The 72,089-nt window shown below is 46.6% G+C and overlaps 1 long non-coding RNA gene across 2 annotated transcripts; it reads right to left on the reverse strand.

Annotated features, from left to right (window-relative positions):
- Positions 1-14,701: 14,701 nt before the first annotated feature.
- Positions 14,702-55,917, reverse strand: LOC125179709 (uncharacterized). Of its 2 annotated transcripts, none has more exons than XR_010831618.1 (3): positions 55,388-55,917; positions 14,951-15,009; positions 14,702-14,815 (listed from the first exon to the last, which is right to left on the reverse strand). It is a non-coding gene; the product is annotated as an uncharacterized lncRNA (long non-coding RNA). The 2 variants fall into 2 exon arrangements; XR_007157367.2 differs by lacking the exon at positions 55,388-55,917 and adding an exon at positions 47,710-47,834.
- Positions 55,918-72,089: the final 16,172 nt, after the last annotated feature.

Raw genomic sequence — 72,089 nt, forward strand, 5'->3', positions numbered from 1 at the left:
GTGAAGTAAGAGGTATCCCAAAGCCATGATAGGCCGAGAAGATAACAATAACGTGGAGAAAGGGGTGGAAAACAAGGCGAATTCAAGGCACCAGCTTGGGAAGGAAGACATGGAGGTGGAGGAGGTGTGGGATTGTGTTGAAAGGGGGTGTGGAGGCATAGGGTGCGGTAGGCAAAGTGATGCCAGAGGCCTCAAAGAGTTTGGCAATCTGTGGGTAAGAAAGGGCAGGACAAATTGTGGCAGGGTCATGGACAGCATCTGTCCCCTGCGGAGTGCTCCGAGGCAGTACAGTTGGGAGAGCGAAGGAGCAGCCAAGTGGAGAGCTGCAATATCACACCCATTGCCCATGCCGTGCTGCAAGGAATCAGCCAGGGGAATGCAAGAGAGAAAGCGGGGCTGAGAGTCTCAACCAAAAACCCAAAGATTATCAAGAAATCCTGAAGGATCCTTTTCCTAAAGCTGGGTTACTCTGTTTCTCTCAGGTAATAGTTTTTTTGCCAGAAAATTAAATTAAAAGATATATTAAATTCAGGTCCATTATTTCAGCAGCTTTTGGTAACCAATTAAAATAATAAAAAAGAAAAGAAAAAGTCAGAGAAATAAAACAAAGACAAAAGGGAACAGTTTAACTTGCCCATCTGAATTTTTTTTCTCCTTATGAAATTTAATTATGGCAATATGTTTACAGATAAAAACCACTGTAATTCATCTTGGTCAAAGGATACAACATTCATCCTGAAAGAGAATTCTAGCGGCTTGCATGGTTGAGAAACTTAATTTTTCTCTTGAGTTTGGTTAAGAACGATCCTTTGTTTGTTTAGCTCCCAAATCAACAACTCACCTATTTATGTGCACAGTCCCACTATGGTGGCTGGAGATGTGTCTGGATGAAATGTTAAGCCTCCGTTTTCGTTTGGGAGCTGAAGAAGTTTCATCTTTCATCTTGCCTAATTGATGGTTATTATGGCCTATCTAAAATGGCCACCCTGCTTAGGATTATCTTTAAAATAGGCTTAAGTGGGACTGTATCCATCAGTGGCTCAGCACCTACAAACAACGAGCTTCCTACACAGCATCAGGCATGTTTGATGCAACTGCAGGTTGCAAGCAGGTTTCCTAAGAAGCCTGACACCCCCAACAAACGCTCTCTGTGATTCCAACCCCAAACCTCTTGGATTTAAAAGATTTACCATTGTGTAGATTTACATGCTGGAGGAAAAGAAAGAGAGAACTTCATACCTTGTGTACACACCTCACTGACATCAGGCCCTCTCTCTGGGTTAAGGCTGGTGGCTACAGACTTTCCTAAAATCAGAGGAGTTCAGAGGCCTTTAGTCCAAAATACCTGACTCAGAAAGGCCTTGATTTGGGTCATCCTCAAAGCCAACCAGGTACTCTGAGATAATACCACGAAGCAAGTGAGGAGGCCAAGGGCAGACTGACTTGCTCGAGTGTCTGCAGAGAAGAGTAACAAACCTGGTGAAGGGACTAGAAAACAAGAGTTATGAGGACTGACAGGGAACTGGGGTTGTTTAGTCTGGAGTAAAGGAGGCTGAGGGGAGATCTCATTGCTCTCTACGACTACCTGAAAGGAGGAGGCAGAGAGGAGGATGTCAGTCTCTTTTCTTAGGTGACAAGTGATAGGATGAAAGAGTCCAAAGTTGCACCAAGGGAGGCTTAAATGGGTCATTAAGAAGAATTTCTTCATGGATAGGGTGGTCAAGCACTGGAACAGGTTGCCCATGTAAGTGCTGTGGAGGTATTTAAGAGATGTGTGGACAGGGCAGTAAGGGACATGTGTTAGTTATGGGACTTGGCAGGTTAGGTTCACAGTTGGACCTGATCTTGAACATCTTTTCCAGCCTTGATGATTCGATGATTCTGTGACCAGATAGAGGGTTTGGAGGGACCTCTGAGGGTTTGCAGCTTCCCCCTTGGTAGAAGGATTGTTTCTTATCATTTCTTCCAAGTCAGCTCTGTGAGCCTCTGAGAAGGTGGACATCAGTCTTCATGTTGGATGCTCCACATGGATTGTTATCAGGGACCTGCCTTGTTTGCTTTGAAATTTTACTTTGAAAAGTGCCCCATTTCAGCACATCCTGGGGTGGGCCATGAAACCAAGTGTCTGCAGCCTGGTGTTTTGTCTAGCTTCTGCAGAGGGGTGCAAGACTTCAGGTGAGGGGTGTATGGACAAGGAGGCTGCTGTAAGGGATTGATCTTTGTCTGCAGAGTAGGGAGAGCAGAAATCTTCCACCGAAGGTGACATTAGCCTTCTGCAGTTTACACCAAGTGGCATTAGCCAAAAAAAATCTCATGATGCTTGACAAAATACGTCTTCTGTTTGAAGCCAGTGCCTTGGAGGTCTGGACTGCTTCATCCTTCACAAATGCGCACAGATACAGAGACAAAGCTGCCTCTCCTCCCTTTCCCCTTTCTCTCCTAGGGTTTCTCCTTATGTGCCCATGACTCTGAGATGGTCTGAGGGCTTCCTCCAAGGGCAAGGGCATCAAATCTTGGATAAGAAAACAGAGACACGATAGAAGGATCCCTGAAATCTTGGGGGAGAGGGAGGGGCTGCACAGGCATCCAGACAGGCTGAGCCTGTGGGGGCAGGTGCTGTCCGCCCTGCCCTAGGAGGGCTGCCAGGTATGGGTGCAGACAGGCCTCGAGGGAGTGGTGGTCAAAAGAGGCAAATCAAGTGTTGGGACGTTTTAACGAGGCATGGTTTATAAGGAGGGTGTGAGCATGTGGCTGTGTGCACGCACATCTGCATTAGCCGACCTAATAAAAGGCGCATCGCCTCTCTCTGCAGACCTTGCTTCTCTGGGCTTCACCATGAAGACTGCGGCAACACTATTACAAAGGAATAGGAGGAAAAGAGTAAAATGAATGTAGTATATCTCTCACATACACACAAAGATAACACAATTCCACAGGGAACTTCTGGCTTGGATAAGCCACTTCCCTGGAAGTGTCCAAGGTCAGGTTGGATGGGGCTTTGGGCAGGCTGACCTAGTGAGAGACATCACTGCCCATGTCAGTGGGGATGGACTAGAGGATCTTCAAGGGTCCCTTCCAAGCCAAACCATTCTATGATACTATACAGTGTGCAATTCCAGTTTCCTAATTCAGAAAATACAGAACAGAAAGCCAAAATGTCACTATACCTAAGGTGACAGAGGTGACCAAAGGTGACCTTCAGGGTGAGGGCAGAGTGAGCAGTTAGGACTTAGAAAGCAAACCTTGGGTGGAAAGAAGGGAAATGAGACGGAGGTCTGCACAAAATCACAACTTTCCTGGCGAAGGTGAATGAAGAATGACTGTTCTCAAAATCTGAAGTCATGTCCCCAAATTCTTCTGTTATCAGCTTCAAAACAAAAGGAATTGCTTTTTATCACAGTGTGTGAGTATGGCTGGGAACTCATTGTCCCAAAAGAATAAACAGGTTCAGAAAGAGATCAGAGAAACTACCAGAGGGCAGGTCCACCATGGGCTGTGCAAACACTAGGATGAAAAAACAATCCTGTTGTGTGCTGGTTGCCATGCTTACAGCTTTGTCAGCCTAAATTCAGCCCCAAGTAACCATAAATGTCTATGGACTAATTCAATTGCCCACATATAGGGTCTTAGTGACTTTTCAGACATTTGGGGGTATCTGAGACATCCATGAGGGGTTGGCAAACAAAAGCCTAGCTGTCCTCCTGCAGTGACAACTGGAGGCAAGTGGGCCGCTCTGGTCTGGCTGTGTCTGTGTGGTTGAATGATTCACCCCCTCCACTGACACTGTGACTAGATCACCACTGAGTGCCCTGGGAGTCCATAGCACAGAAATAAACACAAATCCAGATTCCTGCACTGAGGATTCAGCTGAACCCCATCACACGTCTCACACCAGGCAAGACAAGTGTTGCTCTTAAAGGTGATGGAAGGTACAGTGATGGAAGGGTTGAGGGGAGAAGAAGCAGCACTTGGGCACACTCAGGTTGATGATCTACAGTGAGGTTTGGTGACTGGGAATGCCTCTGTGCACAGACACTTTCAGAAGCTGTTGGGTAAACTCAGACCAAATGGAGCCCAGTGCTCCTACAGTAGCTCCAATCTTGCAATGGGAAGACAGGAAAAATGACAAAGAAACTTCCAGCAGAGGCTAAGGAGATGAACCTTTTCTATTAGTAAGCTGCATGCGTGACTAGCCATGCCTGACCCCATTTAAGAGGAAATGAGGGTACACACATATATATATTTTCCAGGGAGAAGAATTACAATGGAGAAAAGCTAGATAAGGAACTCAAAGAGAAAAAATCCAACTAGACTCAAGACTTGAGTGAGTGCAAATAGACCCTCTGCCTCTGTATGTCCCCTTCATCTGTAATGCCTTCATTAAACCACTTGCTTTCTGCATAAAGGAGCTACACTACCAAATAACTTCAGTCAAAGACCAGCCTTGGCTGCCAGCTGCACCATAGGACCACCCTAAGCAGGAGAGTTACCTGCTGAGCTCACTGGGTCTGAGCAGGCTCAGAGCTTGATGTCAACCCAAGATAGCTCACCTGTAATGTGCTGAAAGCCCAGATGTGTCTCTTTCTGCCAGGCACAAGGCCCGGAAAGCCTGAGGGTTTTGTGAAAGGGCTTCATAGTTCGACTGTGAGATACCACTCAGGGAGAGAAGCACACGGCGCTGGGCGACCACTTGCAAGCCCTCTGCAAGACCCTGCGGCAGTTTGTGTTTCCTCCATTTTTTCCTGAGCTGGATTTCTTCCCCTTTCCAGAAGCAGAAGTCAGGCGTAATTCCTCCTGGAGAAAATGCAGGAGGGAATTTCAAGTAGGCAGAAGGTAATTACCCAGCCTGGAATTTCTCCAGGCCATCCGTATAACTTGCGAGACAAGGAGAAAATAAAAAATGCAAGGGGATCTTTGACCACAAGCAGTCCCAGGAAGTTGGCCTGAGCACACTCCCTTTATTTGTTTGAGCACCTAAATTGAGACTAATAGCTTTGAGCAGTTCACAGGTTTGAGTCAGAGAGAGACTGTGGTGTGCCTATGCTGCAGAAAACCTTTCTTCCCCAGCCTGCTATTCCTCTGGGAGGAGACACACCTCTGATAGGAAGGCAGGTGCCTGGGGTAATGGGGGTGGGGAGAAAAGTGCATGTCAGGGTTTAATAAAATATCTTGTCCACCCAACCTATGATTATCTTTGGAAACCCAAACAGGGAATTTTCCAACCACCTGGCATTCGGTTTTCAATTCGCATTAACCTTGGTGATGCGCCTTGTGCTGAGCTCGTCTCCCCAGCATGAGAAATGAGCGGGATGGGAGATGGAGCCACCTCTCAAGCCAAGCTCATTCCTTCTAACCTCTGCAGCTGCAGGTCCTCAAATTCCCCCTGCTCAGTCACCATGCTCTGGGCTCTGTGCTCAGGCTATAACTTTGCTGGTGAGTCGAGACCAGAGCTAATAACTGGGGCTCCAATGTCAGGCACAAAGGTGAAACCCTGCGGCCACCACGCAGCAACCAAGACACCTGAGAAGGGGAGGTTGGTCACAGTTCCTGTCTCCTTGCTACCCACTCACTTCTGGGTGAAAATGTAAGGTTTTATCAGACTTCAGGTTTCAGAAACCCCATCAGAACAGCTGAACTGGGAGACTCCCACGTTGTCTGTGCTCAGAGCTCTTTGCCATACTGCAGCCCTCATCGCCTCCTGGGTGTCTGTGTGCTTTTGTCCCCTTGCATGCACACCCCTACAGTATGCACACTTCCACCAGTAAAGAACCAGTTACAGAGAAAATACAGAGCAGCACCCCAGAGGGAGTAAGCACTTCCCTTATTCAGAACCCTTCTCTTCAAGACTGGGCCTGGGATCTCCTAGTGAAACCAAAGAGGCTATTTTGATCAGGATTCCCAGCCCACATCTGCTCACCAGCAGGTACCAGGAGAGGAGAGGAGCACATAAAGCCATTGGAGTGTCTTGGCTGAATGCTCCAAGCCCTGGAAGTCACCTCAGCACAGAGAAACCGAGACCCAGCCTCCCACACTGCATGTTAGCACGTTCTCCTTGGAGCACCGAGTCATAGCTATCACCCAGCCTATCGAGCCATCACCCGCTCTATCTACCTGCCCCACAGCACGAAGAACAAAACCATTGCTATCAGATGTTCACTGAACCTCTGCTCAAAGCCCTCCAAGGCCGGAGTTTCCACCCCCTCCCCAGGCTGCTGATTCTCACTGTTCATTATCCTCACCGCTGCGGTGGTTCCCTTTTCCCTTTTCGTAATTTAAATCTTCCTTGCCATGACTTTTCCTAATTTAAATCTTCCTTGCCATGACTTCTTCTTCTACCCACTACACATACAGAGAGCAACTTTTATCCTCCCTCCTTGCAGCCTTAAAATCCATACCTTTTCTCCTCCTCTCTAAATAAAGAGCATGATTTTCTGCCCCTTTTTACCAGGCCATCTTTGTCCCCGAGATAAGTCTGGGGTTTGGTCTCTTTGAAGATACCCTTGAGCCATCCTTCTTTGTGTCTGGCTTCCATACGCCCTCTCACATTGCCGGACCCTGTGAGCACTCTTCCTTTGATCACCCCTCAGTAATAAGGGGCTCGTGTCATCTCAGGCACTCTCACAGGCGTGATTCCCACTGTGGAGATTTGCCCGGTACTTTCACAACAACGCATTTTGGTTACTCAAGCGGAGAAGTTCCTGGCAGAGGCAATGGGCCGGTTTTGCCAGGTAGCTCATTCATCAGGAGGGAACGGGTTACAAGAGTATAACAGTCACATGGAGGAGTTTGGGTTCCTACCAGAGTGCCCTGTGTGTTGGCATCAAATACCCTTATTATATATACTATGTACAGTAATACTCTTTTTCATCTACCACACCACACTGAGGGCTTCCCTTTCTCTACAAGCAGGGAGGGGGTCACTGTCCTGCTGTATTATTTCATCAGCTTGAAACAGTGAATAATTTCCAACTTAAGCACAAAACTTTCCTGTAACAACTGAGTTCCCAGTTCTCTCACAGGGCAAAGGCTCATCCCAGTAAGAGATGAAGAACTCACAACCCAGATGCTGCAACCCTCCTGCCCTCAGCATGAGGATGGACACCAAACTTCATAGTAAGGCAGCTGGGCCCTCTCCATGAGGCCGGACTCACTGAAATACCCCCACGCTGTGTAGGGGTTGCCCAGAGAGCAGCTGCTTGAGGGCACAGGATGCATCTGACTTCTCTGACATCATGCATGAGGCTCAAGGACCCTTTCAGCCCAAACCTGGGACCTTTTCCTGAGTGCCAGCACACGCTTGCCTTTTGCAAGAGCAGAGGAGGAGGAAGTGGAAGTGATGCTGCCTCATGCCTCCCAGCTGACTGCTGGGGGTTGGCTCACTCACCCGGAAAGCAAGAGACCTGGGTTCACACTCAGTTCACCTCGCAGGGAGGTCACACCGCTCTGCAGCGAGTTTGTTCTTTTTCATCTTCCAGATTTTTTTTTTCCTACTGCTCCGTGGCACGTATCAGTAGCAGAGGCAGAAGGAACATTTAACTGATAACAGTAGCTGATAACAGTGCTCTCCTAGGAGGGTGAGACTGTGGCTTTAAACCCTCTCCAGGTGAGATCTGAGCCTGGGGCTTCTCCTGCCTTAGTGAAAGCTCTAGCTACTGTATAAGAGCTGGATGACGGTGAGCTCTTTGCCACTTTCTTTCAGGAGATGCAGCCTACCCCTGACTGCAGACAGGGTCAAGCAGCTTAGTTGCGGCCTGAGCCCCTCAACATAGACTCCTTTCTGCTTATTTCTGGGATACCAGCAGGGCTGGGGTGGGAGTCATGCTCAAAACTGGATGCACAGGATGGCTCTGGGCTTGCACAGGCCAGGAGCTCCGGCTACGTGGAGGCATTTTGCAGCGGTGACTGTGTGCTCATGGGTCGGACAAGGGTCAGGAGGAGGGCAGGGAAGTGCACAAGGTGAGTCTGCAGCACCATTTGGGGCTCGGGATGTCTCCATCCTGTCTTCATCATCCTGGGAGCTGTCCTGAGAGCATGGCCCGGGGTAATTCACTTTGCTTCACAATGACTCAGGTTCCCATGAGGTGGGACTCACACTTCCCTGCCTCAGAGGAGTAAGGCAAAGGTAGATGTAAGCAATGACAATCGCTAAGCTGTTTAGATATCCAGCTGACATGCAGCTGAAGCACCCGGGCTGTTTTATAGTGCAGCTTGCCTTGGCCCCAGCCAGGTTCCTCTGGCAGCAGTAGGACTTTTCCCAGAGATGAGGTGCTGTGCTTGTCCTTACCATCCACCCTCTTTGCTTCCAGAGGCCATGAGGAGAGCACAAGGCATCCCCTCACTGTCCAAAGCTCTGCCTCACGATCTTGGAGCAATGGGTAGACTAAAAGCCAACACACATCTTCTGACTGGCTGCTTACAGGAGAAAGAGGCCCAGGAGTAGCTTTGATCTATTGCTTATTAATGACTTTCCACAGAGTATAGGAAAGATGTTTTTTGTGCACATAATTTCACGAGAGACTGCAGAAAATCCCATATATCCAAACAATCCTGCTCAGCATCTCCAGGACTTTGTATAATGGGAGCAGGAGTCAGAGCAGGGAGAGTCCTTGCTCTCCAACTTATAATCGCTTAAGGAGTGTCCCCTAATATAATTAACGAGGATGCTTTAATTAAGGACCCAAAGTAATAATGCTCAAAACAACTCCATCTGCTGCAGGGGGAGGGAAGACACATACAAATATATATATTATATATGTTATGTATCTAGAAATAAATGAGGCTGTGGTAGTGGGTGCTAGTTCCAAAGGGTGAGGATGTGAGTCTGGTCTGTGTCCTATCATTATGCACTGTGAAATCACCCAACATCAAAGGAGCATGAAAGGAATGTGGTGAATGCCGCCTCACCATAATTGTCTGGAAAATTAAAGTTCAGTTGTGCCAGCCATTGTGTGTTAAATATCCTTAGGCAGGAAGGTTGATCCTGGAACAAGTAGGTGTGTCTAGCAGCCAGGCAAGGCAGCATTTCCAAACAACTGGCACTTGCCAGATGATTCCCTCCCGCTCGGACACTGGGTTTCTTTCCCGTATTGGCAAAGGGTCGCCCTGGGGCTCAGAGCACAAAGATGGAGCCTAAGGAACTTACTCATCCTTCATGCAGCCTTATCCGAGTCAAAAAATCAATAGGAGTTTCCTTGAGTAAGAAATGAGTAAACAGCCACCGAAGCCAGGGAGAGTTTAGCCAAGGGAAGGCTTAGAGAGAGAACTTGAAGATTTGTCCAGCAAAAAGCTCTGCCAGGGTGTTGCTTGGGTGAATTTGGGGCTAGGGAGAGGGGCTGAGATAACAGCAGCCCCTTGCATTTGTCAGCTCTGTGTGTATGGACTGTGATCCCAGAGCCCGAAAAGGGTGACGAAAAAGGGAGGAAAGCCCTTCTCCTTCCTGCCCACTGGGCAGCAGTGGCCACAGCCTCGCAGGGCGCACCCCATGTAACCGAGCGCGCGATGCCAGACGCCAGCAGGGCCAGCACCCGCCTCCTGCGCAGGGCAGCACCGGACGGCTTACTATTCTGGAATCCACTTTTCCAGCCCTGGCTTAAATGATTCAAGCAGCCGTGTGTCCGCAGCTTCCTGTGTGGCGAGCCTTTTCTCTGCACCGCAGATCTCAAATGGTAGCCTTCCTCCCTGACCTGAGGTGACCCCTGTCGGAGCGATGCTGATTCCTAAATCGTTTTCGCCTCCGTAGGAGCCCAACTGCTGAGTTGCATCGGCTCTCTGCAGCAGGCAGGATTTGGAGCCACATGCTGCTTTGCAGGTGCTTCTTCCACACCTGTAAATGACACAGGGAGACCAGTGGCTGGTCAGCGTCAGGAGAGGAACTCTTAGGGGCAGAGGCTAATGCTTGCACTGGAGGAGCTGCTCCTTCCAAGCCAGCACATACCAGTGGCCCAGCACCGTGCTGCGCTTTTAAGAATCAGTGCAACAGGCCCCAGAGAAGCCGTGGCACTTTTTGCAAGAGAAACATTGCTCTGCTGCCCTGGCTGGGCTTCAGCTCCTCTGTCTACTCCCGCTTGCTTTTGCAGTTTCGTTTGGAGATGTTCCTTACCTCCCCTGGGATGTTTAAAACTAGTCTGGACAAAGTACAGGACAGAGGAACAAGCACGTAGGGGCAGAGGGATGGAGTAAATTACTTAATGAGTTTTTTCCCAGCCCTAACGCCTGTGATCGTATGACTTCACCTCCTAAACAAGCTGTTGCTTAACACTGCTGGCACAGAAGCGCTGCTGCGTTCCACCCCAGAGATGACCGCGTTTCAATGGGAGGTGAGCAGGCCCCCCTCTATTTATGGCCTGCAAAATGATTTATGATCTATTGGAATGAAAAGTGCAATATGAATGTCAGGTATTATAAACTGTTATTACGCTTCTGCTTCTGAAAATGCTCTCCTTTGAGTTTCTGAACTGTTTAATGGCAAGATAATATCCACAGCAACAACCCAAATTACAGGCTCCTTTAGGCAACTCATTAATATTGTTTTATAAATGAACATAATATTCCTGGGCAAAAGTTGAAAGTGCTTAAACCCTCTTCTTTTATTTTTTAATGGCAAAATACCCAGAAACAATTTTCAACAACCAATAATTATGATTATTAATAACTCACATTTATGTAGTACCTTTGATCATAAAGCATATTACAAACAATTGTGTATATACGCAAGTGTACACACACGTGCAGAACCAGTATCTCAGCATAGCACCAGGCTATCAATCCTCATATCACACACAGTAGCAGAGGTCCCAGAAAAGGTTGTATAATTCTGCAGTATTTGCCCGCATCAGCTTACATTGTTATTACTGGGATAATCACCTTGTCCACTCTCAAAAATCATCCCTGTGCAACTGCTCTGAAAGAGTATCATACGCAACCAAAATTGCACCAGGAGTGTTTTGGGTTTTGTTGCTTTGATTTGGGGTTTCTTTTTTTCTAGGCTGCAATATGATTAGCAATGCTGGAAATGAGCCAGGTTTAACACACCTACTCTTGCAAAATTGCCAGGGGAACCTTGAATGATTACAGAAGTGGCCAAATGCTTGGTTTTCCACCTTAACCAGGGATGCTGCTTGCTTCAGTATCACTCAAGACTGGACGGTGTTGCTGCTTCTGGAGGAGCAATCCATAGGCAAAACAGGCAGAGAACAGATGCGAGACTGTCGTACAGGACATAGCCTGAAGTCACTGCGATTTAAGTGAACAGTTTAGATGGAGTGATGCTTCCTTACAGGGTTTTTCTTAGCCACACAGATCTCAGCATCCCCTGACAATCCTGCATAGGGCAAGAGGGACTTTGACACAGGAGATAAAACTGCCTCCTCCAATACTGTCTATGAGTAACAGCAGAACTGGGACAGTGATGCTTCTGGTATGGTTTTGCAGTCAAGTCCTGGGTGGTTGCTGCTTATTTACCTCCTCTTGGAAAGGCATCACCAAGTAAAGCATTGGAGGCGCTGATCCACACATGCGTTAGGTATTTCTGACCGATACCCAGTACCTAAAACCACTGCTCACCTCGTTCCTGATACCCTTGTGAGGCCCGAGTCCAGCCAAGATTTAAACTCATATTAAGTTTTACCTGTAAGCAGAGGCAGTATCTGACTCACAGGGTCCAACATGCAGCAATTAAGGTAGGAGCCCCAGACCTCCTCCCACCTACACCCTGGATGAGTTGCACTGATATTTATCTCGTCCCTGTGGGGCTTCTTCAGCCTCAGAAAATTACCCTTGTGGCTCACCCTGAAGAGAAGCACAATGATAGTCCTCCCCAGGAGAAACCGGAGCAGCGGGTCTGAAGGAAGCAGGGAGTGAGGACGCTCTGAGGATGCTGCCCTTGGGCAGGAGAAGTGAGGAGGCTGAGGCTGAAGAGCAGAGGGGCAGGAGGCAGCATGAACTGCTGCCCATGCGTGGTGCACCAACATGCCATGGAGAGGCACGTGCGGCAGCACAGCCTGCAGAAGATGAAGCAATCTGTCCCCTGAAGTCCACCACAGGAAACCTTCAGCATGTGCTGGCAGCTTTCCAGGAGGACTCGGACCGACAGCAGAAAATCCTGATTGGGGTGGAAGGGAAGAGCAGAGGCCCGGCAAATGTGGGCAGAGAGGGAAGAGCGAAGGAAACGGGGATGGTTTGTCTAGGGAAGACAATGGGAGAGGGATGAGAATCTGCTCATGTGAGGAAGAGGATAAGCTAATTGCTGTGCCTTCTCTGGTTAGGATGAGGAGTCCTGAATTTAAATTCCTGCAAGAGAGATTGATGTGAGACACTAGGGAAAACACAGATAAGGAAAGAGAAGTACCGGAATAGATTGTCAGGAAGGGGGTAAAATAGCCATCACTGGAGGTTTTCAGGAACTATTTAGACAATATCTGTCAGGAATGACGTAGGTAAAGCTCATCCTGCCCTGGGGCAAGGAGATGGACTGGGTGACCTCTGGACTTCCCTCCCTCTCCTAGCTTCTATGGTTCGGTGACTTCTCAGTGATGTTTATACCCTTCATCCCAGCCAGACCCTGGCCCTTACCAGAACATAGACCCAAGAAAGGGACAACCCACCAGAACACAAAGATATCAGGGCATGAATACACACCAGGCCCACAAGGGTTTTATTTCTGGGTGTGGTGTTCAGATGGGAACACACCATGGATTGGGGTATTTCCATAGGAATGAAGGTCTCCCTGGTGCAGTGGATCACAGGGCAACAGGGTGCTGGGACCTTCCAAACCAGACAATGCCAATGAGATGTCTCGCGTGCTCCATCTGCCCGCCATCTCTGACCCATTTTACATAGAAACAGCAGAATCCACAGCCCAAACCTGGAGGAAGAAATTGTCCCTGCTCAGGAAAGATAATGCAGAAACCTGGACTGTTTTTCTTTTTTTTTTTTCTTTTTTTTCTTTTTTTTTTTTCCTGTATTCCGTGTTATTTACAGGGATCTTTTTTCCCCCTAATTCATTATTTGCCATTTTATATATAGATATATAGATATATTTGTATTACTATTTTAAAAGGACCGGCGCCGGAGAGGAACTAGACAGATAAGCAGTGGGAAGCTGCTTTCCTGACCTTGTGGGCCAGGTTTTCTGGCATGGTGCAAGCCAAACTCCCTCCATTGTACTCCTTCCAAGGAGGCCAATTTTCACCCACTGAGGATAATAGAGCCAGGCTCATTTACACCAGCTGATGAGCTGCCTCATGACTGTCCAAGATCCCAGATGTGTGTTTCACAACAGCAGAGCCCTGGTATCCTGGCCAAAATCTAATTTGAGTTAATTATATTCTGTCTCCTTAAATTCCCCCTAAGGTTTCAATTGGATTCTTCTTCACTTCCTGTCCTAACCTGTTGTGTAGTGTTGATGTGCAGAGTTCAACAGCTGCTTTCTTCCATCCCGCAGCTAATAGCTCCCCAGACAGCCATGGCTCTGAAAATAAATTTGAAATTGTTTCCTCATTATCAGGAAGGTGCATTTCCAGAGCTACCTAAAAAAAAAAAAAAAAAAGTCTGATTCTCCATTGATAAAATCAACCCATGCAGCAAACAGCCCTGGCTTCAGAGGCATGCTGGCTGGCACTGCTTGGCCACACAGCCCACCAACTCACCGACTGGCAGTGGGTTTTCCAGATTTCAGTGGAGCTGAATATTTGGTCATCATTCAGGGCATAAATCCTAGGTTTTAGCAGAGCTGGGTCAATTTGTCCTTCACCAGACTTCATCAGAGCCAATTCACATTCATGAAGGATACAACTTCCACCCTGCCTATAGTTTAATGATATAAATATGTAATTTTGTATGATGTAAATATGTAATTTAGTACTAGAGAGACATCTTAAATCCTCTAGACCGCCTATCTATCAAAGCTAATCCAGGTATTTTCCCACACTATATAATTTAGGTTTAGCCATCCTCACTGAACTGGACCCAATTCAGTAGCAATTTAAACATTTCAGACCCTTGCCCTTGTGCATGGAGCAAACAATGCTGGTTGAATTATTCATTGTGAACTATTTGTCAGATTCTCTTTTTTTCCCTCCTGTCTTTACGAACTGTCAAGAGAACACACTATGATTTTCACTCATTTATTCCAAATTCTCAGCGGCTTATTTTTAGCCTAGAGGTTTCTTGCTGACTTTGTGCAGTGAGTCCTCAGTTAATTATTCAATGTGTCAAATTTGCTCTTTGAGATGTGTGAATAGGAATTAAGGAAAGGTTTAAAAATAAGCACAGGCTCAGTACTTTCCTGAACTAGAGTCGTAAACCCTCGTGCTTCGGGGCAGTCTTTAATTATGTGGATTAGGAACTTATGGACTGCTTATTTCATAAGCTGGATGTTTCTTGCACCTTCCAAGTTGTGCATGCAAACTAAACTTGGTTTGAAAGATTTTCCATGTGTCTGCAACACAGGACCTAATTGAACGAGACTTTTTTCCCCTGATGTTGGTCTCACTCTTCATGATGTGATCAACCTCAAACCACATTGTTGTGAGGGGTTACACTACACAAGCGACAAGAAGAGGGGCTGCTTTTGGCAAGTCTCCTTACATCTGCATTTTTTTCTTCTTAAAAGATACGGATCTTTCCTTGTTTGCAGATTTTTAGATCCCCACCCTCTGCGTCTGGGAGAGGAAGGAGTGAGAGGAAAAACAGAGATGACTTACAATGATTTCTCCAGAAGGAGCTTTTTGTCTACCTTTTTTCCTCTGCCAGAGATGGTAGTGACGCTGGAGATGAAATAGCACCTCTGTTTCTTCTCAGACATCTCAACGGAGGACTGGGCAGACACGAAATGATAACTAGGCCAACTTCTCCTCCACTTACACTGGAGTAAATCTGTGTTACTCCCAGTTTAGGCACTCTTAATGTACATCAGATACACCAACCAACTTAGTAATAAACTCTTACTTACTGCTTCAGGTTCTGGCATGTAGTCCAGAAGAAAAGTAATAGAGTCATTCCAGATTCAATCTGAAATTTAGAGAAAATAAATAAATAAATAAATAAATAAATAAATAAATAAATAAATCTGACATTCAGTATTGTGCACCTTATGTATCAGCATCCATAGTTTCTCGAGGATATGACAATGGTTGTAAGAAGGGAGAAGGGGAGCCTTCTCTGTAAGGCCCAAGAAGGCACCTACTTCTGCAGCTGAGCCAGTACCACATGCTTCAAGGAGGAAAGGATGAGTCCCCCAGCAAGAAGATTCCTGAGGTTCATTATTTAGAAGTTAAGGTCCTCCCTGAAGCAAAAAATACCACACAGACTGAAAAACTGTAGAGTAGCTCCAAAATTACTTGAGCTTGAGGTAAACCTGAAGGAGGCTGGAAAAGTACTCTAAGCAAGGCTACAAAGACAACCAGCCTCCTGCCCGGCACAGCCAGAGGACCTGCTCCTCCACAGCCCATGCTCAGCCTCCCCACACCGTCTCCAGCGAAGCTGCAGGGGTTTCCACTGGGTGAAGGTGATGGCTCAGCCTCTGCCTTCCTTCGTGATTGGGAAGATGGCCTGGGAAAGGCAGCGGGTGAGTGTCTGTGGGATGTGAGCTTGAAAGCACGGAAAGAGAGATGGTTATGTCCTCGTGCATCAGGACACTTGGCTCTGCACTCTGCCAGACAAAAAATAACAATTCCCTGCTGAACCAACACATCTCCTAAACAGCCTGGCCCATGCCCACGGGGATGGGCACTTTTGGAGCCTCTGGACTTGCTGGTTAAGGTGTCTTTACAACAGAGGAAAGGACAACTCATGTCCCCTGACAAGAACCTCCCCACCTGCCAGACCTGCTCAGCCCAATGCAGGAGAGGAGCTGGAAAGTGCCCCTGCCACAAGAGAGGTCAGGCAGGACCAGCCCCTGCACCAAGGCTGCCTCCCCTAGATGATCTTGGAGGTCTCTTCCAACCTAGACGATTCTGTGATTCTGTGATCCCCGTTCCAGGACATGCTCCCAAAACCCCCTTGGCCCTGTTGGTACTACAGGGAGCTCGAGGGCAGCACAGGAGGCCAGTGATCCCAGACATGCCCAGGAAAAAAAGTCATGGGGAAGGCAGGGAAGCGTCAGGAAGAAAGCTGAGAAAGTCACCAGGACACAGCAGCAGGCCAATGCCCCAGGGTGTTTCCACTCTGATCTTGCACTGGCAAAGCCAGGACTGAAGTCAGCCTGCGCCTTGAAGTCAACCAGAGTTTGCCTGCGTAAGGATTGAGTCAAGAGGCTTTGCATGAATAAATCCCCCAGGCATGGTGAACTATTAGAGAAACAGAGTTAATCTAAAGGAGGGTGATGGGGGACAGGCAGGGCGAGCAGATGCGACTGGAATTTTGAATGTCCTAATTATCCCAGCAAGTGGTGTTGACTTGATTAAGCCAAAGCCCAGCTGGTTCCAGGGCTCTGGGTGAGTGGGAGAGCTTCCAAAATCTTGGAAACAAGTGGGGCCAGGACAGAGTGAAACTCCTGCTTTGTGCTGCCAACACAGCGCCAGTGCGAACGGGGAAAATGGAGGGGGGGCAAGACAGGCTGAGTGGGGAGGGGAGAAACAAGGGGGGCGAGGGGGCACGTCTTATGGCATCTCTGAGGCTGAGCTTAGTGAATACAATGGCTTTGTAGTCTTTGTGGGTTGCGTGTTGTGTCCACAGTACAAGGCAGTGGTCTGCACCCTGAGTGTACCTCACTGCCACTTCCAAGCAGAAATCAGGTCTCAAGGGACGGGGCCTGTCACACAAATTGTGGTGAGCGTCCCCAGAGAGAGACGAGAGAGAAAACAACACCAGCGTGAGAGGCAACTGATGGGATCCCTCCAGTCAGCATTTACTGCACTTCTCAGGCTGGGGAGAAGGGCAAAAACAGGGGTTTAGATGCTTCTCCCCACCACCTGTGCATAGCTCCCACCTGCAGAGGATTGCAGCTGAGGCTGCTGGAGGCTGCTCCTCACATCCACTTGGGACAGAACAAGACACAGGTCAAACTGCATGAGGCAGAAGGGATTTAAGCACAATGAGAAATCCAGCAGGGAGAAGTGAATTTCCTAGGGAGGTTCTGGAATCACCATCATCGGAGGGTTCTTGTCCTTCTTCTTCAGAGAAAGATTAGACGAATGTCTACCAGAGATGGATTAGGTGGAGTTGGTCCTGCCTTGGGCGGTACAAAAACCAGTGTAATCTCACAGTATCCCCCACACCCCAGCCCCTTTTTCCATGAAAATATCCATCACAGGCACAAGACAGTTGCTGGCACCACTTGTGAGTGGGTGATGAGGTCCACAGGAAGGCTGGAGGAGCTGCCTCTACTAGTGCGGGAGAGGCAGCTCTCCCCCAACCCAGGCCACTGTTCCTGTATCACTGCAGGCCCTTGGGAGCATACGATGGCCTAAATCAATGACGCCAAGGCAAGTTGTGACCTGACACGGAGTCTCACTGGAGCTAGAAATTCAGAGATGTCAGGAGTGTCAACCTGAATGACACAAGTATGAGGAAAATAGCAAAACATGGACTGTGAGATATTTTCCCAAGAGGAAAGAAAGTGAGTTTTTTTAGCTATTGTGTCCTACTCCTGTGGTAGCAGCAGGATGACTGTTGGCTCCAGCCAAGAAGGTCCCAGGGGACCAGTGCTGGCTGCAGACACTTGCATTGCCAACCCCATGTTCACATGGGAGCACACAGGCTATGTCATGAGGCTGTGACAGGGCAGGTTCAGGCTGGGTGTTAGGAAAAAGTTCTGCACCCAGAGGTGGTCGGGCACTGGACAGGCTTCCCAGGGACCTGGTCACAGCACCAAGCTGCTGGGGTTCCAGAAGTGTTTGGACAATGCTCTCAGACACATGGTCTGATTGTTGGTTGTCCTGTGCAGAGACAGAGGCTGGACTCGATGCTCCTTGTGTGTCCCTTCCAACTCAGGATATTTTATGATTCTGTGACTTCCCTTCGTGGCAACAGGCCATCGATTTGGCCACCACAGCCTCTCTTAGATGTAAGGTGGGTCTGAAAAAAAAAACAGTGGAGTTCCTAGGAGCAACTCTCATCTCTTTACCTTGTGCCTCCTTTCCCAGTTTCCTCTCCATCATGGCCCAGTTTGCCAGTATGGTCACCAAAACGAGCAACTGCTCTGGAGGCACCATGGCCACAGTCTCTGCAGATGGGATCGGGTTGCCATGAGAAGCTGGGAGCTTCAGGCTTTCCTCACCTGACCTCTCAGTGCTGGCATGTCGGCCACAGCCTCCACTCCCAAAAATCAGGCCTCTGGAAAGCCCAAAACCACTGCACTTGCTATGCCAGAGTGAGAAGGGAGTGGGCTGTTTTATTTGGGGTTGTTTAAAATCCTGTTTTAAATAGATTGGGGAACTGATTAAGGCAAACACGCTGGCTCAAAAAATACAGAGCCACTTTTCAAAACCACCTGAGCTTGTGCTGAGCAGGCATCACAGATCACAGGCAGAGCTCACCTCCCAGATGTTAACAGAGCAAATCTCAGAAAGTGGGTCTGAAAAAAGACAGGAGCAGAAGGCAGTGGAAAGATTCCTCCAGTTCCAGCCATTCCCAGGAGTGGAGAACAGTGTGGCTGAACCTGAGCACATTCCTGAGTGATACCTGTGGGAGAATTCGTAAGTACTGGAGAAGGGCCAAGGCAGAAAGGATCAGCGTGTACTGCTCACATATTGCTTACTCTCAAAACAGCCTGCCTCCCAAAGCACGAAGCAGGGAATTAAAGCAGGTCCTGATTCAGACTCGTGCAGCAGTGGTGGGAGTGGGTGAGGCAGTGAAGCTCTCCGGAGCACCTGAGGTGGCTCCAGCTTTTATCTGTGGGTGTCTTGGGCCACAGGCAAGGTAGACCAAAGCTGGTCTGTGACACAACAAGACCCAAAATGGCCACTTCTTAAAGTCATTTCAAAATGAAGCCTAAGAAAGTTCAGACGAGAGGTCCTCAAAGCTCTGATTTGTTTTGGTGCTGTTACATTAAAATTCTTCCTTAGGTGTCCAAGGGAAGAAAAGCAAACACAAGAGATGTGCCCCTGTAATGTTCTTTGCAGAGTACCCGTCTGTGGGGAGAAATGACCCGCACACAGCTGGGCCTCCTGGCTTTGTGTGGCTCACTTTCTCCAAGGACAGCACAAGCTTTTCCAGGACCCTTATCTTCTCACAGAAGCCCATTTTATTGCGTTTAAATCACCCATAATCAGGATCTCAGACATAAGTCCTTTCTGGCTGCCAAATCCCTCTTTCAAACTTGTTGGAGACAAAATCCAACTGTAAATTCCATCTCTTACCCCAAATATGTCAAATTCAAACTTCAGTTTGCCACGCTCGGGAAAGCTCTAGGTCCAAACGCAAACAGCATATTTCAGAGCATTCCTAAGAGGCTTTGGAGTTGATGCTAGCCAAAATGCTGGGCTGAAATTTCCTTCTCTGTCATTGTGGCAACAAGTTCTAGAGAGGCACTGTGTGGAGATGGTGGCTTTAACGCCTGGGCCAGATGGATAGATAGGATGATAGCAGATGCATATCCTACTGCTCCTATGCACCTGAGATGAGCTCCACTGTTAGTCTACTGCAGGTGAAAGACAGCACCGTTTTACTTAGCCTACTTCAGCAGACCAGCGACTTGAGGTTCATTCAAGTGTAGTCTACACATGATCTGATGGCACCAAAACCCAAATAAACAAAATCAAATAAATTAAATTAATATTAAATGTTTCAAAATTGACCAATAATATAAATAAATAAATAAAGACCAAGCAAGTTTTGGCTCAACCTTGTAATTTTGAAATGTACCTCTCATCCCACTGAGTCTCCTAGAAGAGAGCAGCAGTTGTGCCGGTGGCCAGTCCCATGCCACCTACTACATGTGTGAGGCACATGAGCTGTGCACATCAACGCAGTGTAATCAAGTGTAGCCTGCATAGAAACATGTCCAGAGAGGCTCAAGGTGAATGCAACAGCATGTTAGACCAGGCACAACCTCAAGCCTGCAACAACTCAATGTTGGCCACCTTTATCTACATCACTGTGGTGAACAAGACCACCACGAAGCAGGTCATCTGCCAACAGCAAGGTAACAGATGTACAGTGTCAGACAGGATCCTTCATAGAAAAGATCTTTTCCTTACCCCAGGGGCAGGCAGGAGAGAGGCCAGAGCAGACAGGTTACACTGGAAAAACATGAACACCATCAACTTTGGCCATAGGTTTGCTATAGGCAGCAGCATGGATGCACAGGTGAAGGCCACAGCAATCATGAGCCAGGAGACACTCTCCTGCAGCTAGAGTTAATTTAACCAATGCACTTCCTCTCAGAAACACAAATCAGCAAAAAACGCCTAGTGCTAAAGCAGCAAACACAGTGGCAGATGCTCCAGCAGAGGCTGCAGCTCTTACTAACTTGCAGCAGCCAGAGAAGCAAGAGGAGAAATACAATGCATATTTTTGTGAAGAGGGAAGCTCCCAATACTATCATTCCTCGTCTCACAATCTTGGCTCTGCCGTAAAGTGGGATGAACCCAGAGCCATAAATTATTATTCAGATTTGGGTTAGCTTTGGGTTTTTGTTTTTTTAAGGCAGGGATTACAAACTCATTGAGATAAACACCTTTCCTTTTTTTTTTTTTTCTTTTTTTTTTCTTTTTTCTAAAGAATGCCTCCAGGGACAGGAGAGCTCTAGCATAAAATAGAGATACAATCTATTACAACACAGAAGCCATCTGTCACTGAGATAAGCACACAGACTATTTATTACCCAGCTACAGCAACCAAAAAATTAGTCAGAGATTCTACCATCTAATATAATCTTTCATTAAAAAAAGTGGTTAATGAGCTTCCCAAGAATGATAAGAAATGTGTTGAAACCTGACAAAAAGGATTTTTTACTGCTTCTTCTGCAGAACAAGGCAGAGCCGGTTTGGTCTGCAAGGAAGTTGGGTGACTGTGAGTTTTTAAAGGGCTTCACCTAAGCACGTGGTAGCTCTAAATCCTTACTGGGAAGGAAAAAAAAAAAAGTAGAAACAGGAGTATTATTTCTACCACTACTGGCTCTGCCCTTGGCAACCTGAAAGCAAGAGACAGAACATACCACTAGTACGGTATCCATGATAACCATGATCAAGAAGGCTCCTGAACAGCTCATGAAAGTACTGGGGAAATGGCTGTCAGCAAGTTCTCAGGTAAAAAATCCTCATTTCTACATGGTATTCAAACTCCGCCTTGCTGTGGCTGTAGAGTAGCATCCAGCAAAGATGCTGGGATGCCAGCTGCTGCCGGCTGTACTTCTGTTACTTCTGCACACCTGCACACCACTGGTAGCACAGAAGAGGTCAATGTCCTTCCATCACGCTTCTTTGAAGACATCCCTTTAGCCTGGGAGGTCTATGGGCCCAGACAGCTTTGTACGCTGCCTGTCTGAATCCTTTGAGGTCACTGTGCAAGTGTCTAAATTTGTAGAATCACAGAAGGGTTTGGGTTGGAAGGGACATTAAAGATCATCTAATTCCAACCGCCCGCCATGGACAGGGACCCCTCACACAGCCCAGGCTGCCCCCAGCCCCATCCAGCCTGGCCTTGGGCACTGCCAGGGATGGGGCAGCCACAGCTCCTCGGGGCGGCCTGGGCCAGGACCTCCATAGCCAGTGGGAAATCCATCTTAGTGGGCTTCAAGGAGCTAGAACTGAAGCTGAAGTCCATAACAGAACCTGGAGTTCACCCTGGCCAAGTTACTGTGTGCCCACAGCACCTCTGGCAGTGCCCAGGCCTCGTCATGGTCACACCGTGTCAGGTAGGCAAGCCATCGTTTATTTGATGGAGAATCATGTGCCAGGCACCAGCAGGACTGTCTTCTGCCATTGCCATTTGCATGCTCTCCTGATGTTGGTTCCACCCTAGCCTGCTCTGCTGCCTTCACACCCATGGCTCAAACAAGAGTCCAGAAGGTTGGCAGCATGATGCTACTTTGTCAATGTCCTTTGGGCACTGCAGGAGTTGGAACAGCCCTGCAGAATCACAGAACCACAGAACGGCCGAGGCTGGAAGGGACACAGCCTGGCTCTGTCCTCTCTGCTCCTTCCCTTCAGGTACTTATAAATATTGATGAGATCCCCCGAGAGCCTCCTCTTCTCGGGGCTCCTCAGGAAGCTCTGCCAAACCCCAGGTGTAGGGGCTCAGAAGCAAGGAGGCCCCCTTACTGCCACCACTGCAGCAAGGAGCTGGGTGGCAGGCACGAGCTGAGGTTCACTGGCACTGCTTCAGGCAGCATGCCTTAGGGACAGCTCTAAAGGGCTGGGAGCAGCACCACAGCCCATCCCAAAAGACATCACCAGAGCTATGGGACTGTCACAAGGTGCTTTCAATGGTCAAGACCAAGGACGGGATGAAGAGGTCATTGCTGGAAGGCCACGATTCAAGCGTAGGTATGCCATTGAGGACTTCAGGCTTGCTGTCCACTGGGCTGCTAAATCTGTAGAGCAACCATAGGCTCGGCGTGATTTTTTTTTTTATCTGTGTTTTTTAATCTTCCTGCTTCCAATTCTCCCGCCCCCTCCTTTGTCAGATCAAAAGAACAATACAGCTCTGCAGTGCCAGGAGCCGAGTGGTTGTTTACACAGCGCTTTGAGATCCCCCAGGTAAAAGGTGTTAAGTGCAAAGCACTGTCATTGCAATGACATGGCTGCGAGCGAGTCTGTCAAACCTCCACCCCCGAGCTCATTAAGGAACAGGAATAGGGAGCCACATTCCTGCCTGTTCTCAACTGCTCTTCCCGTTTACGGAAGGAAAAAGTAAAAGTTTAATTGCTTTGTTTATCTCAAATGCCACCTGCAGCTGGTTCCTTGCCTGCCCACTCTCCTGCTTCTCTGCCGTGAAACTGGGCCCCAATGCACTGGATTCATCTTTCCCCTCTGCATACGTACAAGTGGCAGGGCAAATTTCCCAGGGAAAGAGCTAAGGGGGCTGTAGCTCCCCTCCACTCATCCCTGACATCCTCATCAGACCTTGGGTATGTCCTGCCCCAGCAATGGGGTCCCTGCCCCCGCACACCCCCTCTGCCCCTACACCCCTTCTCCTCCCACCCCGTCTCCAGCCCCAAGCAGTGCTCCTGTTCCCACTGTGCGGTGGGGATCAGGCTTCAGATCAGCACTTCCTGGCCAGGGCAGCACAGAGCACAATAATACTGGGGCATCGCTATCTACAGGCAGACTTGCTGGCACCACCAGCTCCAGGGGGTCGTGCCCCCCATATCATAAGCACCAGCCTGCAGTGAGCCCGAGGTAACCCCCCCCACACCTTTCTGCTGTAGCAACAGATGAAACTGGGATCCCTTTGGTCAGCTTCCTCCGGTGCCATAAATCAGCACAGCCGTAATCTGTGGAACCCTGCTGATTTACTCTGGCTGAGGATCTGGCCCTCTTGTCCCCTTCAGTTTCCTTGCAGTGCTAAAGCAACAAGGACATCTCTGTCCTATTCATTTGCCCTCTGCTTAGGTACCAGTGGTGAGACGGCAAAGATGTGTAGTCTGGATGTCTCCAGCTGTGCATCATCAATAAGAAAAACAAATGTTTTAAAGATGTTTCTCCACGTAAGGAAGAGCTTTATGACGGGAGGGCACATTCTTCCCAGGCATAAAACCTGCAGCGCCCTGACAAATTGGCATTTTGCACACACAAAGAACTTTAGCCCACTGTCTCCTATCTGACCCATAGCAAACCTCAATATTTGCTTGCACTCGCTTACTGGAGGCTGGTTACACCTATATCGTCTACTGTGACTTGCAAATCTGATGTTGTTTGGTCTTCCTCTACCAATGCATAAAAGATTTATGGCAGGGTGTAGCCATCTGGACGTCTTAACTCTTTTCCTTTGCCAAAAGACACCCATAAAATCTACCTGTCTACTGTATTTTTCAACAGAAATGGAAGAAGGAAAGATCACAGCAATGAGGAAAATATTCTTGGCACAATAAACTGTGCTCTGCAGAGCTACAAATGGAACCAGGCCTGGATTTACTATTGTTATTATTATTCACTATCACAAAGTAAAGTCAAAACCCACCTCTGACATCAGCGGAATAGTTGCATGAACTTAAACACGAAAAGTGTCATCATCTCTAGCCCTAAAGCACAGCAGCAGCTCCATTAGCAACCACTCTGGGGCTCCTTCCAAAGACCTTCTGAAGATCTTGGTATTTGCAAGGTGATGGGGTAGAGGCCTGCACAAAAGCAAAGCAATGTCTCTGCCTCTCTTTTGCTCAGAGAAGCATGAAGTCGGAGGACAAGCTGCAAAATAAGGTCAGAAGGATCAGGTTGACCCTTCAACCTGGACTACTTATATGTTCTGTGGGGTAACTTCTTCACTGCCCCTCAAAGACAGTGCGGCCAATTTGAGAGTGGTGCTTCAGCCCCAGCTTCCCTGCTCAACTGCTTTGCTTATGTGGATGCTCTGAGTGGCTGCAGCCAGTCCATGGGGTCACCATAGCTGAGAAAGGATGTCCCATTGCCAACTTGTGTCCTGCGTGGAGCCGGTGGGGAAGGTACCTTTCCTAGCTGTCTCATTTTTCCCGCACTCTTCCAAGCCACACAAACACGTACTGTGTGACACAACATGCCAAACGCATACCTCTGCCAGGTGACTCAGCACAGGAGATTTGTTTCATGCGTCACAGGGACAAAATTTGAGAGGTTCAGTAACATCATCGTTAGACTGTGCCCAATAATAATGCATACTGTAGGAAGGGTTTACAATAAACCGTCAAATAAAGAAAATAATGGAATTAACCAAGCCTAGGGAAATCATCATCTTGAACCTCTCCCCTTGCCTTCTTCCCTCTGAGGTCCGCTGTTGCATCAGATTTTTCTCTCACGTCTCCTAATTCTTTCTATCTAATGCATCTGAGGGTGGGTCTCATCCTCACTCCACCGGCCTAAAATCTGACGAGTTCCCGGACTCAGAATTTCCTCGAGGCAATGAGGTCTGCAGGCCCAAGGTCGGAGGCACGTTCATACATGATGCCCAGGTTATGCTGAAAGATCACACACGCAGCAAGGCCTAGCTCTAGGGGTTCAGCAGGATCCAAATTAAGCTCCCCATGCCACCTCCATCCAGTTCCTACAGGCCTTCACAGCTACACTGAGGTCCTGAATTACTGGGGGATGCCTAACCTCCCAAGAAGACCTTCCCAAACTGCATCCTTGCCTGCTCAGACTCCTCCAGCAGCTGGAGACCATGACCTAGAAGATCCATAGCCACGTGCTCCAGCAGCAGAGTTGTGTCTGATGGGCAAGAGGACCTTGAAAGGCAGATATCCAGCGTCCAGCTGGGATGCAATCGCTCCAGCCTGGAGCGAGTAGAGCTTCGCTCCAGTAGTCCTGTGCACGATGAGCTGGCAGGCATGCAGTGCAGGACACAGACTAACAAGTCCTGGACCATGGTGAAGAGCCAGCCTGGCTTTTCCCAGAGCCTGTCTCAGTTACAAAGCAGCTTTCTCTGCCTCCCTAGGCATTACCAAAGCCCCTGCAGCCCAGATTAGCTGCCAAGACCCAGCTCAGAGAGTCATGCTTGAGCTGATGCTGATCAGCACTGCTCCTCCCAAGGCTGTACTGTGAGCATGGCCCTCGAGCCCTGCTCAGACAGAAATCTGTGTCACCTGCATGCAGCTCATGGTTATCAGAGAGACAAACAGGAGCAGGGGACAGGGGTGCTGAAGCCCCACTTTGAGCATCGGGAGGTACTACTGCTGAGAAACACCCGTCACTTCTCTCTCTCCGTGACAGCGTTTCACTCCTGCCTGCTCCCACCTCCTTTGTACCAGCACCAGCAGGGACTCCTGGTGTCTTTTCAGCTCAGATTAATCCCTGACTCCTAATTCCAGGAGCTAACATTTGATTTTTAGATCCTGATTGAGATTCACCCTGCTGAGAGTCGGGAGGAGAGAAGGCAAACTACATGACCTCTCTTAGAACCCAGCCCAGTTTCATACACAAATGTCTGAGACACAAATGAGTCAGACCCACAGCTAATTTAAATTCAAAAAGGTTTTTGTATAAATCTTCATTGCCTTTCCATAAATCATTAAATCTGAATCAGCTGATCTTTTTTTTCTTTTTTTTTTTTTTTCTAAACAAAGCAGAACTTGTGGTGTGATACAAAGAGTATATAGACCCTTCCAAGCTAGACTGTGGTGGTTCATGAACAAGAACTATCAGCAATTCAAAAAGTCCTTTCCTACCTGTCCTGCAAGACCTACCTATATGTCATCACGCAAGAAAAATGTACCATGCATATAGAGGCAAAAACCCTGTAAAACCTACTGTGGTGTTTTCATGGAATAGTATTCCTGATGGATGGATAACCTGCACTCCCATGGACAGGACATTGAAATAGTCACAGCAGAGAAGACCCTGGTGAACCTAACTCCAGTTTTGCACAGAGCCAGTGCAGCGTGAAGCAGCACTTACTCCATGCAGAATGGAAGTATGAGTCCCACAAGTATCAATTCCTCCCTGCCTTAACTCAAGACTTCCAGAGATCTGACTTGAGATACAACTGCAGGCAAACACCCCTCACCAGTTCTACCTTCCCTCTCAAAGGAGTGTTTAGTATTAGTTAGTCATTTATCATAGCCGGGCAAAGCACAAGGCTTTCTAAGTCATTAACCTGCAGGGGAGTTTAGTCAATGGCACACTCATGATCCAGCTGCGAGAAGGGGAAAGAAAAGATTCCCATCTTACTCAGATAATTCACCTGCTTCTGTGATTCAGCGCAGCAGATGGATCTAACCAAGCCTCAAACGTGACAGGTAAACCTGCACACACATGCAGGATCATGGGCTAAAACTTGGAGACTCGTAAGACTCCTCAGTTTGCATTTACACGTCAGCCTAAAACTCAACAGCCTGCAAAAATCAAGGTGCCTACATCACAAATTGCATGGTCTCACTCCGTATCTGCGTGCCTGCAGTCCCTCCGGAGCTTTGCCCAACACAGCTCAGTGGCAGCTCAGTGGCAGACCCCACAGAAGGTGCTGCCTTTTGTTCCCATGGGACTCCACTCAGAAGGTTTCCACCAGTTGCAACCACATGGTTTCACATGGCCATCAGCCAAACTCGGGGATAGTTTCAGTTGCACATCAGTAACTAGGTCAAAAGAGGATCTAACCTACCCAAAGGGCCTTTTCCTCAGATGAAAGTCATCCTCTACCTCACAAAGCAAAAAGGAGCTAGAAGTCATACCACTTGCTCAGGAATCATGCAGGGAAGCTCATGAGAAAGCATGAAGTGAACCAAGGAATCTTCCACTCACTGCGCACCCAACTTAACCACTGAGATAATTGCCCCTGTCTTGAGTGTCTGTTGGGAACTAACCCGTGTGGCCTGGCCAAATACAGCCAGATAGTGAAGTACTGTCCCATTCCCTGTTATATCTGCACATCCCCCAGTGGCCAGGCAGCACCCAATTCCTATTTTCAGTGGCTAACACTAGGATGCAGTTGGACTTGGTGATCTTAAGGGACTTTTTCAACCTAAATAATTCAATAAATATGATTTTATTAAAAAAAAAAAAAAGTTGGTGCAAATGCCACTGAGAACCCACTCTGAATTAGATCCTAGGTAGCCACAAAGAACACTAATTCTGCAGTGGGTTGTGTGATGCTCTCACGCTTGAGGTATTAAGCTAGCTGCTGCACCTTTAGACCAACAGACCACCTAGGGAGATCTGATCAGGAGTCCACCTTGCCTCATGCCCTGTCTTCACCCACATTTGGTAGAGGATGACCCAAGGAGCGCACACAAGGACAGCATAACAAGGACAAGCACAGAAGCAGCATTACCCTGGTGTGTTTGCCCAGCCCTTGGCAATCAACAGCGTAAGGATTCCTGATGGAGTTTGCAAAGTGACCAGCACCTAATATCTCCCGTGGACCTCTCCATCTAACTGTCCTGCCTCTGCTGACTGAAGGGATTTTATACCTGCTTGGTGTCAGACTGTTGATTAAAATAGGCTGCAAGTGTGAGCCCGACTGGGAATTTCTGTGTCCCTGACAATAAAGCAGCAGCAACCACAATGCCAACACCAAGATGTACAAGAGGGGCTGAAATAGGAAAAAGGAGGGAAAAGTCCCAAGAGGCATGGCAGAGAAAAAATAAAAGTTTTCTATCTTCTGTTTAGGTGAATAACAAGAGGACACAAAGAAAAGAAAAAAAAATAAATAAGACAGTCTGCTAAGTTTATCATCTGTCTTCTGCATTCTGACTGCTACAAAGCATCACAGGGATCTCAGCTTCACTCCAAAAGGATTGCATAAATCCAGTCAATCATGGAGACCTATACAGGTCTGGGTCCTAATAGAGAGGCTGAGAAATTGATTCTTCAATTCTGCAACCAAAAGAATTGCATAAATAAATGAGAAACCAAATAGTCTTTTATTTTCTCTTTGATTTTACAGGTAGAAAAAACAGCAAAACTTTTGTACTTGTTTTGTACTTTTTTTGTAGAGGTCAGAGGATACAAGCTGGAATAAATTATTTGGTCCATTTTGCATAATTTAACCTTTACCAAATATCAGAACAATGTTTAAACTAAAAATGCCATGGCAAAATTAAATAAGAAAAAGGTTTATTTGGAAAAGGCAAGAATAAATGTTTTATTTATTTATTTTCCAGATTAAACTGTTTCAGATTTTGTATACATAATGCCAAATATTTTTGATCCAGGATGGTGTTTTGGGTAAGAATATTTGTAGTCTTTTTTTTTTTTAAACCAAAAGTGCTTAACTCAGTTCTCCTCATTCCCACTGCCCTAAATTTCAGGGTCTCGGTTCAAAAGTAAGGGACAGAGCAGATTTTGAATTCAGGTTCAGAATAAACAATACTAAAATCTCTGAAGTTTTTCCCATGAGCCTTTAAGCAGCTGAGACATTGCAGGGTTTTTTTTTTTTTTTCTTCTCACTTGGGACACTTCCAGACCTGGAAAAACTTGTTCCAAGTGAAAAACAAAAAGGGTATATTTCTTGCCAGGAGAACGCAAGCATCAAAACCCACCCAAGAATTTCACAGAGGGGCTTCAGACCCCGGATTCCCCCATGGCCCATCTCAAGTCTCTCATGAGTAAAGATTTTGATTAAAGATTTTGATTCACCTTCACGCAGAGTTACATTTCTCACTGCCAGTATAAGGATTCTCCGTATGATACCCATCGTGGGTCTCAGCTCCCTTCCCCAGGGTGGAAGTGAGCATGGCAGGAGGCGCAGAGCACTGGAGTTGACATTTGTCGCCTTGTCTGTGGAGGAAAGTTTTGCCTGGGGTAAAGATGTTCAGATTGGGCTGGGCTGCCTGTTTTCCAGTGGGTTCCAGTCCCTATCAGCTTCACCCATTTAGTAGGCTGGTGTTAAACAAGTTCAGAGGCAGGTGTGGCCCCTGCAAGGAATTTCTTTGGCTGTGGGAAACTTGCACTGAGAAACAGTTTTTGTAATGCTTGTCCGGGCACGTAGGAAGCCTGTCCCCAAGGTCCCATGAAAGCTTTGGTGGTAGATACCACGTTGCCTAACACAGAACAACACCTAGAGAGAACCAACTGCTGGTACCCAAGGAGAGCTGTGATACTACAGAAGACCAAGCAATGGGTTGGTGTAAATTAGAACACTCATTAGCAGTGTAGGGAGATGATAGGGTCTTCTTGTATGGTACAGGCTGCAGCCATGGGAGGCCCAAGATTCAGAGCCCTCCACGCCACTTTTTATTACGCTTTTTCTTACTGTTCACAAGAGCAAGTCTTCCCAGGCAAAACCTTACCAGCTCTCTCACCTTCAGGGGTGTAGAAGAGTCCAAGGACTCCTCCTTCCCAGAATCACTACATCTTCCCTCATACACACGTTTATATTATCCAGATGCCAAACATGAGAAGAAAGCTTCTGCCAGCTCCTTCTTTCCCCAACACCCAGCACCAGTGCAAGGCTCAGGAAAGCTCTGGATGCCCTTAGCGACCTACCTCCTGATTACATTGTATATCTACCTTGCTCTTCACAATCACATGCAGACCCCTACATCCCTCAGTCTGAAATGACTGGACTTTGCAAACAGAGTCACTTCCCACTTGAGAAAGGGAGCCCATGATCCAGCCTTTGTTTGGTCCCTCTACAGACTGCAAACAACTCAGGCCAAGGAGTGTGTGTTTGCGCAGTGCCAAGCGCAACAGGACTATGATCTTTGATGGAACATCCACATACTTCTGAAATACTGATCTAATGCTTAATAAAGTCCTCTAGGTGCTCAAACAGCAGTGTTGACAACACCCAAAAAAATACCCCCCAGGTCATCTTGTCTGTTCACCATGGGTATCCTTCCTGGTCCCAGAACCACGCTATTGCAGACAAGGCTGGTATGGCCAAGAATATAATGTGCACATGGCATAGCATTAGACCCCACAAGCATTTATTTTTGTTCGCTGACAGTGTGAGGAATATTACCCTTGAAACATAGCTACACCAAGAAGCACCCATATAGAAGCAATCAGCTGATGGCCAAGTGTCCATTTGGTATAAAATAGTAAAACTTGCCCTGAATCTACTGCATAATATTCACCAAGTACAAGAGAAATCTGGGTGATTTCCACAAGCTCATTGGCTACATGCATCACCTGAAGACCTGGCATCCCTTTTCTAAGTATTGTGCTCGTGAGATTGCCGAACTAGTTTCTCAGCAATTATTAGTGCTCCTTGGTTATGCATAGCTGCTGCTTTGATGTCCTCACTTCTCAGCATTCAGCACCAATGTCCTGATCAGAGGTGCAGCAGAATAATGCTTGGAGGTGGGTTTCTCCCCTGAGGTTTTGCAATTAGCTTTCTTTTGCAGTTTAAGCTGTTTTGTGTTCTCCACTAAGCCTGATTAGCATCTACAGCCACTTTGCTGTACACTGTTCCTCCCCAGGCTCAGAGGTGGTTCTTTTTTTCAGAACATTAAATTACAGGTGTTTAACATGCAACCTGAAAGATTTTTCTGATCATGTCTCAGCACTCATTCCTCCTGGTGAGCAGTGGTGATACCATGATGGCTAACCTCCCTCTACTACCAGAACGAGCCTGCCCTGGACCCTCTAGAGCTAGAATAAACTGTTTAGAACTACAATTGCTAGTAGAAGCCCACCTCCAGCAACACTAACATTCATTTGTCAGATCCCCTTTCTCAGAAGTACCTCTTATTATAGGTTTTACCTCCTTATGGACCAGCTATCTGCAGGGATACAGGGGCAGTGCTCTGTATGGGTGTCAGAGGAGACAGCAAAATGCCAGGCTCTATGCTTTTGGAGAAAAGACTGCTCTCTGCCTGAGGCAGATGAAGAACACCTCACGTACAAGCTACGAGCATGTCGGTCCCTAACACTGCACTAAAATTGGAAGACTTTGCATCAGCCAGCCCAGGTGAAGAGCAGCAGCCACTGCAAGAAAAATTCTCACTGGCTTCCCAGGTGAGGCTGGGGGCATGAAGCAGCGGGGGCTCAAAGGCACCATCTTCGGGATGAGGAGGGACGGATGGCCTTGGTGGTTAGAAGCTGGGCTATGCCCACGGGTGGCCATGTCCCCGTGGGTGGCCATGTGGCCCCACCGCTGTCCATGGTACCGCCGCGCCACGGGGCTGCCTGCCGGCAGTGCGCCCTCCCCTCGCCTTCCAAAGCCACAGAGATGGAGAGGACCCACGTCCCCATCCGGTAGCACCCAGAGTCCCAGAACTGCCCTAAGTTATGTGCTCAGCTCTCAGGGGGCTGCAGAATTTTTAACGTTAAGAGCTAGTATAGGTTCGAAGTGGACCTGAACTTCAAAGCATAAAATCGCAGGGGATTATGAGCAGGCGAGCTGTCCGTGCAACAGGGCAGAGCTGGGGGCTGCAGTCCCCACAGAGCATCTCCTGTCCCTTGAGGAACTGCCACCAGTGACCAGGGCTCATGAGCTCTGCCCATCCCAGCTGAGCAAGGCTGGGATTCCCCCGACGTTAAGGAAAGGACCAAAGGGAGAGACTCAAAGGATGAAAGAGCCAAGAGGAGAAAAACAGGTATCTGAAGATACCTGACGGTACCTCATCTCTGCTCATTTTGTACTTAGGGAATAACAAACAAAACTTCACAGGGCAGTGAAAGGCCCTGAGGAGACGTTACCCCCACCAGCCTGAGACAGCACGGGACATGCTCCCATGTCAGATGGTTGTTTCAGCTCCTTTATTTCCATGGCCTTCCCCCTCCTTATGCAGAACAGGGTTGCACAGAGCCTGCATCACTGTGAGTAAGAGAAAACGTTTTCTGACATGCCACCTGAACTAATTTTCGTTTTCAGAACGTTTGTTTTTCCCCTTACACTCCCAGCACCAACTGCACACCTGTGTGATGCAGGAAACAAAAATCAGGATGCCAGCAGGTGTCTTGCTCACTCTTTGGTTTCCTTGACTGTGGAGGACTTCTTGCAAACACTGACAGATTAAGAAAAACATTCCCTCCCCACCCTAATGCCCCTAATCTAGGGTAATGAATACATAGTTAAAAGTCAACCTGAAGATTTAAATGAAATCTCTGATGGGCATGGGTTTCTGCCTGCAGATTACCACTGAAAGGTTTACTGCAATTTCAATCTTCAGGAATCAATTCCTTCCTTTCCTAAAGTTAAAATGGAAATACAGCTCCATAAATGTTTCACAAGCTTTCCATGTTCATCAAACAGAAAAGTTCACTGAAAACTTCCTCAGGAATGGCCACAGCTCCATGAAACTACATGCTGGGTAAATGCATGTAGCAGGAGGAAGCAATGGAAGTGCTGATTGTTATCCATATCAGATAACACAGGAAAGATGATTAACTCCACCGTTCAGGTAAGAAACATGCCCTAGTCACAGAGCAAGTCTATGGAGACCTGAACATTGACCCCAGGTCTCCTGGGTCTCCACATTCAGTAAATCCAGCCAAAATCTTTCCTTCTTTATGTTTGTCGCAGACAGGTCAATCACCTTGTCTGAGCAGCTCCCAGACAGCTTCAGATTCATCAAAAAATCAGATTCAAAGTGTTTCCAAATCCTTCTAGAATCAGAAGAGAGAACGGCCACTGCCCTCTGATGTTCCCTGCCCACCACCAGTTGCAAACACCACATCCAGCACCACTCTAGGGCTGTGTTTGATCCCCAGAGCCTCCTTGGACCAATCCTCAGCTCTCCTAAAGCTGATGTTCAGACACATTCCCCAAAGAGCCCACCTGACTGTGGAGCTTGGGGTTTCCTAGTTATGTTCCTCAGGAACATATGAAGTGGTGGGAAAGAAAAAAATTTTCTTTCCTCAATCTCTTTAGTCATGGTTGTTCCTAAGGTTACAGGAAAACAGAAAACCACTGAATACCACACCACCACATCCAGACCCAGGAATGCTTTTGAATGACTAGGATGGACAACCTTTCTTGGGCTGACTTTCTTGCGCTACTTTAGTGTTCTCTTTTGCTTTTATGTAGTGCCTCATTTAAAAAAAAAAAAAAAAAAAAAAAAAAAGACAACTCACTAATACAGTTCCCCTAACTTACAGCACTTGTTAAATGTGTTTCCTAGGACTCTGTTTTCCCAGGACTCTGTTGGCGATGTACGTGCCCTATCACAGGTTCTCAGAAATTGCCTGTTTGTGCCCACCCAAATGGCTAGCAGCACAAACAGGACTCCCAAAATTATAATGAACTCTGTTCAGCCTCTCTGCATTTGCTTTTTTTTTTTTTTTTTCTAATGAACATGCAGAATCCAGGTAAAACTTTTTAAATATCTACAATCCTCAGTCACTGAGCAAAATATTGCTGTCTCTGTACAAGCTCTGTACAAATGCAGCAAATATTCGTATATTTTCTGTAATTAAATTTTTAAGAGACGATTCACAGCAGGAACAATATTCTTCAAAATCTGCAAGTTATCATCATAAGCCAGAAATTTTGGGGAAACAATTTGCTAAAACATTTTCTGTAGAACTCCCTTCAGGATATGGAAAGTACAAACCCTTTAATACAATACATCTGACAAACTCAAACTGTACCATTCATCATGAGAATTCTTCGTAAGGGACTGAGAAGGGAGAAGAAAATCCTTGCTTCCTCAATTTTCTTGTCTTTAGGATTTGTGAAGGAGTTTTTATTTATTTTTTGATTAGTTGAAAGTAAGCAACACCTGGACATTTCTACATTTCATTGAGGAAAAACAATGGAGCAGCTTGCTTTTTAAATATATATATATATAATTATTTTTTTCATTGTTCAGCATTGGTCCCTTTTTTATTATTATTTTTTCAGCTTTTATTGACAGCTGAAGCATGTCTGCTCTGTGATGTTTGATCGCTCATGTGAACACCAGCACCTTTAGACGGCACTCAGCAACATACCCATCCTGAGCTTTCTTGGGTGAGCTGCAATGAGGGACAGCAAGAGTGTGGGAGAGAAGGGGGAAACATCACGAAGCAGAGTTAAATCCCAAAACATCTGCCTAAATCAGGAATTCAGGAATCTACAATGTGATTAGAATAGTAGGTTGTGCTTCTGCTCTCTGCTATATTGAAAAAAACCCTGCAGAAACTTCATTGACTCTTTGCATTTACTCACGATGCTCAGTGATCCAAACGTGCTCAGAAGATGACCCACTCTGGCCTCTTCTATGCCAACATGACCTAATCTAACCCAGCAAACGAAAAGGATTTCTGCAGAAGTGACAGATAAAAAGAAGTGCTGGACTTTGGGCATCCCATACCCACTGTCTGCCACTGGTGTCTACAGCCATCAGCCCACCTTAGGGGTGACTTTATTCCAATTTAGTCAAGCCAGCACAAGCAGCTATGGGAACCCTTTGCTTTAAAGCCACTTAAACTAAAGCAAGGCTGAATTGATATGAATTGAATAAATGAAAACAAGAAAAGCCACTCTGAAAATGAGGTAAGCGTCCACAGTGTGTTTTCCACCTGTTTTACTAAATTGGCACATGTTTCTCACGTAGACAAAGCCTAATTTACTTGACCCCGGGCAAATCCCATAACCTCTTTCTGCTTTATGTTTCCCGCTTTGTGAAATGAGGGTAACACTGTACCCATTTTTGTGGAGTGCTCCGAGATTTATGGAGAAGGAGTGCTACATTACACTGAATAAGTAGGAATTATTTTACCTTGACATATCAAAAATAAATAAATAAATAAGTGCTCCAGTCCAGTTCTCCACTGTTTTACTGGCATCTTGTGACTTTGCAGAAGCAAGAGTTTAGGGAACAATAAAAACAAAGTTAAAGTGTTCTCAGCTCATTACACATTTTCTCAATGTCTTTTCAGTTGCAATTAAACCAAAGAACCCTGAAATTAACTGGTTTCCAGCCTAAGTAACACTGGAAACATTTATTTCCTACCCTACATGTCTAATTAGTGCTGTTTAGTCAAAAGGGAGCAAAACTCCAATTTGTAAGTGAAACTAGACGTATATTAAAAACACACTCTGTAATAATGCCCCAGTGCTTCTGTAATGCTTCATGCCTTCAAAGGGCTGAGCGAGTATGATCTCATTAATTCTCACAGGTAGGTAATTTGGTGTTATTAGCCTTGTTTTACAGCCAGATCTTACAGAGGTGGAAGTGATTTGCCCACAGGCACAGACTCCACGCTTGAGACTGAACTAGAACTTGGGAGACCGACGTCGTAACCGGAGCTGGGGACCCTCCGTGCCTCCAGAGGGGAGCTCAGCACCTTGCAGGATCAGGCAACAGCTCTTACAGGGTTTAGGGGTCTGCTATAAAGACTGTTAAAAAGTCAGAGGGAAAGCTGGGGAATGTGAGAGCATCAAGCTCATCAGCAGCTGTGCATCAGCTTTTCTCCTTGCTCTTCATCCCTAACACAAGCAATACCAAAGCTTTCCTGTTTACGGCTCCACTGCAGCTTGTGCTCCCGGCTCTCAGAGGGAAACCAGGCTTTAGATCACGCCGCTATCCAGGGGCTCACTGAAGGGTTGCTGCCATTGGAGACTGCAAGAGCTTTGCCCAAAATAAATCAACAATAAGAGCAGCCTCATACAGAAGCCTACATGGCCAAATCCAGCATGCTTTAGCCACTGATGCACAAGATTTCATTCTCACACCCTTGCTCACCTACCATGCAACTCCAGAGGCATCAGCGTCCCTGCAAAACCCCCAGTTTTATAGAGAGTGTCCCCAGCCCAGAAGCACGGCATTAGGACATGCTCAGAAGTGTCTCAGTCCACGTAGGCTATGCCTGGCCAACACATTGTTCCTCCCCTCTGTCACCTCCAAGGCCTGGCCCATAGGTGTTCCCATTGCACGCCTACCACATCACACACCGTGTGGCACCAGCAGCTGCCCAAAATACGCAGGAGTAGGAGGCAAAACTCATGTACACCCCTCCTAATTAACAGCTGAAAGGTTAGAGAGCATTCCCCAGGTGTGGAAAACCGCAGCTCCCTCTGACATAGGAGGCAGAAATCCTCCAAATCCTGCTGGCTGTGGGCAGTGTCCGTACCCAACAGCAGAGCCTGGAGAGGGGCTCGCAACCCCGTTCTGGAGAAGCTGTGCAGCAGAAAAAATAAATAAATAAATCAAAACCTGAAGCTCCAGAGGGCAAGAGTGAGCATGACTCCACAGCCTTGGGATTGGGGCACTCCCCTGGGAGTGGGGAGACCTGAATTCCAGTTACCAGCACCATGGGTTGTTTAATTTTAAAATACATAAACAGTCCTTGGAGCAGGAACGGGAACTCCGGCCTCCCCGCTCCCAGGTGAATTTCCCCAAGCGCTAACACAGTCTTGCTTGTTCTTTCTTGCTGACCCACTGAGTTTGGTGTTTCCCTGCTGCAAAGTGGAACAGCTTTCCCCAAAAGGGGGAAGGGGGAGCCAAGAGCCACCTGCCCCCTCCCCACATAGCCCCGGGAGGGTGGTAACAGAGCGTGGTGGGAGATGTGGCTTGAACCCTTCCTGACAGAAAAGGGACCTGAGCCCACGTCTCCCCCATCGCGAACGCGTGTTGGGGCTAGCGAGGCGAGGAACTGCTGACACAGGAGAAGAAGCCCTATCCCCTTGCAGTGGTGCCAGCACACATATGGTTTTGGATAAAAAGGGTTTACATGCTGTACGTGCCGCCCATGCCTTTTAGTCCAGGGACACAGCTCTGAAGAGCTGCAACATCACACCAAGCACGTGGTACTTACATTGGTTTTGGAGCACTGTGTTGGCTCTGGAAGGGGGAGAACAATAAAGACTATCACACCAACATAAAAACTGGTGTGACTTCACTTTTTTTTTTTTTTTTTTTTTTTTTCAACTGGGGGTTTGTGAAGTTGCTTAGCCCAGCCCAGCCTTGACCCTATGGGCCTCTGACCATACCTCTTTTCATGGCCTTCAGAATAGTGGCGGAGGAAATGAAGAAGATATAACATTTCTCCATCTCTCTGAAGCTGTGAAAGCCCCAGCGAGAGGAAGCTTTGGGGGCAAGGAGTAGGCGTCATGCTCCCCTTGCTGTCCCCCTGCACCTACCCTGACCCCCAGCACACCTTGCTGCCACTCCCACCACAGCAGCGCCGCAGCCAGCACAGCTGCGGCAGCCAGCACGAGCTGCTTAAAATTCATTTCAAAGCACGGCTAGCAAGCCCGTCTCCTCCAGGTGTCCACAGACTTTGTAACTTTTCAAGATGGGTTGATTATTTTGGGAGCTGGGGCCTGTTTGAACACTGCAGTGCTCCAAAAAGGTTTTCAAAGTGTGGGGATGGAAATGCATGCACACTCTCACACACACCTCACGCCCACGCATGCTCACTTCCAAATACTCCTTTCTCACACCCACAGACGAACTCTGTCTCACACAGGGACACTATCACAGCATCGGCAGCTCTCATTCCCAAGTCCTTGCCTTCTCAGGCTCATGCACACGCTTTCCCCTTTCCTCTGTCCCACCGCATGCTGGCTTGGTTCTCACCTCTCAGAAGGTTCATCTCCCAGGAACCATACAAGCAGTGGTCTGAAAGACCCTAGGAAGGATTCTGGAGGAATTTAATAAGAGGAGAAAAATCATAGTGCAAACAAGCAGACCAGGGGAGCCCTACAAGTTGGGTAGTTCCACCAGGAAGGAGCTTGGAAGGATGCTTGCCTTGAGTGTAACAATACAGAGAAAAGCATAACCCATAGCTGAACCCGTATCTACCATTCCTATATGGATGTCAGGCAAGTTTATTCAGGAAAGTCACCGAAGAGTTCAAGTGCTCAACCCCAAAGACCTGTTTCCATACAGCAATCCTCAGCCTAAGAAGGGGGTTCAAGACTCCCCACAGAGCACAAGCTGCCTGCCAGGGCACATCCTCGAGCCCATGAGCCTGAGGCCCTCTCTCAAATCTCCCTTGTCACCAGAGCTGCAGGTGTTTCATGCACCACTACAACCACAGACAGGTTCCCTACGCCCCAGAGCTTTCTCCTGAAGGTGGTGCACACTCCTGTCCCCCTGGCACTGTTGCAGTGGTATTGATAGAGAGGAAGGGGAGGAAAAACAAATTGCGGTTTGTGCGATTGCCAAGGGTGTAGGAAATGGGGATTCTATTCCCTTTTGCTTGGGGAAGAAGACTACAGATCATACCTGCCACCTCCCAGCAGTGTGATCTACTCATCAGTTGAAGACTCAGCTCCACTGTCCCCCTTCCAAGCCAATCTTGGAGTAGTTTGTCGATGTTAGGGGTCATCACACCTCCAACAGCCCCCTCAGTCATGTATATTTTCTATTTTTGGTGCCACCAAAGATGTCAAAAACCATGTGGTGTGCAAGACTGGTGAGCTGTACTGGCAGGACAAGAGCAGGTTTTCAGCAGCATCAGTTCCCTGGTCCATCTCTGCACGTAGCCATACACATAACTATGCTGGGAGAAGGCTGAGGGAAGAGAAAATTCGCAGTGAAGACAGTCCTCATTAGCATCTGTCCCACTTATTGCCTTCCAAAGTGATGAGTGAGTGACATCCCAAAAACATACATTCTGCTTTCGGTGAGACAGAAATGAGTTAGAAAGTTATCAGAATTGAGGGAAGATACAAGAGGAAAACCTGAGATGAGGTTTCTGACTGGAAACAGAGAGACCTGCACCCAAAGAATTATTTAATTTAAAATAATTGCAGTCCAAGGAGCAAGGACTGGTAGCAGAGAAGCTCCCTCATTACAACTACAGTTCATGACAACTTGTCCTGAAGGACCTTTCCAATATGCGCCACTCCAATCCCAAGCAGCAAAAGAAATGTACTTGTTTAAATGCCTCTGGACACGATCATTTACAACATTAGGACAGAGCAGTTCAAGTCCGTCCCCAACAGGAGGGAGGGAACGCAAGTCTGAAATAAACCTAAATACTCTGGCTAACACTAATGGAGTTTGCAAAAGGCTGCGATGCTGCCGAAGGAATATTTTATCCAATCTCTGCCACTGCGCACCGCAGACAGTGGGTTATATTGTTCAGCACATGACGAGCGCGGTCTCTCTGTCTCTTTTATTAGCAGCCTGCTTCCCAGATCCTAGGCCAGCCTTCCCTACCAGGTCTTGATTAACCTTTTGGTGAGCGCCTCTCTCACACGCACGCACTACCAAACAAAGCCACTAGCTCGCATCTTCCAGCAGTGCCGCTTCTTCAAAACATCCCTCTGATTCATTTTTGTGATGTTTTCCTTTCAACCGTGTGGTTTGCCAACCACCCCTCCCCTCCCTCGCTAATTGATTTCTCAGGAACCACAGATGTAGCTTGGCACGTTGGATCCCCTTGGTCTGTCAGCCACAAAATCACCTCCCCTCTCCCTCCCCCTTTCCCAAGCCATGCTCAGGGAGGGGAAATGCCTTCCTGCTTATAAACCTCCTGCCCCAGCTGTACTCCATGTGGGGAAATAAAATACACATGAGATAAGAGATCCAAGAGGCAAGGGCCATGCCCAGACTAAAGAGAGACAATTGCCAAAACGCCTGAGCGTGGAACAGCCCTGCCTACTCCTCACCCCACTCCAGCCCAGGCAATGCTGACAGATAGCAGAAACCAGGGTTATCAGGCGCCTACATCCCTTGGGTACTTTTGGAAATTGCTCTTCTCAGAAGTCCCTCAGGGGGTATCTGCCCCGTACTGTGACACCGAAAGCAGCTTCAGAGGAGCCACCCAGAGCAGAAGGAAGGAGGGGCTCCATGGAGGCTGATTTATTCTGCTTCTCAGGCGCGTTCGCAACCCACGCACATTGCTGCAGATGGGCTGGTGATGTCCAACTCTGCTCAGCCGAGCACGAGCTCAGGCCACAGTCTCAAGACTGTCCCTCGAGGTCCCTGCCCACTCTAGATACCCACCGGCAACATCTAAACCATCAATGGCTTTGCAAGCTAGGTCATGGACCTCTGCTTATCCCTACTGCATCAGCTAGCTTGTTTCTGCCTCCCTGTGGGATGAACCAGTGTCTTCTGAGATGAAGAGCCAGGCACAGTCCTCAGGACATTTTGCTCCACGTTTTGCTCCCTGTGCACTGTATAGGTGGGTCTTGCTCAGGTTTGGTGCTATCCATCCTCCAGTCCTCCAACCCTTCTAAACAACTCCTTACACCCTCATGACACACCTCACAACATGCTATAAAATCAGCTCCCCAGTGACCTGCAACATGGCCCTCACATATTTCAGGCACTTTGAATTCCAAAAGAAAGAAGAAATTAATTGTAAAAGGGAGTTGTGAGGGGCCCAGAGGAAACCTGATCCAAGTGCTACATGGGGACCTTGCAGCTTGCACTAGGGTTGCTTGGTGGCAGGGCAAAGTTACCATGAATCGTTCCTGCAAATCTTATCTGTAGCAGCTCCTGGGGGAGGTCCCGGTTCTGGGGAGGAATAAATAACTATATAGATGTTAGTCAGAGATGGGCAGGCTTCCAGCCCTCTGTTTGGGCACAGCAGCTCCTGCTGCTTCCCACTGTTACAGTCACCTCACCTTTTCACTGCTCGTGTTCCCCGAGCCATCGCTCCCCTGGCACCTACAAGCCCTCGTTATTTGGTGAGCTGGCTGAGGTCAGCACAACTCACACGTTGTCTCAGGCCAATCAAAGCCTCTTTTTTGGAGTGCGAGAAGAATAAATAATTATTGCTTTCGTATTATTTAATTTGGGTTTTATTTAATTTAAGTTTTATAGACGGGACTCTCACCTTGCAATAAAAATATATAAGGATTGCATTTTTCTGAAAAGGCACTTCAGACAGTAAACTTGTCTCAGCGTCAGGATGCTGTTTTGTCACCAGAGGGGAAAGTACCTGCCGAAACCCACTGCCCATTTCCCACTGGCATGCCATGAAGCCTTGGCAAAGGTAAGGTGGCTTACAGAGTCTTCACATCCAGTCTGCCATGCTGCACTTTGGCATCAGATATCTCTGTGCTGGAAATAATGGATGAAACCACATGAACCTCGTCTGGTTCATCTGTTGCTGTGTCAGACTAAGAGCTCACTCTCAACACTGTGACTAAAAAAAGAAGGGAAGAACTGTTGACGAAGCAGAGACAGTTTTCATAGTCAGATCCCTCCCTATAACTAGTAAAATTGGTTTTACATCTGAGAAGCTACATGGGAAAGGAAAATAAAACGAAAATGTTTCAATGATCCAGAGTTGCACTGAGTAGGAAAAGCCACAGCTATCTGAGTGAGTCTGTTTGGCTGCATGGTTAACCAGCCGGTAGACAGAATAGATAGATACTCTTATCTTTTAACCGGGGGGAAAAAAAAAAAAAAAAAAAAAAAAAAGAGGGGAAAAAAATAGAGGGCCATCACCTCTGAACCTTTGGAGCCTTCCACCAGCCACATTAGCATCAGCAGAAACATGGCAGCTTCCCAGAGCAGAGACAGACCCAGCTCCAAAAAGGCATTTTGGCATTCAGTCCCTGCTGGTTGCTGTGGGACTTTAGCACCCAGAAACCTTTCTGAACCCAAGCCAAAGGCAATAGGTGTTGCTGTGGGAACAGGGCAGCGGAAGTGGTGTCTGCTCAGTGCAAATGATTCAGCCTGGATACATGAAGGAGAAGTGTGGAATATTTCAAAGGCCTTCGTCAGAGGCCATGTCTGATAGCCAACGCCTTGAGGTGGGAGCCCAGAGGCTAATGTCTGCTCTCAGCTCTGCTTTGTGACCTCGAACAATTTCTTTCATTGTCCCAAATGAAAGGGTGTGTATTTACACAGAGCCTCATCATTCCAAGATGCATAGAAAGATTCAAGTGCAGTGTGACCTGACCACTCGCTTCAACATAGACAGGAAAAGTGAAAGACCAGCACAGCCATGCTGAGCTGCAAGGCAAAACATCACCCTCATTTCTCTGTTCACTCCCTGGACACAAGGAGATCTCCCAAATCACAACATTCACTCATCTCTGAACAGAGCAGATTAGCAGCTAGGTGAGTGGTACAGAAAGCTACCCTGAAAGCAATGGATTTACAGCCTTTCTCCATCACTGGATGTCCTGAGGTAGTGTTTCACCTTTCCAAAGCCTGTTGTCTGCTCTAGACAACGGCACTCTTGAGGAAAGCATATCATGGATAAACAGCACCGGTTCCAGAGCCTGAATTCACCATTTCCACCCTGGCATAGCTCCACAGAGAACAGCGAAATTCTCCTGCTTTGGGAATGTAGGTCTGGAAAGGATCTCCTGCCACTGGCAAGCAGCACTTTTCCTCTGCTGTAAATGTAAGTGAAACAAGGTCCCAACTTTCACCCCATTAGCCATCTAGCCAGCAGTAAATTGCCCTAGACCATGAAAGCCTGCCAATGGCCTTGCATTCTCCTGTGTTGGTATGAAACCAAAGCAACTCTGTCTAATTCCCAGATCACATTTGGATTCACACCAGTGTAACACCATTAAGTCAAGCACAGTTACACCAGTGTGTCGGTGATGGCAGAAGAGATTCAGAGCAAAGTCTTTTTGGAACTGATGTGTTAACACAGGCAAGCAAGACCCTTCAAGCACTGTAACAGCTTAATATCTGTGCCCCTATGCAGGAAATAGTAATTGTGAGTGTTGTTTCTCTTATGGTACTGCATATCTGAAATCTGAGTATTTGTAATGGTATGAAAATTACATACAGAATAGGAAAGTTAGAGCCTAATTGTTACGATTCCAAATACCAGTGTTCTTTCCTTAATCTTAACTATCTGAGACAAAGGAAAATGTCTAATAAATGCATTTTGTCTGCATGTCTCATCTGCAGAAGAAATTAAGAGCTGTATACCTTTTTCATGAAAACACGTGAAATCTCATTGAAAATAGACCGGTTTTCATGGACCAAAAGTTCACCTCAGAATTAGAGCTCTAAACTGGAGGAATGTTGAAAACAAAAGTGCTGCTATGTTTTCCTTTGTGCCCTAGGACCAAATAATAGAATAGATACTGCTGAAGTTTCCCAGGACAAAGCTGCTGTTCCTGGTGCAAGTGACTACCCTCAGCACACAGACATCAACGTGTAGCTCAGCCTGCAGTTTTTACAGCACTTCACAAAGGTCTTTGTTTTATCTGAACATTTCTACATTTCCAAAGATAGTAAAAGCAGTAATGACAGTTAATGGATCTGGCATTTAATGACTTCCTAGATGAAGGGCCCTTAAGCTCTCAGATCTTCTAGTAGGTCATTAACTGCCAGAAATTATCTAGTCATCTAGTTCAGGGACTTTTCTTAGTCTGTTTGCTGTAACATCTGTATATTTCCAAGGGCCTGAGCCTCTGCCTACAAATATTAGTAATGCACTTCTCACTCACTCATTTCAGTAATACAGAACCAGGTACCAGCACCCTAAAGAAACGTGAGTAAATCTCACTGCTTTCAATAGAAGTTAAGTTCCTACACATTCTGCAGATCCAGGTGCTTCCCCAGTGAGTGACAGGGAGAGCTTCAGGAGCATCCTCTGGGGAGGAATAAAGCCTTAATGAACCGAGAAGGTGAAGCTGCAAAAACCCTGTTCCCTTTCAGAGCCTCCCACTCCAGGTGCACGTGGGCAGCCTTGGAGGAGAGGAGGTGATGTGCCCCAAGCCAATGGCTACTCTGCTGGGACAGAGAAGGCAATTTCTTGTCACAGCTGGCAGCAGCCCATGGCACAGTACCTGGCATGTCCCCATCAGGAAATGGGGCAAGTTTCTGCTCAGAGCTTCTGCTAGGCAAGGGCTGCTGGGCTTGACCCCCACTAGAGCTGATGGAGAGAAGCTGCAAGTTCCCAGGTTAGCCACCCATGCTGTGTCCTTTGAACATGACCTTTCTCTGTACATGTTTGATTCAAATAGCAGAACCATTTTTTTCCCACTGTCTCTGTATAAAATCAGAGTCTGGAGGCTCCAGAGAAAAGACATTATGAAGCAATGAGTCAACTGTTGCTCTTTATTTTGTAACACCTATAGCAGTTGAAATACATCCTCAAAGCCGCTCCTTTCCACCACTCCACAGTGCAACTGGGAGTGACTGCACATCCTTGGCCGGAATCCCAATTGGTAGAAACTAGCATAATTTCCTGGCATTGGCAACACTCTTCTGATTCATACCAGCCAAGGGCCTCATCCAAGAAACAAACAACAACAACAAAAGCCACGAAAGTGGTAACTTTTCCTCAAGAAGAAATGCATTCTCGTATTGTCTCTGCCAGTTCATGACGAAGAAATACATCTGTGTCAATACTGTGAATAGACAGTGGTTGCTTTTTTCCCCCTTGAGTAAATCCAGTGCCTGAATGAATCTATCATGAAATGGAAGACAAGTCCTAACACTCACCGTGGCAGCGAAGCAGCTCGCTGCATCCTTTGGCTTTGCTTCACCTCAATCACTATTTATCACAGCAGCCATTTGTCCCTCCAGAGAGTGCTAGGTCCTCCTGATATACAAAGGCTGCGTCTGCACTAGTAAATTAAATAATGTCAGTGAACATTTCCAGGCACAGGAACACCACCATTGATATTGTTACACTCCTGCAACAGCCCCTGGCATGGTTTTGGGCCAGGCCAAATGAAGCTTTTGTGAAAAATGCCTGAATAGGAGCTAGCCTGAGCCAGGGACCATCCCCAGCAGATCGGGATGCAGCCACCCTGTCTCAGAGGACAAGAGAGCCCAATAGCATGGACACAAGGTTCCTGTGCCAGTTGGCTGCAGTGCCAGAGAACAGTCCCAAGTACATCTAATTTACTGATATAGACATAGCCAAAAAGGTTTCTTCCTTTCAGCAAGGGAAGAGAAAGCAAGACACATGGTTTAAGTGATGAAAAAAAAAAAAAGAAAAAAAAAAAGTATAAATCTGTCAATTTTCCAGTGAGAATAGGAACCCTGTAACATTCCCAGTCCCACTTACAAGTTTTACCATAATACTTCAGTTGTCTAAACTGGTTGTCTAAACTGGTTTTCAGACAGTGATAGCCTCGTATGCCCCTCATTTTTACAAGGACGAGAAAAGGCTTCCAAGCAAAAAAGTTCATGCTTCTCAGGAAGCAAAGCCAACCAGCTCCAAGCCCAGAGGATCAGGAAAGCTCAGCTGACTGCTCGCAGGACTATTTGTTCCTGTGAGATACCACAGTCCTTCAGGAGGGAGATTCCTCACCCCACTCCGCCCACCCACAGCCTGTCCCAGGACTTAACTGTCCTTCCAGGTCAAGAGCCCGTCACCCCCCAGTTCTCCTCAGATGTCCTTTGCTATGCTCTTTGTCCTCAGTAGTTGTCCAGCCACCGCAGGCAGAGTGGACAGTTGACGAATTTCCTGCTGTTTACAGTAACTGGTATACATGCAATTTGTTATCTGCTGTTAATCCCAAGCCTTCCCAGAGCTGCTGCCTTCCAAGATGCTGTCTCATTTTGTAAGCCTTTTATAAGTGTAAACTTGCCCTTGGCTGCATGAACACAATCAAAAGACGATTTTCTACCAAGTCATCACAATCACCTCATATAACTGTCCTGTCCATGCTTGACCTTTCTGCCAGGATTGCACCATCTGAAAAAACTTTACCGGGAATTTTGTATTTTCCGCTAGATAATTGGAAGAGATAGTGCATTGTGCTGGATCACAAACAGACCCCAGTGGGCCATTACTACTGCTGAAAACGATTATCTGAGTAATTGGTTGTGCAGCATCCACATGAACAACACCCAAGAAGGAAACACACATTTCCACAGTGCCTCTTGCGCAGAGAACTCTCCTTATTGATTATGTTACGGTATTGGACAAGGTTTTTAAACCAGGTCTGAACTTTCATAATGTTTCTCATTAGAGCCAGGTGATATATTTCAGCTCAACTTTTGGCTAAGAACACCTGATTCAAGTTATTGAAATAGTTCTTCAAGTTCAAATCATTTCAGAAAATTGCTGTGATCATGTTGTCTCTCATTAGAAAGAAAAGAAAGAAGGAAAAAAAGGAGATTGTATTTCTGAAGGGAAACACTTTAGTTCAAAAGGGAATAGTTCAAATGATGTTTTTAAGCTAAAAACAGACTGGATAATAGTGTTTTTTTCAATTACAGACATTAAATGACTACCAAAAAAACAACCATATTGTTCACATTTGAGGTGTTTGGTTGAACCACCACTTCCCTCGTGTTTTCTGACTTTTCCAACACAAACCTTTTTGGAGCATGTTTGCTTCAGTGAAGGCTCCTGAGCACCAGCTGTGCACACACCTCTGCCCAGGGCTGCGCAAGCAGGGCACCATCCCTCTGCTAGCACCAGGACAGAGCAGGCACCAGCAAAGCAGAAACGTCAGAGAGCACAAATGCTTCCCACAAGACTTGTAATACACACCCCAACAATGAGGGCCAGAACCTTTTTTGTACTTTCCCCTCAGGTAGGGTTCACCTCCCCTAATCTTAGCACAGCTACAGTGTCATGACTCCCGTCACGTTAACAGGGATTTCCCCAGCAGGGTTAGAGGAGCCTGCGGAGTGTCAGGACTCATCCTGAAGATGCACTTACTGAGCTTCAGAGGCAGCAGGGCTGGCCTGTCCCCACTGCCTACTTCTCCTGCTTCCCCTGCCTCCAAGTGCTGCTAAGCACAGAGGAACATCTAAGACCCGAGTAGGGCAGGAGACCAAACCTCACAGTCTGTGCTCCCAGGCCCCACTCAGCTCACTGAGGTGACGAGCACCTCGTCCTTCCCCGGGTTTGTTGCAAGCCCTGGTGCAGTACGTGATACTCACACAACCAGAGTCCCTCGTCATCACCTGAGGGACCTCCTGCAGGACGACTGCCCTTAAGGGCAAGCTGGGGAGGACAGGCGCTGCACATCTCCATCACGGGGCACGCACTGCTCCTAGCTGGGCTGCAGCCCTTCAGCTCCCATTCCTGCACACCTCAAACCCTACTCAAAAAAAATATATAAATATATATATATATATATCTGCCTTTCAAGCCTCATCAGTCCCACAGCAGCAGGCAAGAGCAGTACACTTTCCATAGGTGCTGAAGCAGTCGCCAGGGGCTCCATTTTCCTGATGAGCAAGGAAATTGCCCAAGTTCTGTCATCCCCACCATCCAAAGAGCCAGTTCGAAGGGGGAGAGCAGCATAAGCTCCCTCTGGGATTTCACCTGCAGCCTGTCACTGCCTGCTACCTCCAGCAGCCCAAAAGGCAAGTAACCTTTCCAACTTTTAATGAGCGGAATCTGATGAGCCCCTCACCATCCTGCTTCCCACCCCACCCTTAATCTCCTGCGAAATCTTGTCAGTAACATGACTTACTTGAGTTGTCATGATGAGGGCAGACAAGGCCCTCAGAAAGTCTTCACAAATCCGCTTGTAGTTTCAGATTTGCCTTGAGCAGGTAGTGATCCTAAACACTCAGCGGTGGGTGGGGGGATTTCCAGCGCTGCCACTGCTACATTGACGGCACCACAGCTGATACCGGAAAGGATCAGTGCTCATCGTTATTTTAACAAATTGCTACAAATGCCCCTATTTTAGGGGGAGAGATGAAATCATGCAAATGAGCTTTGTTCCCTGGCTAAACTTTACTTGCAAGCTCAGCTACGGGGAGGTGTCTTTGAAATGGATATGAGGTGAAGTCCCTAAATATTACAGAGGCTGGCTTTGCCTCTTCGCTCCCCCAGTTTCTCAACAACAACAAACAACAAGAGGGCTTTGTTCATTTTAACACAGGAGAGAAGTAAAAAGAAATTATCTCTTTTAGCCTTTGCCTTCAGGACACTGTGCTTGTAAATTCAGTTTGCTCTTTGTAGGCATTAAGAAGTCAAAACATTACTCTTGTTTCATTCTTGTTTCATTCCTATTAATTTGCATTATGTTCCGAGATCAGAGCCTGTCTCGTGAACACAACTCTACTCTGACTACAAGATACAGTTGCTAGAAAGAAACAGGCATTTCTGACATCATGCAACACTGCAACTTTTTTTTTTCCAAGTTCTTCTGGAAATTTCCTGTTTTCCGTCCTTAGAACAAACATGGAAATGCACTGCAGGATGAAACATGTAATTTGGATATATCCATTGTTCACAGCTGAACCCATCCTGCCTCCCAGCGCTCACTTTGTCCTTTTTAGAGCAATACCTCCATGGATGACTCCAGCAGACCCCTGCTTGCTTTTAAAAAACGCTGTGCCCTTTTTTTTTTCTCCTCAGAAAAGGGATTTGGGATAAGGAAGTCTTCTAAAGTCTAACAAATGCAAAGCCACTCTATTTAAAGTCTGAAGCCATTTTCAAGCTGCAAAACATATACTCCCAAGAGTCCTTAAAAAGAGATATCTCTCTCCTTTCCAACAGTGCTACTTCTTACAGTCTAAACAAACAAGAAATAAACTGCCCAGCTCGTGTGCTGGCTAGCACAGGTGACTGATTAATTTGGGAAGATAATTCAGCCTTGTTCCAGCCAACTAATGCTCTGGGCATGATTTCAGGAGGGACCATTGTCAGACCCTATTAAACCCCATGCTTCAGCTGCTGCAAAATTAATACGCTGTGACTATTTCAGGCACCACTTAGGAGGCCACGCTTTAGGAGTTCAGCTTGTGGTTCATCTTGGGGGAGCAGGAAGAGGAGGGAAAAGAATGACAAATTTAAAATTAAATCAAACAAGAAGAACAAAAATAAAAAGACTCAACAGCCAACCGTTCACAATGGCCTGCTGGGAACCCGGTCCTTTTGCTTCTGATTTACAAGTTACATATGGCGGGTTGTTTACATTCTGTTACTGGTTTATGTTCTTCCAGAAAGGAGAAATTCCTCCAGTAGATTTTGATTGCTTTCCTGTATGCCTCTCCCCCCCAACACCCCCACCCTCGAGTATCTGGTTTCGCTTAATATGCCCAGAGGTTTCCGGAACAAAAGAGGTTGTTGGATTTTTTTTTATGGCTAAACAAAAAGTCGACTATTTTTCCGGGATGGTTCAGGCTGATTGATGTTATGTGACTGTGAATCCATCCTTCCAAACTCCTCTCTATGTTCAGGCTCTTACAGCAGCCACGTCTTCACATGTCACATGAATGAACAGCTCCAGCTGCATGGGCTGCATGCAACAGCCAGAGACGTCCCACTTCACCCCATGCCTTTGGTCACGTTCACATTGTAGATTCCCAAAGTCAAAGCAAGACTCCTGGTCTTGTAGTCCTGCCTCAAAATCTGCGTAGACTAGACTAAATAGGCAAGGAAATATTGTCATTTACAGTGAGGAAAAAAGTCAGAGTTCTCTTTACGTTTCAGAGAATCTAAAGCAGTTAACTCCGCCTCAAGAGTTCCTGAATGTCAGTTTGTGTAGATGCTACTGCAGGGATGATCAATGAAGTTAGCACATTTAAGGCTAAGCCTAGTTGTCCGAGGAAGATTTTTCATACCCCAAGCAGAGCTAAAGTCACACACTACCATCTTTGCACACCTTTCCAAAGAAGGAGTGAAGTACTGTTGGGGGAAAAGAAAAAAAAAAAAAAAAAAGAAAAAAAAAAGGCAAACTTCAGAAATTTGAATTTTCTATTAATTCACTTCTATTTTTCTATTCATTTCTATTATTTCTATTATTATAAGACAGCTCTGAAAAAAAGACAAGGATCCCCACATGTTGGCCCAAAGGGACAAATAAAAATATAAAAACATAAAACATCTCAGAGGAACCAAGATGCAGTGGCTGTTTTTAAATATACATGCTTAAACATACAGAAGATATTTGGTTTAAATAAATAATCCTGCTCATGAATTTAATGGAATAGACTTTTTGACAACTGTCAATGTTTGTGACTTACAGTTCTAGAATAATAAAGAGAAAAAAAGCCAAACTGAGTCCAGCAGGGACTCTTTCACCCAGTACTCTGTCTCCAACACCAGTCAAAAACAAAGGAATTGGGTACTAATAAAACAGGATTGCCCTTAGAGCAATGTTCCCCAGAATACTTTCCCAGCATCCTGCTACAACAGGGCATGCCTGCAGGTGTATTTAGGTCATGTAGTCCAGTCTCTGCTCAGAGCAGGTCTAACTAGATCAGGTTGCTTGAGACTTGTCCAGCTGAGTCTTGGACACCTCCAAGAATGGAGATATCCCTTAAGAATGACTCTATCATGAATTTCTCCAGTTGCTCTACAAACACAGGTAAATCCACAGCACCCCAATTAAAAGGCATTCCCCAGCCTAACTACCTGCAGCACAAAGAGCTACCTCCTTTCACTTGTTACTCTTAGCTGCAGTCATTTAAAATCCAAAACCAAGACAATCTTACATAAAGTTGAAAGAGATGAAGGAGATATTACCATTGTGTTTGTTAATGGTGGCTTCACTGCAGTCACTGTGCCTTGAAAGAACATGAGATGAGCAACAGGAGTTACTGGCCTGCCAGAACCTTCATACAAAGAGAAATTGAAATGAGAAGTATCCAAAAATTATAACACACCTTTAGAAAATCAGCCGTTTTCCATCTATTGCGAACCAGGAACACAAAACACGATTTCTCTGGTATGTCAGGGAGAAATTGTTAAAACTCTTGAAGATTATATGTTATGAGGATTAAAGTATAAGAGAAACAGCAACATATAATCTATGCAATTCATTTTCCCAGGTCATCAAAGACATAACTAGATTATTTACATACAGGGTCCATACGGTGTGTTATAAACAAAGTCCAACAAGGAATGTTGAAATTCTGGAGTCTCAAGGCATTTGCCTCTGAACTGATTTAAGATACTTAAGATGAGTTTAAGATATTTAAGATGAGTTCAGCTGTCATCCTTGGGGCTCTGAGACTCAGGACTGCCCCAGTGGCTGCTCCAGGACTGACCCTTCAGGAGCTCCCCTTTCACTCCCCATTCCACCATTAAAAGAAGAGAAGCTGATAGCAAGCGCTGAGGTTGGACAATCTTTTCATACAGCTGAATGTTTTCTGAGCAATTGCAGTCTTTCTATCCCAATCTGTCCTAAAACTATCTATGGAGTTCTAGCAAAATGACCTGAAGGAAAATGGTCCCCGAAGGCATCTCACTTTGCTCCAGAAAATTTCTGTCCTTCCTGCCTGTGCCATTTGTGACACCCATTCTCACTCGGGGCTAGAGTAGGCAGCTCCCTGAGCTGTGTAGATGTACCCAACCTGGACAGACACAGAACTGAGATCCTGTAGAGCACTGGAACACAGGGCAAGGAAAGCAGAGCTAAGTCCCAGCTATGTAGAAACACATTGAAAGGCTGATGAATGGACATGAAACCACTGAAATTAAGGAAAAGATGGGCTCATCTGTGGAGAGGGGTGGCCCAAAAAATTTGTACTCATTTAATAAGAAACAATGCAGATGGAGTTGCATCTACTTCACTTGTCTGGTTTTTATTTACCCTTCCTCCCCTCTTTGGAAAAGCATCACAGAGCAAAACAGCCCAGAAGGGAAACTAGCCTGATAAATAGACCATCAAGAGGAATAATTAGTCTAGATAGGAAAATTAAATGGGGGAGCCACTAATCAGCTGCTCTCTCTGCAAGGAGGAGGCTGGGAAAGTAATTTAAAAAACCTTTTGGAGGAGACTCTGAGGCAGAGCGTAAAGTAAAAATACAGATGGCCAGAAATTAGAGCAAGTCTGTGTGCACAGGAACAGGTGGAATTGGTTAGAGGCAGAGCTCCCTCCCACCCTGCTTACCCCCTCCAATTCTTCTCATGACTTTACCTTCTGCTTGGCAGCACTGTGAGTTGGGAAGGAAAAAAATATCTCCCTCCGAGCTGGTGAAGTCGTCTCCAGCTGGGAGACTGCACTGCTAGCAGCCCTGCTCGGTTCCCAGGGGCTGCACACAAAGCCCCCAGCACCAGCAGATTGATCCTAATTCAACTCACTCTGTGCTGGCCTCACAAGTAGAGGGGTAACTCAGCACCCCAGAGCCCCCACCAGCACCAAATGGAGGGAAGCTTTGCCTGGGCAAAATGATGCTAAATAAAGCCACCAGAACCACCCTGCTTCTAACCCTCCCAGAACACGAGGTTTTGCGAGGATCAGCCTGAGTCCCTCCACCACCAAAGCCTGAGGGAGCAGAGCACAGCTCCAATTCTCTCCATGTCAGACTCCTTTCTGCTCCAGGACTCCACTGCTCCTTCCATGCCTGCAACAAGAAGCTGCAGGCTCTCGCTGAGATCACCCTGCTGACCTCCATCGTGGCACCTGGTTACCTGCAAGGACCACTGTTTTACCAAGCAGGGCTACAAGCCAGCAGGTCCACCACGGTGCTAACAATTCGGAGACTGTGTCAGTGTCAGAAACAGTGGAAGTCCTGAAGGGAAATTGGGACAGACAAGGCTTTGGAACACAAATAAAAATTTTCACCCCAAGGAAGTTTGGATCTTCAGCTTCCATTCAGTTTGGGAAACTCTAGCTGACTGAAGCCCAGGGCTAAGCAAACTCATGTCTCCCAGAATGGAATCCATTACTGAGCTGGAATGCCTCTAATTATACTAACACTAATAACGTTAGCTACTAAAATAGCTCAGAAAAGGATAAGTTACAAACGTGGTTTTCAGTCTGTGGGTTTCAAATGCATGGGGATTGCCAGGAGGGGTTGAGAGCAGGGACACAACCTACTTTCTTTCATTTCACTCCCATCTAGTAAGCTCACCCAACGCTTTCAGATTCAGTCACATAACAAACAGGCATTTTAGTTGCTAAGTAAGCACCCAGAGAAGCTGCATGGACTTCAGGAGAGAGGAGCTGAAAGATTTTTTCAGATATTAAGGAGAAATTTGTTTACCCTGGACAGAAATTATCAGGTTTCCTTTCCTTTCTGTATGTGAAATCATGTACCTTATGACTATATGGAAGCTTTAAAAAAAAAAAAATCTTTTTTTGTTGTTCTTTTAATTTAAAAAAAAAAAAAAAGGCCAAGAAACCAGACTTCTGTCTACCTCATATAGCAAAGGGGAAGTTCATACCAGGTTACATCTGTCAGTGCTCAACAACCAGGAATTCGTATGATGCCTCTACCCCTCACTAAGCAATGCATTATGGAAGATGACCTGGCTGAATGCCTCGCCCCAAGGAGAAAATAGGAGCCTGAAGAAAACCAATGCCATATTTTATAGAGGATTTTCTTTGGCTAACATTAAAGTTTTCCATAGAAAATTAAATTCCCACCCAAAATAGAGCTTACTCTCCAGCTAAATCCCCTCTGATTTATGGATTGGGATGATGGTTGGAAGGTTTTTTTGCTCTTAGTATCAGAGGCAGGAACAAAGGCCTCTAAATGCAGGTTTCAAAAGGAAGCTCCAGATTTTCTTTTCATCCTGTTTTGGGACTTTTTAAGAATATTTAGTGTTTGTTAAAAAACTCTAGACTTTGGAACTGCCTGTGTTCAGAGTGTCACTGACATATTTCAGACCAATTTGAAAGTCAAGCCCCATGGCACTGGGTATGAATAATATGTATACGTAACATTTTCATGTTAAGGTGCACAGATCTAGTAAAGGACAAGTAGGTTACAAAATAAATAAGAAGGAATAGACGCATCAAGACAGGGAATTTCAGATCAAGGGATTATCTCATTTTTAGAAAGGCCTGTTTCTGAAGAAAATAAATCAGATCATTTCTGTCATGAGACTGCTGATTCCTAATGTGACCATCACAGGAAGTGCTAAAGAAAGATGTGCACACATGTGGTAGCTTTTGGTAACATGGATGTGGAGGTCACAGCTAAAAATCCAAGCCCTTATTAGAAGTTAGGGGTAATTACCTTTCTAAAGACATGCCAGTGACCTTCAGATCCTAATATAGTCTAAAGGGATTTGCAGTCCAGCTGTTCATACACACAGAACACCCAAATTGCAGATGATTAGTATGACTAAGCTTGCTACCTTTCCTAAATTTATTCCCGCTGGAAATAAACATCAATTGTTCAAACAGGAGGGGAAGACAGAAAAGAGCCATTCCTCCAATGCCTAAGGCCCAGTTACACACTTGGTCAAAGATTTACCGACCTCTTCAGCATTGCAACAGCTGGTACTGTATGAAGTCCTGCTTGCAGGTGCACTGAGGGCAAGGGAGAGGCTTCCTCACCACTATTTGGATCAGACTTTGTCAAATCTGGACTAAAATCTACTAATGAAAGATGCTGCAGCCATGGATGGGTCAGTCTTCCAGGGACAATAGCAAGGCAGGCTTTGCCTGTGAATGTTCTTACAAGAACTGGAGCAATGTGCTTTCTCCTACAGTCTCTGAAATTCCCTAAGAGTGCAAGATGCAGAACAACAATAGCTATTGCTTGTTGAAATACATTGTTCCCTCAATCCACATACTCCCACTGAACAAGTCTTCTCCCAAAAGTACTTTTTTTTTGATTTCCCACATTGTATTTTTTCAGTGAAACCAAAAAGGGAAAACAGGACAGTTTGCTCACCCCTTCCTCAGCCCATTTTACCACTGGAAATAAAAGAACTTACAAAAGGAGGAAGACAGATAAATGAAAAATAAATAAATAAAAAGAAGATGAAAAAGACAGCAAGGGAAAATGAACATTCTTCAAAATTAAAGAGATGATTGTTCAAAGCTCTCCGCGAATCTCCTTTTAATGAAGAGCCAATTCCTTTCTAAAGCCTGTGGAATAATTACTCTGAAGCTTCACAGAATTAGTTTCACCTCAAGCAAGTTAGGGAGCGATGAGCCAAGTTTAAATAAATGGATGTAAATCGAGATCCTCTGGCCCCCTTCCAAGCTGGCCAGACACAAGGCAGCTCTGGTCTTGAAGCCTCATACCTCGTGCACCTAAACTCGCAGCGGATCATGACTCTGTCTGTGTTCCTCGTGTCCTTGTTAACAAAGCCTCATTACTGTTCTTTGCAAAGCTGTATCACTGCAGCAGCAAGGTGCTTACGGCAACAGGTGAAGGTGCTATAAATGCATCTCTAACAGGTTTCAAACCACTCATTTGACCTCGAAACAAACAAACAAAATTACTTCTCACCTTCCTTGGAGTTCCCTTTCTACGTGATCCACATAAAAGGAAAAAAGCTCCAGGCTTGCCTGGCCTGGAATCAGAAGGCACTTGCATGCGGAGGAGGAGGAGGAGGGAAGGCTGCTCCAGTCCCCTCCCTCCCCAGTCCCACTTGAAACGTTTTCTTTCTTCAGCCCTGAACCCCTGCCAGGATGACTCCGGATCCTGCGGATGGGAGAGCATGCGTGGTGAGTCAGTTCCCCGAACCTTCCTGAGGCTGGATTTGGTGCCAGCAAAATGCCTCTACTGCAGCGTGAGCTTTGAGCAACCTGGTGCAAGGCAGGATACATGAGGGAGAAGGGGCAGTCAGTGGGTATAACCTACGAACCAGCTTCCCCTCCCACCAGCTGCAAGCCCAGTTGAGCTGGGGTTTGCAACCCCTGATCCAGCAGGACCAACTACCTTTCTCTCAGCCCCACAGCCCCCAGCTTTGGGAACTGTGTTGTGTTTTTGAGGTGACCCAAGGAAGGTGCTGTTTAAGGGGACAGGATAATCACAGGGTGAAGGGGGCTTGTCCTGGGATGGGGCTGGCACATTTGGGGCTTAACACATTTGGAGAAGGCAGTTTCACAAAGAAGGGTCCAGATCCAAGTACAGAACTGTTCAGAGAACATTCTGCTACAGTCTCTCACTTCTTTCCAATGTGCCCGTGAGATATTTTCCCAGGTAAATATACAAATGTCATCACATGTAAGTTGAAGTTATCAAAAACTAAAAACAGGTTATTTGTTAAAAAAAAATAAAAAATAAAAAAAAAATTAACCAAGAAAAGTGGATACACTCTGAGTTTTAAGAATGATTCCTAGTTAGAGAAGCCCAGCATGGCTTAAACGTGTGACTACATCTAAAAAAAAGAAAAAAAAAAAAAAGAAGTGTGGCCCAGACATATGTAACAAACCCAGAAGTCATCTGGAGGTCAAAAAAAGAGGAGATGGATTAAGACCAAATGATCAGAAAAAAAGGAAATAAAGGTTTATAATCTGTCTAACCTGCCTAGAAAGCACAGGTCTTTCCTACATCAACATTCCTTAGCAGTTACTAAGAGATAATAACATGATTATTATGGGGTTTCTAGAGACAGCTCAGGCAAAAGTAAAGGAAATTTATGCTGCCACAGAAGAAAACCACAATAGAGGGCTCTGCATTTGAAGGTTGTCTGCTCTGGACATTTCAGCTATTCATTGAGCAAATATTAGTTGCTGAAGTATTCAGCCTGGCAAGGGATTGGATTCAAATGTGACCCAGGCAAATGATTAAACCAAGCATTTCTGCAGCTTTCTTGGGATAGACTGTGTCTGCGCAGGCGGAGGTGGTGGGCAGACACCCCTCGGTTGGGTTTGACCCATGGACAACACCAGGCTGCGGGCTCTGTGAGCACTGACGCGGCACAGGAGCTTTTTGGATGAATAATTTATTCACTGAAAAACTTGGGTTTGGGGCCTACCAAAACTATTCGCAAACTCAGTGAATAGTTTCCACCAAAAGCCTGAAAACATTTCAGAGAGGCAGTGTTTTGTTTAGACTTTTTTTTTCTTTTTCTTTTTTTCTTCTTTTCAGAAATGCCTCTGCTTGAAACTCCAGTTTGAGGCCAGATTACTTGACTTTAAGCAGATTAAACTTGAATGGAGATGCTTTCATTTCACACTGCACATGGTCAGTGCTCTGCTCTGTGGGCCAGCCCAAAGATCTCAGTGATTTGCACAGCTCTAGTAGGAACAGCTGGAACGAGCCTGCTGGCTCGGTACTCGCAGGGAAAGACTGGATCCCGTGCCAGCAGACCCAGTTCAGGAAAAGACACAGTGTGACCTGGAGCAAGTAAGGGAAAGAACATCTGGATGAAGGAAATGCCTGATATGGGCTACCCAGAAACCACACTGGGAAGCCTGGGGCCAAGCAGAAAAGCCTGGAGTCTGCAGAGTTGGGAAGGAGAATGAAGGAGCCCAAGCTGGCACCCCCACAGGGCTTTGGGAAGCAGATAAACCAAGAAATAAAAACCCACTGATAGCAGAGAGACCAGCCAAGCTGATTCTCAAGGAACTGGTGCGGGAGGAATCAGCTCATGACAGCTCTACAGGCTCCACGAAGACCTTCAGCTGATACTCAAGGGCAATATCTAGCAAGAGGATGATGAACTCCCAAGGAGATGGTCCACCTGCCGACACACAGAGAAGAGAGATCTCTCCTCTGGCACATGTAGGCTTGCTGGTGGTGGGTGAAGGGGCAGAGAGCAGGTACTCCCACACAGCCTTCAGCTCCCAGATAGGTGCAAAGTCTTCCCAGAGCTGTTACTATACAGTAAATTTGTCCTTCAGCCTTGCCTTCTCCATCAGCTATAGGGAGCTTGCTTTACCAACTTCTGTAACTAAATTAAGGGCTTCAGTGTAGACAGAGGCAAAACCCCACAGTCGCTTCTCTTTGTTTGTCTCCAACAACAAAGAAAGTATAAAACAGTAGGATAGACACATAAGGATACCAAGATCACATCCCAAAACAGACTGCAGTTATCTGCACCACAGGGACTTCCCAAGGCAGAGGTGACATCCTTACACAGAGCAGCACTTGGTGGAGTTTCACTGCTTGTCACCATATGGCTCCGTGCTGGAGGGAAGTGGGAGAAAAAAAACTAACTGGACACAAGCCAAGAATCGTGTCCTCAGAGAACAGTGTTCCTGCACACATCTTATCTTTGCATTGATGGAGCCTTGCTGAAGGCAATTTGATCTCATTTTGTGCGTTCAGGGATTTTGGCCATCACCACACAGTTATTCTGGACTTGCAAACACACACCTGTGCACGCTAACTCCTGCTCTTTTTCTGCCCAATTGCAGAGGGCAGGAATAGGCCCTTAACCCATAAATCAGGTCACAGTGTTTGTCTGTTCCCTCTGCCATGAAGAATTCTCTGAGAATCCTGCAGCTGAAGGCAGGACATTCACAGCCAAGTCCCGTTCCAGCGCTGGAGTCCAGGCAACCGGCAAGTAAATGCAGCGAGAAATTTTGAAGTTATCGAGCTGAGATTTATGCTGCTGGAATTCATCACAAATATTTCTCTCTCAGCAAGAGGTGGGAAAGAGGGCAAGATCACTTTGCATTAGCTTATTTATGCAGGGCCATCTCTCATCTAGCTTTGGAGGCATCACAAGGCAGAGAGCTGTCATTCACAGAGCCTTTGGGAAGGCAGAGGATGCCTCTGCAGCTCCATCCAAGCCTATCTCCAGCAGCGTCCTGGAAATCAACTCCTCCTCTCTTGATTCTCCTACGGAGGCAACATCAGTTGCTTGCCTTTGTGCTAGCAAAGGGCCCAGTGTCTGCTCACCAGTGCCCTGAATACACCGCTTCCTGGGGCTTCTCCTTTTACAAAAACACTAGTGAGGGAGGAGAAGACCAGAACAAGGTGAAAGTTTGGTTCGGTCTGTTTGCGTTGCCACCAAAACACTGCAGTAATGGGCCACTGCAAGTCTTGTCACCTCCAGAACAGCGGTGAGCTGTGCTGGCAGCCAGCTCAGAAACCGCAGCGATTCTTGCGTGCCTTGCAAGCACCCACGGTGGGAGCGGTCGCTTTACCCAAGCTGAGAAAGATGCCACGGCATCAGGCCTATTTCTATACCGTGAATTAGAGAGATTGGTTTTGCAGAGTCTGGTTAAGCCCTGGGGAAACACACACTTGGGGCTGCTCTTGTGCATAGAGCACGAGGCGTGTCGGCACAGGCTGCTATGGCTGGGCACGCTGGAGCCACCTGGACGTGCTGGCACAACCCTCTGCCTGTGCTGGGACATCTTGCTGAGGGACTCCAGAGGAGGCTCCGTCACTTCCAGCCAGGTCTCCACATACGTGCATGCCGTGCAGGAAAAGCAGCTTTGAAGTACTCATGTTGCCAATTCACACATCCAAGGCGTCACCGCCACCGACTCACACCGTGTGCCAGGTCCGAACTACCCGAGCACGAGGGCATCAGAACCGACTGCAAACCAGTATCTGGTCTTTACAATCTGGCCTTTATAATCTGGTCTTTACAAATACTTCCTTAACTCGCCTTTAGTTTGAGATTTACCTTAACTACGCCTTGCAGTGAAAAGCAGTGGCTGAGAAAAAGCTGAAGCAAATGCCTGCCAGCAAAATGCCTGAACAGCTCCTGGACCAGGGAAGGGAAGATCCTGTTGCAAGTTTGGTGGTGGGGAGGGTTTAAGTTATTGGCAAAGGGACACTTTGCCTTTGGTGTTGTACAAAGTCTCTGTGGGCACGCAGTTCCTGCATTATCCCAAGCACATCTGCAGAGGCCTCCATCACTATAGCTAAATCCAGCAAAGAGAGTGAGTCACACACCTGGCAACTCATCCCAGTGACATTTGCAAAAGCAGATTTCATTCTGTGATCGTTTCTTCCTTGTCCTCCTCCCCCACTCCCTGCCTTTAATGAGTAACCATATCTAAATACCTAAATCTGGTTACTCTTGCACAGCCCTTGATTTGGAAGAAAGTTGCTCAGATGAGGAAACACTTGAACTTTGACCTTATAGTCCTTTACAGAGCTTTTCTTCTTGAATAATTAATATCAACCAAGGGAAATATCCTGAGTACGTCTCCACTGCACAGATCCTGTTCATTCACAACACCTCAAGGTACTACGGACGTAAAGGAGAGCAGGAGTCCTACTTTATCTACCGAAAGTGTCTTAGCGTTGTGCAACTTGTTTACAATGGCAAATTTTGGCAGCCAGCTACAAGGAGCCCGGGATGAGATTCCAGTTAAGCTCGAACTGCCTCTCAACAAGTCCTGACAAAAATGCACGCCATTCAAATTTTGCCACGCCAAGTTCATCCTCTGACTTGGCTCCAGCAGCACGTGTGGGGGGGACATTCTCAGCTGCCTACGCCGCCGTGTTCCTCCCAGCAGAGCTCCCCGGGTAAGTTTGCCCTTGTGAACCACTGAGATATGCCTGGTGATGAGCAGGTAAGCACAGAGTTCAGATAGACTTTCCACTGCAAGGTCTACTGATACAGTGAGACCAGTAAGGAATAATAAGCAATAGGTGCCCATAAATCGACTGCTAAGATATGTCCTTGTCTAGTTCCTTGTATCCCTAGAAGTGGATCTATGTGGTTTGATCACTCCTGGACCCTCTCCTCAAGTGGTAGTAACAGAAAAGTTGCATCTGCCTTCCAGCATAGTGAACTTCTCCACAAGCAGTCCATCTATAAAGTCCATTCAAAAACATTATACCTGTTAAATTTTCTGGCACAAATAAATAATAAAATAAAATAAAATAAAATAAAATAAAATAAAATAAAATAAAATAAAATAAAATAAAATAAAATAAAATAAAATAAAATAAAATAAAATAAAATAAAATAAAATAAATCACAACATTGGAATTTTACCTATTGCCTATTTTCTTGAGATGGAGGGAAATTATTTTTCTCCAAAGAAGAGTTCCTTACTCACTCTACCTTGACACAAAAGTGGAAGCAGTGCCTCTTTGCTGCTTTGCCAAATATGTGAAAGGATCAGAGATTCTGCTTTGTTTTTGCTAAGGGAGTCCAAAATGAAGCATTGATTTAAACAAGCTTTCCTATTTTCTGGCCTGGTCACCAAACTGAAGAGGTTCAGGGTCCTGTCTACCTGTTGCTGAGCATGTATCTCCCCACACATTTTTGTTCTAGTCACATAAATGATGGCTCTTTGAGGGAACAAAGCAAAGCTGTGATCTGTGTATGAACTCCAAGCACAAACTGCTAAGAAGTGGAAACGAGATTCCAAGTGTGAAAATAGGGGAAGTTTTTATCCATCCATTTTCAAAGTACCTGAATTGGGGATATTGGATGCTGATAAAATGCTCAGCCCATGTCAGTGTCATTCATTCCTTAGGAAGCCTGTACCTACAGCATCAATGGACTTAGCATCTAAACAGACAGGAAACAAAGAACAAAAATGGGAAGTGGAAAAAAATGTTTTGCCCAAGGTTGGAATGAAGGTAAGCAGCAGATCAGAATTAAGAAGCGTGCTCTGCAACATCCCATGAGTGCTATGCTGTCTTCACAGTAAAGACTTGATTGGCAGAGGATAACAAGTGAGGTTATTACAGAAGCATTTGCAGAACAAAAAAATTATCCCTTTATATGGCATTTAAAATCCACCCATGAAGAAGGTGACTTTATACAGACATAATACCCTACTCTTGAAAAGGAAATATGCCAGGAATGTGAAGTGATGGGTATGGTTTCACAGAAACCCTCTCAAAGATCTCTCCAGCTTTGAAAAAAAAAAAAATAGAATGAGAATGGAAGGCATGGAAGGCGTTTTCACAAACATGAAGTCATTTAACTTTCTTGTTCATCAGCAGAGAAGCGGTAAAAGGAATGCAAAGCATTTACTAGCAGGGCAGGAATCATTCAAAATGAAGTGAGTCCATTAATTACAGAAGTAAATACAATTAACACAGCCTCCAAAGAGTTTACATAAGCTCCTTTTAAAAAGTATCCCCTTCTACCAAGCTAGAGTTTCTAATTTAAAAGTGAAATTAGGAAGCTGGCTGGAGATAAAACAACTAAGGAGACGCTTGCAAAATACAGCTCCTCAGCTATGCTAGAAGAGATAAATGCTACAAAGCCACCACGGCCGTTAGCACACTTAGCAAACCGCTGAGCATTTGGTAGACACTGTAAGGTAACAGAAGATGAAAGAGGATGCCAAGGGGCAAAAAGAAAAAAGAAAAAAAAAAAAAAAAGCAGCATTTTCCCCAGGATACAGGCACAGAAAGGTAGGAAGAAGCACAGAAGGCACAGAGCTGGCACCTTCTGTTGAAGCACACTTTATACATGTCTGTATTTAAGATCTGTCCACATCTGGGTTTGAAGGACATAGTTGAAATGACACTTCTCCCCTCTCTCCCCTTCCAAAGCTGCTCTGAAGCTTTGCTTTAATCAATTAAAATGTTTCAGGTCAAGAACTGAGCTCAAACAGACCTGACTTGCATTTTTTACTGGAGAAATAGAGAGACCTTCACGTGGGAACTGAGTCCCAGCGGCTTGCACTGCACATACAGCACTGGGAAGCAGCGGAAACGTGGGCAGTGCTGACTCTCCACATTTTTAGAATAACTTTGAAAATCTGGAGAGGGTAAAGAAAACCTCTGAACAAGATGTGAGGTGTCTTTTCAAGGGACTCACAGCATCTTCACTAAAACATACGAGTGTCTCCAGAGGAAACACTTTGGCTACTAAATCACACCTCCTTTTAGCAGAGAAAGAGTGAGCAGCTTGATGTTGCAGCCAGGACTGGGACATGATAAAGCAGATTCAAACTGAGGAGGAACACTTGTTAATCTGGCTAATCCCTGCCCCAGAGGAAGAGTCTGCCGTCCTGTGCGTGTCTTCCTCGGTGACAGCAGCCGGACAGGAGGGTGGAGGCCCTGGCTCCGTGTCGGCACCTTTGTGTGGTTACAGGCACGCAGGTTGAGGCCAGCCCACGCTTGTGCATTTACCCATCCATGGAAAGGTGCAGCTGATGTTTCACCTCTGCCAGTGTAAGGATGAGGAAAGACACAGTAAATCCTGCCGCAGTTCCCACTTGGAGACACACAGTGTCCTGGTGGCTAGTGGAGAGCTGAGGAACAACCCAGTGATTTGTGCCTTTATGCCAAAATCTGGGAGCCAGCTTCCCTTCTGCAGAGCTGCTTGCCTTCAGCGTCGGACCTCCAAGCCTTTCAGTCATGCACTGTTACTCCCTGACAAAGAAATAACAGACAAAAAAGGCCTGCACCTGAAAATCCATATGGTGTGGGTTAAACTCCCCGAGGATGTGTTAAGATTTTGGCCACATTTTGCTAACCTCAAGTAGAGCACTTCGGGGATTCAGCAGGGACTGTCAAGCACAGCATCAGGTTGGCACAGCACGGCCACATCCAGACCTGGCACACCACAGCCCATGCTTTTAACTCGGAGCTCACACACAAGAATTGGCAGTTGAGCTCTGCCTACACCAGCAAGATAGACATGCCCTGTGGCTATCAGTTTTGTAGGAGTGGGGCTGCACCCTTTAGAGGAACCTATGCACTCAGCTGCCTACAACCATGACAAGAGGCAAAAACATCCGGCTCTTCTAAAGGATGAAAGGCAGCACTCAGAGGATTAAGTCACCAGCGTCTTCCCTTCCTTTTGGAGCTGGTGAACCATGCAGCAATGCATGTCAGCTGTGTTGGTTTTGAGTCGGGAGCCAGAACAATGCAGCCTGTCTTTCCTGGTGCGCACCTCCAGGGAGGATTCCCGCAAGCGTTCCTACAACCAAGGCAATGTAGGTGGCAAACAAAAGAGAAAAGCCCTTCAACTTTTGACCCTCTTGGAGTTTACAAATTGCAAAGGGTTCGTGTCATCATGAATGAGTCAAAAGGCATCTTACAAAGCCCTTCGGCCCACGCTGCAGGTGGCTCTACGCTTTGTCACCTCCTGCAAATGTTCTCACTATGGAGCAGGAGAGGGGAGCAGATAGTTCCTGGGAAAAGCTGCCTGTGGATGTGCAAACCTTAAAAATCACCTAGTTCCAAACACACAGGGGCAGGGCCCTCTCCCAGAAGCCCAGGCTGCCCCCAGTCCCATCCAGCCTGGCCTTGGGCACTGCCAGGGATGGGGCAGCCACAGCTCCTCGGGGCAGCCTGGCCAGGGCTTCACTGCCCTCTGAGTAAAGAATTGCTTCCTTATATCTAACCTAAACTTACCCTTTTTTAGTTTAAAGCCATTATCCCTTGCCTTATAACTACGCTCCCTGGCAAAGGGTCCCTCCCCAGCTTTCCTGAAGCCCCCTTTAGGCACTGGCAGGCTGCTCTAAAATCTCCCTGGGACTTTCTCTTCTCCAGACTGAACAACCCCAACTCCCTCAGCCTGTCTTTGTAGGAGACTCTTGTTTCAACCCGAAATATTATACCTCCAGAGCATCCCCATGAATTTCTGACTTGTTCATTAGAAAGCAGAAAGTGCTCTCGAAAGACAATGTCCAGGTTTTCATACAAAGAGAGAAGTCATCCACCCTCTTCAGGAAGTTTGGACTTCCAGCATGTTTAAAGTGGGCTGGAAAAATCTATATAAATATGTATGTATAAAAAATAGATAGATATGTAAGTGTACTTATTTATTTCTATGGAAGCAGCTTGGACAACAAGTCAGTTAGTATTCTCACTCTGGTGGAAGCACTAATGCCATCTCTTTCCTGAGCCAGTCAGGTCTAAAGGCACATAGCTGCACCAGCCCAAAGGCAGGATATCTACCTGCACAGTGCTAAGTCTGAGCTGCTGGATATGGGCTGGCACGCAGCTGGCTCGGAGCAGGAATGTGCTTCTGCATCTGTCTGCTTTTCTGAGCCTCAGTGGAAAGTTAGGTCCTCTCAAGGAACAAGGCTGAGAATCAGGAGCCCACTGCTCTTGCCATGAGTCCTGCTGACAGAGCATTCTGCTGTACACCTGCCACGCGTAATTCCCAAGCTGACTTTGCAGGACCTTTTGTACCTTCTCCTGCTGCCACCACGCTTAGTTACAAGCAAGCACAAGCCAGGAGCGAAGGTATAAAACATAAACCTTCATTAAAGATTTTGTAAGAAGTCAATGAGGCCAAAATAACAGAGGATGTAATAGAGCCATAAATATCTCCCACAGCCATAAACACTTCTACCTGCTGCAGTCTGGGCATTTATAAGTGCTACAGGCATTCAGTGCTGTGTTTATGCTTATTTGAGCATTTAGCATCCAAGAAGCCAGACGCAGGCAGAAATGATGCCATGCACAGGCTCAGCCGTCAGCCTGGTTTTACAACGCCAGCTTAAGAACCTTTCCTGTACTGTCCTTTCTATGGATTAAGTCTCCTGCTTCAACTGATTGCTGTTTAAAAGTTCTAGCTGAGCTCAGGACCCATTATGCTCAGGTGCACATGGACTTTGAGGTGTCTCAGAAGGGACCTTCTCTGAGCAAATGGGACAAAGGGGAAAATAGTCCTTTTCCCAAAAACAAGACAGAAAAAGAAAAGTTTTCCACTAGCCAAGACTGGTGTTATGAAAGCCATCCAGCACTCTTGCAATGGATGTTTTCTTGAGTGTCACAAAAAATCTAAAAGTCCTCTGGAAAGTGGAGAACACTTCTAAGGTCACTGAAGAAGGACAAGTGAATTCTCAGGTACACCAACCCGCTGCGTCATCCCCCTTCAAGTCTTCACAGGACATTGTCAAAACAATCTTTGAAGTGGGGTTATAGGCAAGAAGTCATGATTCACCTCCAAAGGGACCTCAAGGTAAGTGACATTAGCAAGGCTTAATCATGACCTTGTGAACAATGGGTGAATCAGAAAGCTGAACTTTACATCACTCACACAGATTAATGTGACCTTGGACACCTCCTCTGAGATCCCAGGCCAAACATTAGTTAGTTCCTCCCCTAGATGATTCAGAACTAAGATTAGGGAGAGAGAAAGCACCAAGCCAAGCAGAATTACTTGCAAAGCTTAGTTATGCAGGAAATGTTTCTCTCGTCCATGACTTGAAGATCATGTTATTCCATTATTATGCATCCTTTGGAAGTTTTTCATAAATATGGTGGAGCTGAGGTGGAGCAAGGACAAAGAGGTCAGCTATTAGGGAGCTCATATGAGATATGAGGGTGACTGTAGCCCTCTGGACTGCATGAATCACAAATTAAATTGAACTCTCATGATCAGTGTGCCAACCGCTGGCTAGGCTGACTGTAAGAACCAGTTTCACCTTAGACCAAGTACATCCTGCTAGTCCTTGTTTCAACAAATTGGTATTTTCCAGAGAAACGCTGAAAAAGGTTTTCAGGGCTGCTTCAAAATTCTTTTAGCTTTACAAGAAAGAAAGAAGACCAGGTCCATATCCCAAAGCCACCGAGAATCTGAGTTTCACAGTGGTCACCCCTCTAATTTACACTATGCCATAGGACCTAGAAGGCAAGCCAGAATAATAATGACAGGTATTCTAACTTTCTCGACAGAAAATGTGAGAAGCAGTTACTCATCTGGTTAATCCTCCGCACTGTGAAAAATAACCAGCACAAAACCTCAGACCCTGCCTTTTGTTTCTGCCCTCATGCCAGCTCTGACTCAGATCTCCCAGACTAAAATCCCTACACAGCTGCTACTATCTTCTTAAACTTCTTAAAAAAAAAAAATAATAATGCTGATGATTTGCCACATTAATTCAAGCACCTGAGGTCTTCCCAAATCCAAGCTAACGCTAATGTGAAATTTTTACCTACTTTAGTTTTGACCTATACCTTCTAAGAAGGGAGGCCTGTAAGCAGAAAGCTCAGCAAAATCCAGCTAGGACCTGCCCATCCAGTTCCACTCCACCTAATACAGAGGAATTTTCCTTGTAGAATTTAGGATTGAGAGAAGCAGAAGTGAGGGTTGTTGCTGCCTCAGTTATCGCTTATGTTGGAGGAGAGTGGGCCAAGGTAATGGGGTCTGGAGGACTGCCATCAGTAGCTGCGGCCTAAGACGGCATGATAGTAGTGCCTAAGGTGCATCAGTTGTCTTTCTTCCCTGTAATAACCACCCTTTTTCACTTCAAGGAACCACTCTCTGGGCCAGTCTTTTCTTTCTGTGCATCCAGGCTTTCTGAAAGGGTGTTTTCCCTGTGCAGAATACCTCAGCTGGCTACACTCAGGCTAATCTGAGGACTCAGAAATGCCTTGAGCTCCAAGCTGCTCTAGCCAGATTGTTTTTATGACCCCAGTGAACTGGTATACCCTATCTCTGCACTGAAAGTCATATAGGTATTGGTAGCTTCCACAGCATCCTCTTCTTCCTTTAAATGTTCCTTTAAATGGAACATAGCAACAATAATCAGTGATATAAAATAGTGTAGCAGAATAGGCAGCCATAAAAAAAATTCCATGGAGTGTGACTGCAACCTTCTCTACAAAAAATGCCCAGAGCTCCCCACCAGCTCAAGTCCAGCCCTGTGTTAACACTTCACACAAGCAGTGGCCAGATGACTTGGAAACTAAAAGGGACAGATCCATCTGTCACTCTTAGGGGCTAGCCTTTATCCAGACCTTTGATTTTGTTACACTGCTCTGTTATCAGCACTACAGGTATCATCCAGATGTCCATGCAGGTCTCCTAACAATAAAAAGAACAAAAAGAGAGAGGGAGATCACCACTGGCCTGAAGCACAAGCAACCCCTACAGCCTGATGCTCCCATACAGGGGGCCCACTTCAAGCCATGGCCCTGCAACATGAAAGGGAATAGGGACAGAAAAACCTGAAGAGCTACTGACCCTTGGCTCAAGGTGAGTTTAATCCACACTCACAGACTATTGAGCAAGCCTATGCAAGCCTTGCAGAACCGTGCAGGAACACAACATTTTTCTGCTCTGGATTTATGCAGCTCATGTGAGAATCAGCGCCAAAATCCATTACTGTCTGCTTTTCTCTCTGCCTTCGATTTCATAGCCTAATCTCCAGTTTAGCCTACACCGAACCACAGAAGAACAAACAGTGGCCACCCGCCTCTCCCCTCCTCCCTCCCCGGGAGCGCTAGCTTCTATTTATGGGTCCCCTGGGGAGAAAACAGTCGTGGCCATTGTATTTGTTTAAGGGTTTTCTGTAATTTCCTTGGGTTTGACTGCAGCCTCTGAGGTTAACCACAGCCAGCTATTGTGGCTGTGTCTTCATCATTCTCTATTGTTCCGCACTAGGTGGCTCTGCCTTGTTTTCTTGGAAGGTCGAGGGATTGTTTGTCATTTCTGGCCTGGCCTTCAACGGGGAAAGGGTGATGGAGGGGAGGAAAGAGGAAAAGCGGCTCCTTCTTTTTTAGGACTGTGGGTTTCTGAGAAAGACCAGTGTCACTGACCAACTAAGGTCAGCCCGAGGTTGCTTGGATGGTATTTGTAACAGCAGGAGGCTGTAACCGGCGTTCTACTTTGATAGGATTCCCTTAAGGGGTTTCAGGAAAAATGTGAAGAATCCCCCACTTCTGGCTCCTTCCACTGGGCTGTTCTGGAAGTCCTTTCTCCTGAGAAAAGGAGGAGAGGGCCCTACCATATAAAGCCTTTCCCCTGCCCCTGCTGCTGCAGGATTAGCCGCATTTGCACTGCATCCTGACCTTTTGCTACTGTAACGCTGAACTCCTGCAGCACTGCCAAGAGGCGATCCTTTTTCTGGCTTCCACTTTTGCTCCCTTATGGGAGGACACAGTCATTCTCCAGCCACATAGAGACAAATTCTTCCCAGCTTGTCTCTGTCAGTGCCTAAGACTGGAAACTTACCTCATCGTCATGGATGCGCCCCAGAGCCAAGGGGTTGCAGTCTGATTCATGCCTAGAGGGAAAGGAGGAAGTGGGAGAGCACAAATCCATTAACTTCACTGCAGCTACACCAGGGAGCCAACAAGGGGACCAGTGTGATCTAGTGCATAGGACACCAGACAAGGAATCAGGGAAATTGGCTTCCAACATTAACACCCGCTTTTTGATCTGGGCAATGCTACCTTTTCACAAATATTTCATTCCCCCTTTTCACTCTTTTGCCCCATGTTACGAGTTGAAATGTTGGACTGAGCTAGTTTTTTCACTTTCTAACCCATTTGAAGAGCAGTATAAACTGAAGACATTACCTCACCACAGCCCAAAGGTGTTGTCTCACACAGCTTAAAGGAGGTGACACTGATGTTCTCATCATGCCCCTTCCCAACCCTTCTTCTCTTTGATGGGAAAGTATAGGATGATCCAATCAGACACCTCAAGAGCTAGCAACTCTGGGCACTGGGCTGGAGACCCTCCACTTCAGCTGGAGACCAGAACCAACCTGCTCACTGCCAAAATGGGAGAACTGCCTGTTTTGATAGCGTTGTCTTTTCCTAGAACCTGAACAGAAGCAGTTCCAAGCCTGGTATTTAATTAACATATTAGTTATGAGATACTAAAACTAGACAATTTACATCACTGTGGGTTATATTAGACATTTTACATGGGCTGTAAGCTGAGCTGAGGCACTTGAGTAACTTTTGTATGACTTTACAGTGGTGCAATTCCACTGAAATAGTGCAAAGAGGCAGCCAGGGAAGTGAATACAATTTGGGTAAGAAGGTAAAGTTCTTTCAAGGAAAAGATAACAGAATTGAATGAGGTGAGAGCACATCTGAAGCACAATAAAAGTCAGGTTGACCATAGGGTTCCCATTATCCACTGCACACAATAATAGCAAAAGACTGGACTAGACCTGTCAGGCTAGACTTTGTCACTCAAGAAACAATCAAAGAATTCAAATGGAGGAAAGAGCAATGCTATGTATGTAGGTGCTATTACTCCAAATTCATACCACCTAATTCCAAAAGTTAGAGGCCTCCTCAAAACAAAGCATCTGGGCTGATTCAGTGGTAAGTGGAGAGCAGTAAATATGTCCAGAGGTAGTGGGAGAGCTTAGATGGGCACAAGCCAGCTTCCCCTTCTCTCTGGAGATAAATTCAAACCAAGTACGAGATTCCAGGTGGCAGCATTCACACCAACAATGGGGCTTGGGCAGAGATTAAACACGCAGGTCCACAAACCTTCCCTGTCCCACCAACTGTACTTTCCTCACTGAATCCCTAAGAACTACACCAGCCTTAGCAGAAGGGACCTGAACAGGCCGTGCACCACTCCAAGCTGAGCCACCAGAAACCCAGGCTCTCTCTTGCCCTTTCTCCTTTTTGTCCCTCTCGAGTGTCACCATCTCCTTAGCCTCTTCCATGGCATGCTGGGGAATGGCTGAAGTCCAAACGGTCAAAGAGAAGGCTCTGGTTGTTCCCTATCTTGGTGATCTTAAGGGCCACCAACTTAAGGCAAGATCAGCATCCTGAGCCCTCTTTTTGCAGAGGCTCTAACTTCCAGAAAGATCAGTCCTGGGGTCAGGCCTTCCTGCTGGGGTTTTCCACTTAGCATGTGGGATCTGGGAATACCCCTTTGGCTGAACCAGAAGTTGTGACACCTATCTCTGACAGCCTCAATAACCTGACAGAGACCAAGAGGCTAATATTTAAATATTGGGAGTTCCCACATATCTCACCCCTCAGAGGGAGGATGAGAGTTCCCAACATAATATCCCGTAGTTGACAGATCATGTCCTGTGAGACCTTCCCTAAGTATGTCAGGTTTGTTTTTGCCTCCTCCCATCAGGACATTTTAGGGATGCAAAGGGAAGCATTTCATAGATGTCCAATACCTATTCAAAGCATAGATGAGCTTCCACAGGAGGGTGGGGGGAAAACACTTAGCCAAGGAGTAAAAAACATCCCAGCTGAAAATATGGCCTAAAGTATTCAAATCAGTCGCCCCCAGCAGAAGATACCCAGTGCCAGACAAAAACCTTACCATCAAAATAGAGAACCTTTCCCCGTGAGCTCCTGGGTCTACTTTGAGCACCCTGGAATAGAAAGTGGGCTGGAAAGTGATTTTAATGTTGTACAACCATCTTAATCCAATTTCCCTCCCTTCTCCCAAAATCCACCGTCACAGCTAATCACAAGATTTCCTAAAGATCCGAGCACTTGGCCACTAGCACAAGTGCCCAGCATTCCCTAGAGCTGCTCAGCTCTGCAGTGACAAGAACCAGTAGGAGCTCAAGTACCTTCATCTGTTGTGAACAAGTTTTTGCTGAGCACTTGGATGTCAGCCCTGGCATTTTTTGGCCCAGGCCAACTCCATTGTTAGCAGCATCAGCAGGGCATACCTCTGAGTGTCGGAGGACTGCAAAGGAGAGCCTGTTAGGAAAAGCCTGAGGCCCAGCCAGAGAAAGGAGGGAGAATCTGACAAGCCAAAATCCACCCAGCAAGATGAGCAGAAAATCCAAAGAACAGCCAAAAGTGAAGGTTGTCCCTCTCGTGGGACACCGTTGGCCAAACCTCATTTTAAAAGGCTTTTCTATTTTTCCTCCTGGGCCCAGCGCTGATGTGTTCCACTCCTGGGAAGCAGGGGAGATTTATGCCGTTTAGTCAAACCACTGCACCGCGATACTAAATAAAAATGGATATTAAAGTAAATGCGATGAGTCACCCATCCCAATCTTTAACAGTCGTCAGCCTGGCCGTGTAACAAGCTGTTGACATACCGCTGGGAAATGAATGTTAGCAAGAACAGCCTCTCGTCTCTGCCTCAAGCACCCTTGACCTTGCTTTGAGATCTCAGAAGTGGCCTGCGAGACATATGAAGCCAATTACCTTCGCCTAAGGCTGCCCTTCAAGGGCCTCATTCCACCGCACGCCCCCCCCACCTTCTGCCCAGCTGCCGAGTGGCATCCAGGAACCAGGCCGCAACCCAAGGCCACGTGAGACGACCCCCATTAGGCATCACTGGACAGCAGCAGGGCAGCTTCTTGATTGCTGTTGTTAATTATTAACCCCTCGGCATCTCTAGGGATGGCCCCAAGGCTGGGGCACAGGTGCTGCACTGGGGGGGCACAACACGGAAGGGGACTTTCACTGAGCATCATCTCAGTTGGCATAGGATGTGGTGGGTGGAGATGGCACAGGGCTGTCCCACACCAGGGTGAAACAGATCCCATGGATCGCTCCTACAAGAAGAGGGAGAACAGAAAGAAGGGGAAGAGAGGAGACGGAGCTCTGGACAACCCCTGAATGCTCCTGGTGAGAAGAGGAAGAGGAAGGGAAATGGAGGAGGGCACCTCCTCCTACTTCACCC

Source organism: Anser cygnoides, chromosome 4 (assembly GCF_040182565.1).
Source record: "Anser cygnoides isolate HZ-2024a breed goose chromosome 4, Taihu_goose_T2T_genome, whole genome shotgun sequence".
Taxonomy (NCBI): Eukaryota; Metazoa; Chordata; class Aves; order Anseriformes; family Anatidae; genus Anser; species Anser cygnoides.